General features: G+C 32.5%; 5 protein-coding genes and 1 long non-coding RNA gene across 7 annotated transcripts; 2 read left to right on the top strand and 4 right to left on the bottom strand.

The window, feature by feature from the left end:
• Positions 1-12,087: 12,087 nt before the first annotated feature.
• On the bottom strand, positions 12,088-16,844 carry LOC108980096. 2 transcript variants are annotated; one of them, XR_001994329.2, is made up of 3 exons: positions 14,997-16,844; positions 12,453-12,646; positions 12,088-12,344 (listed from the first exon to the last, which is right to left on the bottom strand). It is a non-coding gene; the product is annotated as an uncharacterized LOC108980096 (long non-coding RNA). The 2 variants fall into 2 exon arrangements; XR_001994330.2 differs by having other exon boundaries at positions 15,001-16,844.
• Positions 16,845-20,333: 3,489 nt separating this feature from the next.
• On the bottom strand, positions 20,334-22,750 carry LOC108980095 (protein TIFY 9-like). The gene is made up of 6 exons (XM_018950911.2): positions 22,458-22,750; positions 22,192-22,354; positions 22,002-22,089; positions 21,793-21,892; positions 21,616-21,682; positions 20,334-20,800 (listed from the first exon to the last, which is right to left on the bottom strand). Exons 1-6 carry the CDS (start codon positions 22,576-22,578, stop codon positions 20,761-20,763), a joined length of 579 nt encoding a protein of 192 aa, XP_018806456.2. The 5' UTR covers positions 22,579-22,750; the 3' UTR covers positions 20,334-20,760.
• Positions 22,751-30,023: 7,273 nt separating this feature from the next.
• LOC108980098 (cysteine-rich and transmembrane domain-containing protein WIH1-like) lies at positions 30,024-32,331 on the bottom strand. The gene is made up of 3 exons (XM_018950913.2): positions 32,211-32,331; positions 31,842-32,019; positions 30,024-30,256 (listed from the first exon to the last, which is right to left on the bottom strand). Exons 1-3 carry the CDS (start codon positions 32,257-32,259, stop codon positions 30,208-30,210), a joined length of 276 nt encoding a protein of 91 aa, XP_018806458.2. The 5' UTR covers positions 32,260-32,331; the 3' UTR covers positions 30,024-30,207.
• A 7,637-nt stretch (positions 32,332-39,968) lies between these two features.
• Positions 39,969-41,647, bottom strand: LOC109017614. Its single transcript, XM_018999826.2, has 2 exons — positions 41,263-41,647; positions 39,969-40,593 (listed from the first exon to the last, which is right to left on the bottom strand). The coding sequence occupies exons 1-2, from the start codon at positions 41,491-41,493 to the stop codon at positions 40,276-40,278; spliced, it is 549 nt and encodes a 182-aa protein (XP_018855371.1). The 5' UTR covers positions 41,494-41,647; the 3' UTR covers positions 39,969-40,275.
• Positions 41,648-53,251: 11,604 nt separating this feature from the next.
• On the top strand, positions 53,252-56,872 carry LOC109008342 (GSH-induced LITAF domain protein-like). The gene is made up of 3 exons (XM_018988401.2): positions 53,252-53,635; positions 56,346-56,472; positions 56,585-56,872. The coding sequence occupies exons 1-3, from the start codon at positions 53,442-53,444 to the stop codon at positions 56,666-56,668; spliced, it is 405 nt and encodes a 134-aa protein (XP_018843946.1). The 5' UTR covers positions 53,252-53,441; the 3' UTR covers positions 56,669-56,872.
• A 9,183-nt stretch (positions 56,873-66,055) lies between these two features.
• On the top strand, positions 66,056-69,200 carry LOC109008337 (zinc finger protein CONSTANS-LIKE 15-like). The gene is made up of 4 exons (XM_018988394.2): positions 66,056-67,077; positions 67,427-67,618; positions 68,646-68,908; positions 68,994-69,200. Exons 1-4 carry the CDS (start codon positions 66,208-66,210, stop codon positions 69,094-69,096), a joined length of 1,428 nt encoding a protein of 475 aa, XP_018843939.1. The 5' UTR covers positions 66,056-66,207; the 3' UTR covers positions 69,097-69,200.
• The last annotated feature ends 2,889 nt before the right edge of the window (positions 69,201-72,089 follow it).

Raw genomic sequence — 72,089 nt, 5'->3', positions numbered from 1 at the left:
TTGTGCATGGAGTTTGTCAGGTTCATTTTGCACAGCCTACCGTTGGCTCTGTATGCATTTACGTGGTTACTAATTTTAGAGTCAATGATCTCTACAATTCCTTTTTTACAAACAAGGCCATGTCGTCTCCAAAAAAAAGAGAAAGAAAAATGAGTAGGGTTAGTTTATTGCTGCACACCCATGACTCTGTCTTTGAAGTCCTGATTATTTTATTTTATTTTTCTTTTTAGATCAGCGTGTTGCATGGTCAACATTGAGGTATCTTATACACAAAAAGAGAAATGGTTTTTTGGGACGAATCATTTCATCCCAAAAAATCTCATTTTCATCTTAAAAAAATTTTTGAGACAAAAAAAATTCGTCTCTAGGTTGTCTCAAAATGTTTTTTGAGAAGAAATTTGATTTTCTTTCCAAAAAATTACTTTTAGGGATGAAATTGGACGGAACCAGTCGTAGGCATTTGAACGAGAATTTTTTTTTTTAGACAACATTTTCGTCCTAAAAACTCGTTCGAATGAAAATCCTTTCATTCGAATAACAACTTTGATCAGTTTGAACAGTACAAAAACTTGATCCGAACGATTGAATATATTTGATCTTGGTCGAACGGACAGAGTGTTGGGACATCATTGATTGCCATTGTTGGGACAAAATAATAAAAAGACAATTGAAGAAAAATAAGTTCTAGAATTGTGGTGGTGGCATAGAGTTTTGGCACATTATTGATTGCCACTGTTCAAATATTTTTGGGATTGAATCTCTAGTTTTTTCTGCATGTTTTCTTCTAATCTCGCATCTAAATCCGTTGCTTGATCTAATCAGGTCAGCAACTCTTTTTCTTTGGACCTTAAATGTTCTATCACAAGCTTTACTTCCTCTAATTCCTGAGTTTTGTCATTTGATCTGATTTGAGGAGAGGATGATGATGTTGATGATGACTTCACGCAACGTTCTAAACCCCTCAAATATTCAGAACGTGGTCCAAGCACTTGAGAAAAGATCTGAACATCGTTGACAGATGATTCATCAGATGGATCCGCAACAGTTTCCTTAAGTGATATCATATTGTCCTACAAAAAAACATTAAAGTAATTAGTATAAGTAATAAAAATATTATTAGACAGTTGAATTAAAAAAACTTAAACTTACATAATTTGCTTCTGTTTCGGGACTGGTCCAAACACCATCACGATTTTTATGTGTTTTAGCATACAACTGAGTCAGATTATAGTCAGTAGGACTTTATTCTTGCTGCAAAAGGGAATTATATATTAGAACTTAAATCATAAAAGTAGATATGTTAATATTTAACGGGAGCTAGTATAATGCTACTATTTTTTTAGATAAATGATGAAAATATCGAGAATCTGCATGATGGTGTATCGTTAAATTTAATCTATTTGCTTTATTCGCAATACTCCATTGCTAAAAAAAATTATGTCTATATGTTTAATACATCTATCATATCTTATAAAAAAAAGATAGTAGCGAAATTACCTGATGAGCATGATCTTCAAACATATCACAAATCTTCTCTCATGCGTTTGGTGGCATTACTTGGAATGGATTTTGATGCACTTTTGTTGCAGTACTGAACTTCTGATAGTGTGCATGGCATCAACTTTTGTACATCCAGAATGCATTCGACATCAGCTCTTCAATCATTAGTCAATCTTTTCACCGGCCAAAATTAAGTTCAAACTCGTCCTTCAAAAAATTCTAAATAATTAGTATAAATACAAACTAATATTAAATTAACATGTTATACTTAATTTTTTACTAATAACTTATTACCAGACTACGATTTTTGATGTGGTCTTGCACATCTTGAAAAATTTTAGCCAATGAGGATGTAGTCATCGGTGCATATGTGCGAGTAAGGGTACTAACATAAGAAGCAAGCCAAGGTGCCAAATCCTCAGAGCCACTGGTGTGATTATCAGGAATATCAACTTTTATTTTTCATGTTTTCCTTACTTTCTCTATGCAGACACCCCTTGTAGTGCCTCGACCTCAACGCTGACTTACAACAGCTATATATATGTACAGTAATTGAAGCACATTTTAATTAAATACTAATATCTTGAAAATGTATATTACTTAAATCAAGCAATAAATGTAGTGTTTAATTTGGTAAATATGTTCTTCTGGGTATGGTGATGTTGACCCACCATTCATAGTGAGTAAACTAATTGGAGAGTCGGTAATGGATAGAGATGGCACACGAGTTGCTTTGCGTTTGGAAAGCATATATGTTTGAAACTGTAATAAATTATTATTCTAAAAAATGTTACGGATATTTATAACAATAATACTTACACAAATATTAATTTCATTCACTATCAGTTTTGTTGGACCAATCGCCATCATCCTCACTAGACACTTCAGTTGATTCATGTTCTTCTAACATTCCATCCTCAATTACTTCTGGTTGAACATCTTCTCTACGCAATGGGACAATGTTATATTGGCTTAGATCAACAAATAGATTGTGCCTGATTCGTTTTCCTGATATGCTTCTTCATTTGTTGGACTTCAAATTCTTCATGTTGTTCGTCTGCCTCTAGAATGTAATTATATATATTTCTTAGTGCAAACTTCTCCACTACTCGACATGAGTTCCCATATTCCGGATCATCTAAAATTATAAAAAAAATTTGATTCGCTTGGCAAGTGAGAACGACAGGATCGTCCTCATACCATGTGCGAGATGTATTGACACTCACAAAATATTCATCGTTACGCACACCCAACATAGGATTTGAGACATCCCACCAATTATATTTAAACAACAAGACCATATATCCCCCATGTATTTTAACGTTATAGTATCTTCTACAACTCCGTAGAAGTCAATGTTATCCTCTACATGGCTTCGTTCGACTAGGACATCACAATTTTGAGTCTTTCTATATCGTTCTCTGTCAACCGTGTGAAATCTATATCCACACACCAAATATCCTGAATATTGGATGACCCGTTTGGACGGACCACGTGCTAGAGCATACAGGTTTTGTGAGATTTCTTCTAAATTTTTACCATATTTCGATACAACCTATATCAATAAATATTATTTTAGTTATATCAATGTTTGATAGAAAAAAAAATGGAGTTTAGTGGTATGAAATTCGTAGAAAATAAGATATTTTTTTAGTAATATCGTATGTTCAAACCATGAGGTGAATTACTCTTTGTGCTTTTTTTCTACGTCAGTTATACCATCCGGGGCGAAGTAATTGTATATGTTTGATGTGCATGTTTAAGTTAACTATTAATTTATGAAAAATGATGTATGCAGGAGATTTCAGATAGGGAATGCGCACGAACGGTCCACGTAGAAAAGGAAACGGTGCATTTCGCACAAACCTCAGTTCCGTTTGAGCAAGCCTCTCATCCATCTAGCCTCACTTTCTCGTCTCACTTCCTCTCCGAAAGCTTCCCCAAGTCTCGCATAAATCCACTTCATGTTTTTAGTTCCATCTCCCCAAAGTTTCTCTTCCATCTAACTCTCCTCCTCTCCGAAGTATTCTCCAGGTGAAATGAACCACCATTCTCCGCCATCTCACTCTCCTCCTCTCCGAAGATTTCCCAGGTCGATATGGCCATTTTTCTTAACATTGCCCAGTTTTCTGAAATGAACCCACCATTCTCCTCTCCGAAGATTCCCTATGGGTTTCTGAACATTGCCTAGATTTCAACGTTAAAGTTACGAAATTGAAAAAATAGAAAAATCGTTGAAGAATGAGATTTATATTTGGTTTGTTGGGATTTATACTTCACCTTTTACAAAAATAAAACTTAAGAATTACATCTCAAAAAACATACAATGTTATAAAAGTGAGATTCATGAACGTCCTTCCCTCCCATATTACAAAAATATGTAGCACATCAAACCAAATCTATGGCTAGCTTTTACTCTGTCCTCACTGGCTTTCCGAATGATCCACTCTCTTACTCTTTCCACTAAAAAAGTACAAAAAAAAAAAAATCAAACAATCTGCATTTGATCTTAAATCAACCATAAAAAAAATCAAAAGAAAAAAATACTACCAGGATATGCCGACGACGTGAATAAGGGAGACGGGCAGGGAACGACGAAGCACTTCATGTTTTGAACTTTTGTGCGTTTCACTCTCAGTTCCTTGTGTGTTTCAGCCTCAGTTTTTTAATTTCTCTTTTTATTTCTTTAATAGCAGTTGATGTGGAATAAAATATTCTTTCCTGCACAATACCTATGCAAACTTTCCTACCCTTAGAAGAACTGTTAATTTATATCAAGTTATATTATATTATATTTCATGAACTTAAATTTATATTGATATGCAGATTCATCACTAACCTCAAGTGGTGATCAATTTCTGCGCAGTTATTCAAGACATACTATCGAGCTTTATCAAACTCTCGTCTACATAGGTCATAGCCCCCTTGTGCGCCTATGGGATGTACGGTTTGAGAAAATACAAAAAATGATTATGACACTCCCATTTGTCCACCTTCATAATTTCAGTCTAGTCTTGTAAATCTAGTATCAACCCTACAGAAATACATTGAAAAAAATATATGTCATTTATTATCAATGTATGACTCTGCAATCTAACCTTTCAGTCTAGTCTCGAATAAGCTTTCCGCGCACACTAACTAGCAACAAACGCTGGAGAAATACATGACAATCATGATTTTTAAGACCAGTTATCTTCCAATCATGAGTTCGCACACATTTTAACATGTTCGAAGCATAGTAATCGGGTAATTTGATTGTCATGAATTAGTCAAAAAATTTCTCTCTCATCATTTGAAATTGTATACCATCCAATGGGCATATAAGATGACGACCCATTATCTTGCAAATACAATTCCGGTCTAATTCCCAACTCCTTTAAATCTTTACGAGAGTTAGCTGTATCTTTTGTCTTCCCTTCTATGAACATCAGAGTGCCCAATATATTCTTGCATATATTTTTTTCAATATGCATAACATCTAGATTGTGACGTAGTGTCAATATAGACTCGTATGGTAACTCAAAGAAAATACTTTTTTCTGTCCAATTCAACTCCACTGTTTCTCGTTTCCTCTTTCAAGCTCTTGCATCCTTCCCAAATCTATTTTCTGAAACATCCTACAATTGCGCGATAATATCAATCTCAGACAACTCTGGCGGAGATCGATATTGGTCGAGCGGGAGATCATTCTATGACTTTTGCGATATTGCGTGGGATGGACATAGCATATACTCCATCATCACCGACCAGAGATGGGCACCGATCTGTCAGCAAAGGGTTGTTGCCTATCCAGACATGGTCAGTGAGTTCTACCTTACCATGGGTGAGATGGAGGCTGATTCAAATACATTCACCTTTACCGTTCGGGGAGTGAGTATTACTATCTCACCCTCTGTTATTTCTAATTTTATTGGTATCCCACGCATGATTGGAGCATACCCTGCATCGCGCAGAGAATGCAAGGACAGATGGTGAGGGTGACAGTGAGGACAATGCTCCAGTAGATGACGGTCTCACAGACGATGAGGTTTGTCAGATGATGCTGGACGCTTTGGCTCCTCCATATGATAGTAGCTAGGTTATCAGACAGGTAGACTGTACAACATTTTTTAGAATGCTAAATTTAATTGTTTCCACTAACGTTGATCCGAGGAAACACAAGACAGATTTCAATATCGAGCGAGCTAGATTTATGCTACAAATAGCTCGAGGAGAGCCGATTGATCTCCCATTATATTTCTTTCTTCGGATTAGATCTGAGTCACCCTATTCTAGTGGAGGCAGTATACCATTTGCATTGATGATCTCTAACCTCCTAGTCCAATTGGGGATTAATGTGCAAATGACTGAGAGGAGGCAGCCACAGATCAGACCTCTTAACAAGATGACATTCAGCAAGAGTGAGGGTCACTTGCGGAAGACTCGAGCTAATATTCCAGCAGCACAAAATAGTGGCATGACGAGTGATCCATCTTCTACTCCTACTGGTGTTCAGAGACAGCCTGTTGGGGCTACTTTGGATGATGTACGATTTTTGCTCGAGGAGCATCGCCGACTTTTGATCAAGGAGATCATTGGGCCCATCATGAAAAAGCTTCAGGAGATGGAGGGACACATATCTTCCTTACAGGAGGATTTTGAGCTACTTACCATTGATAGTTTTAGTTTTTATTTCACTATTTTATGATGTATCGAGCATTATACTTTTAGGATGTAATTAGTGTATGATTTTTATTTTTTGTGTTTGCTAGCTTGTTTATTGTCAAAAATATTTTTTCTTTTTTTACTAAAGTAATATTTATTTAACTAAAAATCTTATTTAACATAAAAGAACTCATTAAAATATTTGTAAATTAATTGCATAAAATTAATTTATGAATATGAAATTTTTTAATTCACCATAAATAATATTATATAATATATCTATACTTTTTATATTTTAAAAATGATAGCTAATAAATTAAAAAAATATATTTTTTTAAGGTATTTTGGATGCCTTTCAATAAATTATTATAATTAAATAATCCCTTTCGAACGCTTATTTAAGCATTCAAACTAAGTTCATACCGTTCAAACCGAACACTTCCGTTCGAACAGTATTGAATCAAATTCCCATCAATTTTTTTATAATTTCCCACCAAACAAGTTGTTTGAATGAATAAATGTGGTGTTCGAATTAGTTCGAACAAAATTTTTTTGCTTTCGAACTGTCTTGCAACCATCCCGCCAGATTTCCCCACCAAAAAACTTTCGTTCGAATGCCTTGAGAACCTCATCCATGTTTTGAGATAAAATTTAAATTTTGTCACAAATAAGTACTTTTAGGGACGAAATTAAATTTGTTCCTAATAAATTTCATCTCTAAAAATGAAATTTATTGTAGCTAGTGTTCATAGAGAAGTACTATAGACACAAAATAATTACATAAAATTAATAAACTTACAAATTAATGTAGTTTTATGTAATTCGTTAGATTTACTTTAAAATAGAAGTAATTTTATAATTTGACGTAGCACATGATCAAGCAAGTGCGTTTATATTTGTATAAACATAAATATTTTAGCATAAATATTTTACATACACACATATATATATATATATATACACACACACAATAACGACGTCTTAGCTTGCAAATAAAATGCAACATTTTAACGTATTCGATCGTGAAAGATATACAAATATGCTCAAGTACTAGAAAAATCTTCAGGATGATCTAATTAATTTGAAAATAAGTTGGATTGAAGTACAGATCATCAAAGTAAGATTCTTTGATGGAGAGTAACGTATCAACAAATATGGACTTTTACGTGGAGGCACCAATATTTAGTGGAATCACATGTAATGTCGATAACCATACAAATAAAATAAAGAAATTAGAATCAAATTTGCATGATCATGAAGTACTTAGGATTTTTCTATTTTATTTTGAATTAATATTAAAAAATTAAAAAACTTAATTAAAGTAGTGCTTTAGAATTGTATATATAGATATAAACTAACCTCATGGAGATTTGGGATATGGATTCTTCAAGATTTAGATAAGGCCGTTTTATAAGGTAGTAAATTAATTATTAATTAAGGTGCATGTAGAAAAAGTTTCTCTCTCTCTCTCTCTAGATCACAAATTATATATTCATTGCACAAACAACAAAAACACACAACATGGTTTCCTTTGAAATCTTGTGATGGAGACCGGTCTATGAGATCAGAAAGGTAGGGTTCTCATGTCGACTTTGGTGGGGGGGATAATAAAATGGATCGTGGAAGCTGGAGATGCATGCCTTTTTGTAGGCGCTAGCTTCATGTACTGTTGGATATATAGTTTTGGCATGGCCCTTGTATTAATTTATTAGTGGGTTGTGGGGATATTAGTACTCACGATCATCATCGACGTTCCAAAGTGAATATTAAAAAGGGGGCCAACTTTCTCATCTATATAAACTTCCTCCTTTTGTTGATGATTAGCACTTGCATTGCTAATCATCCCTTTCAAAGCAATTTATAATAAGCTTCTCACGTCTAAAGATCAACACGATCCTCTATTTCGCATTATTAAAAGGAGAAAATTAACAAAGTGATTTGGGCAGCTAGCTAGCTCCCATTTAAAATCAATAATTAATATTGGGCAATAAGCACTCTTTTTCTGCGAAAAGACCATCACCCCCAATATCCCTAAAAAGATCAAAGTAATAGCTAGGTTAATTCTCTGCCTCCTATATATATATATATACACACACATATATTAGTTAGTATGATGGGAAACGTTGGATAGAAAATAAAAATAACGTCAGATCAAGAAGCGAACAAGAGTAAAAATAGGGAAAAAAATACATATATAATTAATATTTCATGTCATACCCATGTAATTAATTTGCATGTGATCCCTAATTAACCAATCATGCATATATGCTATCCTTATAACATTTGAAGATTTTCATACCGAAACATTATAATAAAAGCACTTCAAAAATATATATATACACATTAACGTACGTACTCATGAAATTATTTCATACATACATACACATATATATATATACAGAATTCGTTCTTCTATGTAAAATTAACAACCTAAAAATTATTTTCCTTTTCGATTTCTTGTACGTATACGTAGGAAAAATGCAGTACGTATATACAGGCGTATATGAGTACTTGAAACTGGTCTATGAGTAGTAGCTATATATGTATAGTAAATATCTAAAAAGAAATGGTATGCAGTGACGGAAAGATCAGTAGTGCTACACGGTCTCGATCTCCTATGTAAAGAATGTTAAAGAAATTGGGGCATGCATGCAGGCTGGGCAGCCCAGCAACCTGCACATGATATAGATATATATATATATATATATATATATATATATATCATGTAATTGTTAATTCGTTCATCTCTGAGAGCAAAGGCACGCTTGTTTTGTTCAATCGGAGAAGTACACAAGCATGTGTAGGAAATTACGACCTAATTAATTAGCTAAAGAAGCAAAAAAAATAAAGAGATAAATTGGAAGTAACAGAAACGACGCACTCCGATCGACCTTTCCATGTCACCACACCCCAAATATTCCACTCTTTCTATATATTTTTTTTTTTTTTCCCTTCTGCACTGCTTCCCACTCACCATCATCACTAAAACCTCATCATTTCGAGGATTTTATTTTTTTTCTTGTTTCGTAGTTTTTTAATGTACCCTCCTCCTTTTTCTTGGCCGGCTGATTCTAAGAGATAGCTTTCTTTAGAAAAACGTACCACTTTCTTTGTTTTTATCATTATTAGTTTGAGATTATTGGTTTTACTACCAAAAAGAGTACTTGCAATTACACGCAAATTGACTTGGAGATCAGCTTTTGCATTTCCTTTTCCTCCTTTTCCTCTCTCTCTCTCTCTGTGTACAAGTTAGGTTTGGGACGTTTCAAATGTATACTTGCAACTCTAGCTAGTCATGACCTCTGTATATCGATCGGCCACTTGCAAGGTCTATGTGCATGCGATCGATCTATCTTATAATCGGATTATTCCATAGCCTGGCCTCATGCTATATACATATATGCTAGGTTCAAGTATAAGTCTTATGGTTTTATCTCAAGACTTTGATCTCCCATCAGTTTAACTTTTTTGCGATGATTGATGATTTATTATTAATCTATTCTATCATAATAATATATATATATATATATAGAGTAATGTTATATACAGTCGTGAAGTATGTAAACATCATGCAGTCATTTTGAAAAATAGTAAGATCCGTTATTAAAAAATTATTTTTTTCATGTGGATCCTGTATTTATTCTTTTTTTTTTAAAGTGATTACACGGCACTTACGTACTCACGACTGCAACTATCATTTATGATATATATATATATATAAATGTCTTAAATTTAGATAAATGATATTTACAGTCGTGGAGTACACAAGTGTCACACAATCTTTTTAAAAAAAGTGAATAAATAAGAATCCACATGAAAAAAATTAATTTTTTAATAATAGACTTTATTTTTTTTCAAATGGATTTCATAACGTTTACATAATCTACGACTAGATGTAATATACTTTTAAGTTTATATTGAAATTTTGCTCCACCCAACTAATAATTTTTCTTTCTTAGATCCGCTTCAAATTTTTAATAGAAAAATTATTCTCATTAATCACTATATACTATCTCATATTCTATAAAAAATATCTCCACACCTTGTAAAAAAAATTATAAATATAAAAATAAATAGTGATTGATATATAGTATTTCTCTTTTTAATAAAAAAAATTCTATATATCAATTCCTATTTATTACTTTACACTACACATTTTATAAAAACACTTCTATACGGGTTATACTCTATAAAAAAAACACCTCCACGTTCTGTGAAATAAAAAAAAAATTATAAATAGAAGATATAAAAATAAATAATAATTGATGTAAAGAATTCATGTTTCAATAATTTGTAGGTTGTGTGAAAACAAATAATTTGTGGTTTACTATGACAGCGTAAGGTAGCTAGCTACGTACAGCTGGAAGTTACCGACAAAGGAATTGCCATAAAATTCCACGATTTTGCATGGACGTGCGTCGGCCTGCTCTCCCTCTTTAATGGACCCCACTTCCCTGACTGCGCATGCACTGCCCAGACTTATTTTTTTTTATTTTTTATTTTTTATTTTTTCGGATGTCCTTAATTCCTTCCCAACGCACGTACTCTCTGTCTCTTTGTTTCTCTAATTTTCTATTGCCAACATCATGGTTTTCTTTTACTAATCAACCACATTGCGTATATCGGTCCAATACATCCCCTTTAAGGTTTCGATCCTGCTTTTACAAATTGTTTAGTTAAATACAGCTTTTGTCCCATTGTATGTTTTTTTTTTATTCAAGAATTTGATTGCACTGAAATTCTTCAATAATGAGCCTACCTATTCATATATATATATATATATATATTAACTTTTTCTAGAAATTTTCTTTTTATAAGGTCCCTCTGTAACCCTGTTTCCTTGTAATTAAATAATAATAATGCAGTTCGTGAGTATTAACTTTAATTGTTTGTGATTTTTTTATTTATTTCCTATTACAGCTTTAAACAAGGAGGGACATGCAGCAATGGTTGAGTCATGTCGACGTTTGATTAGAGTCATCTAAACTTCAAAAATAAGACATAATATTACTAAGAATAAATATAAATAGAAACTATTATTAGGAGCATCTATTTTACACACATAATGTGATATCATCTAGACCACACATCTCCTCAAGTGAGTGTTGGAAACAATCAACTAGAAGCAGCTACGCAGTGAGTGTAAAATGTGCACTGCTATAATAATTTCTCTCTAGTATTATTCATCTGCAATCATTTTACGCTTCTTGCATACTTCACTAATATGATTTGATGTGTCATTTTTTTTAATATAAAATGATTACTTTGACCAATCACATCAATAAAATACGCAATAAATATACAAAAATGACTGTATATAACATAACTTGTATATATATATAAATATATATATTTCAAAATAAAAAGCCAACAAAAAAACTAAACCAAACAGTACTGCCACAATAAACTTACGAGGGAAAAGCTTGTGGGGGCTCGCTCCATAGATTCACCTCGATGATCGGCAAGTGGAAATATATTGTTCACTTTGTTGGTTGACATTCGATATTTCTAGTACTTGTAGCGACACAATACAACACTTTGATTAGTTGGTCCAGTTTCTCCTTTCACGTTTGATTAGTTTCAAGAGGTTGGAAACTCATTCACCTGACCAATATACCTAATATAATGAATACATTGCTCCTAAATAGGTTTTGATCCTTAAGAGTGTGGGAGTGCACTAATACGACGATGATGAGGATTTGCATCTTGTATTATAAACTATTAGTTACACTTTGTGAGGTGTTTAAACTGATCAAACCATTAAAAGTGTGACAAACAGCTCGACCATGAGACGGAAATAATAAATATAGATGCTTTTCCTCAAGTATACATACCAACATTATCACATCACACTCAATTTGTTTATATTTGCATTAATCCAAACTTGTGAAAAAAATGGGCAACCGTCAAGGAAATGATAGTGAAGAACGGAATGGTCTCCCTGCATGATAGCTTAAAACTAACTCTGTTTCATCAATTGGACTATAGGTATTATTGTGCTTTCATTTTTATTCAATCTCTTTTTTTAAGGCCATTTTTATTCAATATACATCAAAGAAAATGAAGCCATTAAATTCCCACATGACACCCAAATGCAGTTTAAGTGTACAGATGAGGAATAATCTTGTGTCAGCTCGTCTACATGACTTCCCATTCGGATGAAGTTCAACCAAAACCCAAATCCAAACCTGGCAGATGAACTGATGCAAAAAAATTTCAGAAGAGAATATCTTCAGCCTGCTGTGACACCCCAATAAACTCTATATTGAAAGCGTACACAAAATAGAATTTGCAGTAGTCAAACATACCAGAACAGTCGAACAATGACGAGCTATATAGCTTTCACTCAGAGCTACCTTTGAGAATATTCAATCTGGTTCTGCATCTGACCTCACCATGCAATATCCATAGACTGCAAGCAGATTATCAAGTCCCATTTCTTATGGCCGACTTTTCCACTCCAAGTAACAGGTTAAACAGCACAGCAGTCATTATCTGCAACCTGATACCAAAACACATAGGGTAATTAGATTTTAATTATTCAACTGTTTTGGAAAGATGGAGGGGAAAAAACAAAGGACAGCTTTTGCTTGCAGTTAGAGCTATGACCTAACCGCACCAAGTAATAGGTGGTAAGGTAAGCTATAGTGAAATACATGACAATATATTAATTCACTTCCTGATGCTAGATACTGAAAGATTTTGATGCAAATATAATTGAAAATATATTATGTTTTTCATTTTATTTTGAAAGGGAATATTCAATAATATTTTCACAAATTGAATACTACACTGTTTTTGGCCTTCCTCACTTTAGAAGCAAGCTTTAGTATCTTCATCAAGTCTCTGACAAGGATAGTTTCCTACTTTTACAAGTAGCAATCTTTACAATAAGTCCTGGAAAAGTAGCATTTAGCTTATAAGTGTATATTATAAAGTGTTTTTTTTTTTTTTTTGTTGTTGTAAGGAATATATCATAAAATTGCTATCAGTTGATTTGAGGAAAAAGATAATCTCTTTGAAAGTGATGAAAAAAAAATCCACCATCCAAAGGTAGATAGAACTCAAAATTTATTCTTATTGGGACAAAATTGGAATGAAGTCAAATGATAATTCAAACTGGATTGAAATAGCTGAATTACCAGGCCAGGTGACAGTGGCAGAAACAGAGTATCATGAGAACTTTGCAGTTGGTTTGTCAATTGTGTTTTCAGATTAATCTTACCAACAAAACCTTACCAACAATCAAATTCTTTGTTCTGTAAGATCAACTGTTGCTTTCCAACAGATAATATTCTAATGACCACGACGCACAAAATTGTAAGAAGTTCAAGATCAAGTCTGTCTCTATGGCAATGCAAAAGTAAACTTTATCTGCTTCAGATTACAGATCCTGGATTCTAAACTTGTCATCTTACAAAATAGTATTTTTCTAATCCATTACCACCTACAACAAATTTTACCAAACCAGAAGATGACTTAAAAGTCAAAAGGTTGATGATTTTAGAAATATGAATTCGATGGTTAAGTTTTATGTAGAGCATGGTATAGATACAGTAATTACACGGCATGTACTGGCAGTGCGATATGACACCAAATATTGCGATCAGTGGAGCTGTGACGTATTGTAAGATATTACTGATATCTCCATTCTATTGTCATATATTGTAAAAATATCCATAACAGAGTAAATAAGTGCTCGTGCATCCAACCACGCATTTATATCCATTCAATCATGTTCCTCTCTCTCTCTCTCTCTCTCTCTCTCTCATAAAAGTTGACATCCCATTATATTCAATAAGATTTTTTATTTCCGTTTTATCATTGAACATTGATAGCATGCAGCACTGAAACATGTCATTCGAACACAAAAATTAATGCATTCCAAACATGTCGGCAATGTTATAAGTTCACCACTGATTGGTAATTAAGTAATGTTCACTTCATGAGATGCTGAATCCTATAAACTCTAAATTACAACTAGAATTAATTTTAGCTATCTTAAGAGCCAAAATGCTAAATTCTGGATCTTTTTTTTTTTTTTGATCAGTTAAATTCTGGATCTTATATTGTCCAATGCAGTTAATTTATCACGTTTATCTCCTAAAATAAAGATGATTACATGCTCAGAGATTTTAGTCTCTTGTCAGGACTGTCTTCCCTTGTAATGTAGCTAAACCAAGAAGTACAAGCGCAACAAATAAGATGATCCAAAAAGAAACAAACTTTTGAGACAAAATATCTTACCAACATACGTGATTGGCCCATATATGAGTAATGAATAACATGGTACATGCCAAGAATTGGGTTTTATAAGCAGAATTGCATATGCTAAACCAGATTTCTTGAATCATTAGACAACTACTTTTTACCCCCTTTTTAGCTCTTATGCTTCCCCGGTGTTTCCTGAACATTGAATTGTCAAGTAACTGCAGATTAGTGAAAGAATGGTTGTAGCACAACACCAGGGGTGAGGTCAACTATATGAATGTGCGGGGGTAATTGCCCGTACTGAGAATTCTAAAGCAGTTAGGTTTGACTCATAATTCCCAAAATTTTTAGGATATCTTTTTGTGTTGCCAAATAACAGAAAAGCATCAAAAAATCAATCCATGAAAAATAAAGAAAATTCTTCCTTTGAAGATTCAAGAGGGAGAAGGAGGCGGGATTCTTGTTCCTAATCTATATCAGACTCGGATTACTTCTGTAGTCAATACACATGCACATATACATGCATGGATGCACACATAAATAAACATAGTGCCAATCAACAACTTTTGTCCCTACTAAAGAGAAATCCCAAGTTATTTGCTCTACAGCATTGTTTTTTTATATAAAAGATGCAGAATTACCTACATGAGAGCAAGTTACTGCCAGCTTCTTAGCACTGAACCCGAGGCTGTGGACAGATTAGTGTTCAAGATCAAGAATCACCCAATAATCGCCAGAATAGCAAACTTCATCCAGAAAGTGATAGATACCCTTTGATATTAACTTCAGTGCAGCATGACAGTCCACACATGTTTGGAGATTTTCAATGATGTGAATAGGTCTCCCAGATAGAATTTTAATTAACCCATAACCAAGAGCTAATCTTTCACTGCATAACCACAAGAGATGTCCTTTTCATCATCATCCACATCAAGTGGAACTGCATTATGATTAGGAACATATCCTGCCTTCCTGGTTTTCATGTTCAAAACTTCCAGCATCCTATTAATTAGTTTCATGCCGGGATGTGGAGTATCTCCAGCAGTGAAATAATGAACTATTCCCTGGTTTTCAATCCAACTGAGGCCCCTTCTTTACTCCTTCCATTTTCATTTGCTCCCAAACAGAAGCCATGCTTCCCACCTTTTTGCAGTAGCATACATATTTGACAATAATACATGGGTCGCCTCATCTTTGTCATCCATCACAAGCACACGCCGTGCAGAAACTCTCAAGCTCAACATTATTATGGATAAAGCAAGCTCCAAGTAAAGCACGCCAGATATAACACTAGGCTTTATCAAGATGGCCTGATCTGCCTAGAATGTGCCCGGTCCCCAGACTAGCTAAGGTTCAAGTAATGCAACACCCACAAAAGATCCGGTTCATAGATAGCGAGTTCTCAATGTGCAGTTTTGCAACCATGAACGCTCATCTCCGCATTAAAGGTATTAAATCCAGAGCAAACACGCGAAACTAAAATTATTTGGCTCAAATCCAAATATTCTCATTAGAGAAAAAGCACATATAGCCTCTTAAAAACAATCACTCAGAATAATAGCAAGTCCATAAAAAACCGCTCTTGCGGTAGCAACGACCTCACAAACAGAGAAGCCATACAAAAGAGCAGTCCCAACGAATGTATGAAAGTCATGACCAAGCTTTAGGATTAGAAACATGAATGGTCCAACCTAGCTCAGCCCATCCCATACTCACGAGCAATTCCAGACTTCTCAGAAAAAATTAAAGGGTCGAGCTCGTCACCATTGACTAACAATGAATTGCAACGACAGCACGTATTAGTGAATTGACGTAACAGACGAGATCGAATTTCTATCAGGCATTTCGTTGAACAGATTAACAACACCATAGAAGAACTCGGATTTGACACACACGCTGACACTTGAGTAGGACGTTGTAACAGAATAGGTCCAAACAACCACCTCTTTTGAGAATCTCACAGTAGAGAACCTTCCCTGAAGACGGGTCACCTTTTAATTGGATACAATCTTGAAGCATAGCAAGAGTACGCGTGAGGAACTATGAGCTCGGCCACACTACAGAACTGGTGCATTGTTGGTCAATTGGGCCCCTCGGGATGAGAAACAACGCCGAGGGAAGCAAACCTGGGCGTTGCATTTTTCCACACTGCTTTGCGAAATTTATACGAGGCAGAGTTATGCTGCCAAAAGAAAAGGAAAGAAAAAACCCGATCACGCACCATGGACTCCGTCAAACTCATCGGAGATGCTGCGAGAATCATAAGTGTGCCATTTAAATGAGCTAAAAACAGCGGCATTGTTTATGTTTAAATTAATTTTTTACAGCTCTTCGGCAATTAGGGTTTTGTAACACTCTGGCCGGCAATATTATTGTAATGGATGAAAATAATGTGCAGGAAATGGGTATAAGCTCACTTCGAGGGTGAGTTCCTCCACAAATTGAAAAGAGATGAATGAACGAAGGGAAGAGAGAGAGAGAGAGAGAATAACTTCATTGCATTCGGCTTGTCTGACAAATCCGTACCAAAACCCAAGGATCTACATCCTCCAGACCACCATCACGGAACGGAATGCTAACCAATAACAACTGTAACTGGGCTCACGGGCCCTGGACTCTACTAAAATAAATTGGGCTGTAGGCCCACTGACTACTAAAATTACCAAAGCGAAACTAAGAAGCAGTTCATCTAATGTTTAGGGCTTTCAGCCCAATGACCCACCGGCCCTAACTCCTGACCACCGCCAAACACAACTGCGTCTCTTCTCCACTTCGCAAGTCTTCCCCAAAGTCTTCCCCACTTCGCAAGTCTTCCCCACTTGGTTCCGCCACAGACTTGGGACAGGGTTCAGGGCTCCCAGGGTCCCTCAGTCTACACAGTCTATGATACTAGGAAATGTATGTATGGCCGAACCTCATACCCGACGTCGTCGTCGTCTTCCTTAGAAAGCGTTCTGGTTTCTTCGTATCGTTAATGCTACGGCGAAAATAATTATTTGAGCAGATGATGAGAGAATATTAGCACTTTGAATACTGATTACTCCATGAAGCTATCCAAAATCTAGCAGTATAAACATTTTGGATATTATTAAAGGAGTAATAAATATTATATATTTATTTTAATCTTTTATACGAAAATATTTAGCAGATAAGGAGACAAGAAAGACCACAAGATGAAATGACGAAGGAAGATAGAAGCAAACGATACCGATCAGGTTATAAAATTATTTTTATTTTAAAAAATATTTAATATATCATATGAAATCATGTTAATTTTTGAATTTATTTTTATGAGATCTCTTTATAATTATAGTACTTTTCGATCTAACTATCGATCCTACCTTTTATTTTCAATTATAAGCTGTCCTTTGCACTTTTATTATGTAAAACATTTTCATTCTTTGCACTCTTACAAAACCTGAAAAACATTAAGATCAACGTAAAAGAAAAATTTATTCATAAATTGGTGTGGAGTACACACACTCCATGTGCTTGCTGGTGATAGGATTTGATTTGTAAGAAAAACTTATAAATTAGAATCTTATAAATTAAATCTATGTCATATTAATAATATGGCTAGTGTGTTATTAGCACCAACTTGTTAATAGAATGACTAAAAAAATAAATAGCAAACTTACTATGTTTGGTAAGTGGAGACTACTTTACTATTATTCATAAACATTTCACACTATTATTTACAAACTATTCACAATTTTTTTATTATTATTTAGGATAATCTAAAATCACCTCAGTATCCAAATTATTGAATGTACTGACGAGATGAGGTGTTTTATTAAAAATTGAATAAAATATTGTTAGAATATAATTTTTTAGTATTATTTTAATTTTAAAATTTGAAAAAATTTAATTGTTTATTATATTTTTATATGAGAATTTGAAAAAATTATAATTATGAAATGAGATCAGATGAGATGTTTTATGTATTCAAACTCACCCTAATATCTAATTGCACATTGTATTTTATATTTCAAATTCGAGGTTAAGTGACAATGTTGATATATTTGAGACTATATTTCAAAATGGGTAATAGTTTGCAATTAAAATTTAAAATATGTTTGACCTAAAAAAAATCATACCATTATTCTTAAATCTTAACAAATTAGCTCAATGGTACAAATTAAAAATGTTACAACTTCAATTCCGTTGAGATAATATTCTTAAGAAATAGAAAAAGTACATGACGTGATGTAATCATAAAGAATAAAGTGAGTACCGTATAGTCATTTCTAATTTTGAAATTGAATTAAGTTACAATTTTAAATGTTCATAACGTATTTTAAAGGTATGTGATAGTTTGAAGAGTTAAAATATAAATTTTCCAATTATGATTTCTATTTTATAACATAAGAACGAGTTTAGAGCCTACGAAATAGGAATTCATGCGATGACATGGATCAAAATATCCCTCTACAGATACCATGTTAGTCTGATATACCCTTATTACATATGATGGTTCGACCAAGATGCTCCTGCAAAAGATCTGGATTAGGCTAAAATGCCCTTGCCATATATTCGAACTAACTGAAATACCCATACCACAAATTTAATTAAACAGAGGTGGCGAGCATTTTACTGGCATCAAGCAAAGTGCTTACCTCTAGGTGCGAGATCACTTCAATTATTTGTTTGAATGCTCGCCTTTGAGAGGAGCACATTTCGGAAAGAGCTCTTTTGATTGTCCTTCGTGAGAAGCACTTTGCTCGTCGAGGGGTGAGCTGTGGTTGCTTGCCCTGGGGTTCCAGTCCTTTTTACTTGCCCCTCGTTTTAGCATTCTTTGCCTACCCCAGGAATCCATATTGACAATGGTCCCGATACAATTTTTTTTATTTAATGATTGTAAAAGTAATTTTTTTTTTTTTTAATGATGTTGTATTTTTAAAAAAATATATATTTAAAAGTATTAAAAAAAATAAATAATAAAGGGCAAAATAAAAAATGAGAAATAATTTATATAAATTTTAAATAGACAAGTCAAATATAAACCCTTGTAAAAAAGTGAACATCATTTTAAAAAAATGTAAAAAAATTATTCTTTATTAATTAAATTTATTTTTTTATAAAAAATTTGTATAAAATTTATTTATTTTAAATTATTTATATCCAGCATTATTTATAAAAAAAAAAATATCTAGTACCTGCCTAACTCTAGGTTCATAGCCATCTAAGGGATCCAATACCCCCAAACACATTTCACGTGACAGAAATAAACGTCAAAGTCCGCACTTATTGACTCGAGAAATCTACGACATGTGAACGATTTTCGCATGACAGGCATTAAAGCCAGCACTCTTAACAAGTTTAAAGGCAGGAAGAAAATTCAAAGGAGGTTGCTAGTCCACATAAGATTTTTACAGAAATCCTTTGCCGGATGGTACAAATTTTTTTTTTTTTTTTTTTTAATCTTTTCTTTCACTAATTTTTTAAACTATTTAAATAGTTTTTAAAAATTAAAAAAATCACATATTTATTTAAAAATATTTACTTAATTATTAAATAAATAAATAAATTTTGATAGACATGTTCTGTGGGTATAATATATTTTTCAAATTGAAAGTTCAAAAGCCTCTGTCTCACCTTAATAAAGCATGCAAGGAGTTCTGATTCTTTTGAGTTGTGTCTAATTTGGTAAAAGTTAGATATTTTTGAGACTGAGATAATTCTCCATCTAAAACAACGCCTTCTGCTTTCCAAACCAAGTCCTTTTCCCGTTAGTTGTCATCAACGATTGGTAACAGTTGCGTGTTATATTAAGTAACACAAAATTTCATCCAGTTAGGATTCTTATGCTGGACGTCAACAAATATTCGCAAGCACATGAAAACAAGTATATAATGAAAGAGAAGAACTTGGCTGAGAAAAAATCACACGACCCCGATGTTCTACCAGCAGGCCAAAAGAAAAATATAATAATAAAAAATATATATATAAGAAGAAAAAGGAAAGGTAGGGTATGCATGTGACACCAATAATAACTATTTTATACATAACTATAATAAAAGAATGGCTTAAAATCAATAGGAAAGTGTAGAGGAAGCTGGAGACATGGAATTGAATAGAACAATACAAGTACTAAACTAATAGACAAAGAAATATTACAGCACAATACTAAAACGTGAACCATCTTCGCCGTACCCAACAAGCTATTATATTTTGTACCCCTCTTTTCTGTAGAGAAAAAAGAGGAAAAAAGCTACTTTGAAGAGGCTGCATGCATGCATTAGAATCCTTGAAAAGATTAAAAAAAAAAAAAAAAATATTACACAACTTTTATTATGTATAATAATATATTGGCGTCCTTTCTTGGTATCTCTAGCATCTTTCTAGTTAGGTTCTAGGAATCATGACTCCTCCATGGATGACTTGTTCAAGCGCACAAACGCGTAATTAGGTGTAGCATGCATAAGGGGAGGAGACGCAAGTCAACCTGCCAAACAAAAATAATAATATATTGCTTATATCTCAAGTCATGCTAAATGATTTTTGCATATTAAAAATGAAATCATGGAAGAAAATTGATTTTTTATTCTAAAATTAGGTTTTGGTCACTATTTATCCCTAAATTCCATATATGACAATTTTTTTTTTTTTTTATATGATATGGTGTATGAGATAGTGAATAATAACTGATACAAAAGTTATTCTCTAAAATTTTATTATCCTCAATCAAAAACACTACAACAACAAAACAACATCTAGGAAAATGCAACGTGTTTTATTTTTTTCATTACAAATTGACATGACTTTATATCATATATACTAGATCTAATTTATAATAAAAATAATTTTATAATATAACATAACACATCAAATCAAATCAATTTGTACGTGTTTATTTTTATCAATCTCTTTATTCCTAAAGCATTTCTCTTTTTTTTCTCAATTCTAATCGAGAACGTATGACTTTACTTGTTATTTTAGACAATCAAATCTATAAATATTCGGAATGATTCTTTAAATTAGGAGGCTTTCACAGATAATTTTTGTTAATAAATGATAAAGACTATTTATTATCCTTAGTATAATCTGATATCATATCGCTAAAATAATTTACATAATTACTCGTTAATAAGGATATGGCATGCTCTAATTAGTTTCTGTCTCATCATCAATTTCTTTTACTTGGAAGGATCGATTATTTACTTCGGAACTATATATTTCCTGAGGGAGGTTTCGAATATCTAAGAAAAAATCAGAATTTCCAACATGCTCACAAGATTAATATTCGAACTTGGGGATTACCTCTCTTTGCGCTTCTCCAAGAATCTCTGCAGTGACTTTCTTCGTGGGATTCCCAGATCTGCAATGCCTACAAATAATTTCCTTAATTAGAGAAATATATGATGATCACTAATCCGCTTTAGTATTTGGGAAATTTCTCTTATACATCTCACAGAAGTGAAGATAATTAGCACTTACCACCGCCAAGTGAATCAAGTAGCTGTTGTTGGTCGCTTGAAGGAACTGCAACTTTTGGGTTCAATGTCCCTTCCACAGCAAGCTTCAAAATGTTCTCAGCCTGTACATTTTTTTCCCCAAATTAGAAACCGGGAAACCGGAATCAAGGCGAGGCCAATGCCTAAAAAAATAAAGATGAAACTGAATAGAGAACGTTTAATGAAACAAACCTTCTCTTGAGGAACATCGAAAACCGAGACGGTTCCGTTGTAAAAAATGGTTAGAGGGGCGGTATCTGGAAGGTTCTCTGAACTAGGCCTGCAATGGAGTCCATTGCCATTCAAAATTTCTGGTAAATAATTCAAAAAAAGTAATAATAGTGGAGGGAAAACAAGGAATTTAATAGAATAAATCCAGTACCTGACGATAGGAGGAGTATAGACAGGCAAAACCGGACTCGACGGCACCGAAACCAAGTTCTTCGAAGGAATCGCATTGCAGGCTTCGGAGCCCTGGTTCGCAGTGGAGGCAATCACAGATTTCAGAACCTCGGGGTTGATCATGGAAATGGCACTCGGCATTCCTGAGAAAAAATAAATTAAATGAAAGCACCTTTTAGCACAAACGCAAAACACATATCATCAGAAGACCAAAGAAAAGGAAAGAAAATAGCGGAGGAAACCGACCTCGAAAGCTTCTCTGGCGATCGAGAAACTTCTGGAATTGAGATTTGGAGGAGGAGGAGGAGGAAGACGAACTCTCCTTCTCCATCCCAAAGAAATCGAGCTCGACGGTCGTTCTCGACATGATGGAGGTATCCCCGGAGAAAGAATCTTTCGGATTAAGGAGGGAATGTTGGAGACGACGACGACGAAAGAGAGGGGAAGGAGCAGCTATAAAAAAGAAAAGGAAGAAGAGAGATGAAAGGCACGAGTTTCATGAGATTTGAAACAGATCAGAGAGCTAATTTCCTCTTCCTCACGTCTTCCACGTGAGGTTATGAATGAGAGAGACAGGGGCCCAGCTATAATATAAGGTGATAATTCAAAAAATAAAAATAAAAAATAAATCATCCTTGAATCATGAATGTGTTTCGTCCTTCGTAGTTTGTACCACATGTTGTTTGGAATTTGAACGTGACATTTTAGAAGCGGTTTGAATTTAGAGATAATTAACATGAATTGACATGGTTTATAAATAATAAAATAAAAATTAAATTATTTATTATATTTTATATAAAAATTTTAAAAAAAATTAAAATTTAAAAAAATTGAATTATTTATTATATTTTATATAAAAATTTAAAAAAATTATAATAATAAAATAAAATAAGTTAAAGTGAATTGAGATGGATTACTAATACAAACAAGGCTATTCATAAAATATCTCGTTATTGTTCTCTTAACAAATTATTATTTATGCACTACTAATATTTTGACACTTGTCAGGCTACTTGTAAAATTGAGAGGAAAATTATTATTATTATTTTAAATGGCAAAAATCTTGTTGAAAATTTGGACAATTTTTGTGTTTTGATTTGTCTGCTTGTTTTTTTGAATAAGTCTTTTTAAAATTATTTTTATTCGTGCTTACAAAACAATTATATTTTTAATACATATTAGGACACGTGAAGTCCTATTGGTGAAGTGACGCTTGCTAATTGAATTTTTTTTTTTAATACATATAATTTAAGAACTAAGAACGTTTACTTTTAAACAGAAAGAATAACAAAAATGAGAAATAAGACATCGTTTTTGGTTGCTATGTTCAAGATTGGCAGTTTATTATTATTATAATTACTTTTTTCGTAAAATATAATTAGATATTGAAGTTGTGAGAGCCCTGATATTAGCTTAGTCAAATGTCCATGAAAGTCATATTTTAAATAATGTCTACTAAATTTTTACTATATTGAATTAGTTAAATACAATTCATTTTGAAGATGAGCTACAGTAATTTCATCCCTAAAGTCATATATAAAAAGAATTGTAGCATCTTTATTCTAATATTTTATTATGTCCTATGTTACCATTTTCCTTCCTTCTAGTGTAATTTTATCCCTATAGTAACTTCATCCCTAGAATTACGATGTATTTTCTTATTATTAATTATATTTTTATAAAATAATATTAATCATTTTTCTTTTGATATTTTTTAAAATATAAAAATAGTTAAGAAATTATTTTTTGCATCTATCTGTAATCATGCAAAAATTATAATAATATGAGAAAATATGAATAAACTTTTTATTTAATTATTTGTAAGGTACAAAATAATGCAAAAATCTTATCTTATAACAAATTATAATATAAGTAATGTTCATCTATATAATTTAATTAAAGAAATATTAATAATAAATAATATTATTATTATTTTATTATTATAGAGAATGATATACCTAATCTAATTTAGACTTTAAATTTTGAGTGATTGGTTAAAAATAAAAAAGTTTTATATTAGGCACATTTTAAATATTGAGATGACTACTCTAATGCCAAATCTCTAGGAGAAATTTTATTTGCAGTTTTGATGGAAAGATTGCGTGTGTAGTTTTATTGATAAATAAGAATAAAAAGAAAAAAATTATTTTAAAAATAATATTATTATAATTTTATATATTTTTTAAACATAATTATATGAATTTATATAAATAATATCGGTTTAGAGAATGTATGTGGACTAACTCATACTCTAAATATGTTCCAATGAATGGCACGAAGACCAGATGAGCTTTCTCGTTGCGTCCGAAGAGGTGCTATCAAACTTAGCTCCAGGGAAGTGCTGGACCACAGTTTGTAGTCAGCTCATCGAATTTAGATACTTTTCAAACCATAATGCTTAATTTGTTTTTATAGTTTAAATGAGATTAAAGTTAAAAATTGAATAAAATATTATTATTTAATATTATTTTTATTTTATAATTTAAAAAAATAGAATTATTTATTTTATTTTATATAAAAATTTAAAAAAATTATAATAATTAAATGAGATAAATTGAGATGAACTATGAAAACAAACAAGATCTTAATGATATTTGAATTACTTTAAACTCTTTCAACACATACAGGATATTTATGAGTTCAAATATTTTATTAGATTTTAAGAAATGAGAGAAAAAAAATTGAGTAAAAATATTATAAAAATAAAAAATTATTTGAGTATAATTTTTTAATATATATATATTTGAGAAATTCGTATTGTTTGTTGTGTTTTGTTTGAGAATTTGTGAAAGATATAATCATTAGGTAATTATTAGATAAAAAAGTTCAAACTTTAAAATTAAAAAGTGTTTTGTGTTTGAATTATATTTAAAAATGAAATATATGAGAAGATTTTATAATAGTTGTGTTGTCAAACGAATCCTAGGGCCCTATTTGTGTACAAGAGTATTCTCAAATATTTTTAAATATTTAATTCTCAAACATAAAACACTTTTCATTATCAAATTTTCAGCTTTTTCATCTAAACTTTTGAATAAAATAAAAAATAATAATATAATTTTTTCAAATTTCAAACAAAAAATTATATTTAAACTTTATAATATTTTTATTCAATTTTTTTCTCTTATTTCCCAAAATCTAATAAACATCTTAACTCAAATCATTTTACTATTATTCACAAACTATTTCATTACTATTCACATATATACTTAAAGATATTTTAAATGTCCAAACAAAGCCGTTTTAAGTTTGAATCCAAATATAAATTCACTTTAGACTATTGATATTAGTCGTCTAATGATTAGTTTAATTAATTGTCTAGTGGGATTAGAGTGTAAGAAACTCAACTTAAGGAAGTGTCTGTAACCTCACATCGTCTAAGCCCATTCTGTCCGATTTCTTTGAATGTTAGAATGTCCAGACAAAGAGTCACCTTAGACGTGTTCTTTATGCAAGAAAATCTTTAGAACATGTGTTCTTCTTGCAAGAAAATCATTGTCATGGTCAATATGCATCCTTAAGAATCTTGAATTTGGACCAAGTAGCTTATGTGATTTTTCGTCTGTCGAGGGAAATAGAAATATCTAAATGCATTTCAGGAAACAAGAGTTGAACCTTAGAATAAATTGCATATATAAATTTGAAACAAATGGGAGATATTTATTTCAGAATAAAGCTAGGCTTAAAAGATAAATGCAAGTGATCTAGTGTAATCTAGGACAAATTGTCGAGAAATTTGAAATCTTGCATTTGATATTAATAAAATTGAAAAATATATTTGTTCTGTGATCAAAATGGACTAACAAAATAAAGAGATTTTGTCATGTCTACCTCTTGGTTGTGCTTGAGAAACGAAGTTTGTTTCCTTGCATTTTGGCCTTTGCTTCTGTCTCCACCTGTGCAGATTTGCTTAGTCGTGATGCCTCATTTTGTTTTTGGGTTGGTTATGTCTTTTGGTATTTTTATAGAGAAAGTCATTGATGGGTTAGATTAATCTTTCCAACAATTTTATGCAAATTCAAGGTTCATTGAACCATTTCCCAAGATCAATTGATTTTTGTAGATTTTCAGAATATAAATTTCTAAGTTGATGGCTTTTTTTAATAAGATGAAGGACAAGTGAGGTAATGGGTAGACGAAGACGAAGACAAAGATGAAGACTAGATGAGTCGTTTTGACAAATTGAATAAAATGATACCGTTTTATTTATGTCACGTGAGACGCGATTCCCCCTTGCCGTGCTTCTCCGGCCGATTGCATCCAACATTTTTTTTCATTACAAGTCTCTGTGTAAGCATATACCACATGGCGTGGGACCACGCCAATTATAATTAAAAATAAATAAATAAAGTATAAATATTTTTTTTAGAAAATGATATGTCTTATCAAGAATTTCTTCTACCAATAATGTCTACAGAATTTTTTTTTATATGTTTCTTTTACTTAACAATTAAGAAAATATTTTTTAATAAATTTGTAAATTTTTTTAAATATTTAAAAAATAATAATAAATAAAGAGTGCAATTTGCATTGTCAGTAAAAAAAAAAAAAATGGACAAAATTATCTGTAGACGTATCAGAGTCTAATTGACATAACAAATTTTTACTTGTATTTGATTTTTGGATGTGAAAGATGTAGAATATTAATTAATCAAAACCCACGTCGGATTGTACCCAACCTACTGCCTTCCTTGTGCGGAGAAAAACTCTTCTGGGAAAGTACGTCCGCCGTTTGGATGCGCACAATATCTATCTCATTTGAGCCGTAATTGTTTTTTGGGAGAGCGGAGGTTGCAGTTTTCTGGTCATGCTCTTCTGGATGCTAATTACTTGGATTTTGGTAAAAATATGATTAATTAGTTCCGGTCTAACTTCTTTCAGCCATTTCAATGCACTCTTGTTCATTTATTTTTTTCCTTTTCGGGCTTTTGTTTTTTTCGAGGGTTTGGATTTTGGAATCTTTAAGACCTAAATAAACAACATGAGTCACATTTTTATTTCTTTTAATTCTCGTTTGCATGGAAAGACTCAACACTTCGTTTAATGTTTAAAACATGTATTAAAACCAATTAATATCAAACATTGATTATTAACTTTTTCAGATTCTTTGTCGAATATTTAAAGTAGAGAGAGAGAAATTCGCAAGACATGAAATGAGTATCATGAAATTTGTGTTGTCAATATAAACTTCTCGAATAATATTAATTTTATAAGCAATAATATAAAACTCATTTTATATATCTCTCGTTCTAAGAGATTTAGAATTAGAGATGAATTGAAATGAATTGAGATGGTTTATAAATAGTAGAATAAAAATTAAATTATTTATTATATTTAGTGTAAAAATTTAAGAAAATTATTTTAAAATTTGAAAAAATTGAATAGTTTATTATATTTTGTACAAGAATTTAAAAATTTTATAATGATGAGATAAGATGAGTAGAGTTGAGGTGAATTTTAAATCTTAGAGATAGTTTGGATGTCAAACATATCTCAACTCATTTCAAATTAATTATTAATGGGATTTGCTAATTTTTTAACTTTATATATAAAAGTTAAATCTATCTATCTTAACTTATTTCATACATTCAAACAAGTATTTCAACTTATTTATATTCAAATACATTTTAATGAGATTCGTATAATATTACTATTTACAAATCAACTCAAATCATTTGAGATCATTTTAACATCTAAATACAAAATTTAATTTCACCTCCCTTAATATGTTAAGCAAAAAAATTCCATTAGCAAGTTTAATAATTCACACACTAAATACATTAACGCGTAACAATAATATATTTAAAATTTATTCACTTTTTAATAAATATTTATATTCTATAGTAAGAACTCTTTCGATCGTGATATGTTTAAAATTTTGAATAGATCCAAACCAAGTTTTTATTTTTTTTTAAGTAAAAAAAGATTACCCTTCAACTCAAAATCAGGTCTTGGGGGGACAAACAGTGGGTTTGGTTGGTTAAATGGGGAGAAGTAAAGATATTTAGATAAGAGTTGGATTGGTTGGGGACAGGTGGGGTGTAGCCCAATATATTTTTGGTTCGGTATTTGGTTTGGTATGTGTGCGCATTGCGCCACTGTCCCCCCACATAGCAGTTGACGTGAACGCAAAAACTACGAAACTCAAGAATCACGTGACTGGAACGTATCAGACCACGTGTTCCCTTTAGCAGCAGATAAGATAACTCCTCAAGCTGCCTATAGACACAAGGGATGATACACTGATGTGTGCTAGGCCTGCACACCGTCCAACCTGTACTAATTTAAGTATGGGAGAAGTCACGGACACACCGTGCTGCCCACTCAGCGATTTATAGGTGAGCAAGAACGTGAGAGGGGTCTGAGGATAGTGATCTGCAACAAAGTGGGCCATTGTTTTATCAAACTTGTTTTATCCAACCCTCCACGCAACACCTGCAAATAGGAAGTGCCACTGCTACCCTGCCCTTTTGTCTTTCTTTGCAATAAATAAAGGTTCACAGAGAGAGAGAGAGAGAGAGAGAGAGAGAGAATGCAATTTTAACGTGCTTCGCGGGGAAACCGATAACTTTTGTGTCCCAAAATTTTATTGCCACTGCTTCAGGTGTGTGTGTTGAACTCTCATGGTGGGGTATTTCATTAATGTTTTGAAAAAAAAACATGCGATTTGGTTTAACATTATCGACATTGAATGCTACAAGATACATAAAATCGAAAACCAATTTCCAAGACATAATAGATCTTCGACCATTGTCTTGGAGCATTCAATTTGGGTGAAGAACTGTGTCTTGGGAATGTTTTGCTTGGCATCTATATCAGATTTAGGATTAATTCTTCTGAAACCCGGATAGAAATTTTAAATTATATTCTTTATTTTAAAAAAATAATATTTTTAATTATAGAGTGCATAAATACTGTACATTCTTTTAAAACAAAGTGACTAAAGTGTCATTTAGATAGTGAGTTGAGATTAGATGAAAGTTAAATAAAATATTATTATTATTTTAGAATTTAAAAAAGTTAAATTATTTATTATATTTTGTATAAAAATTTAAATTTGTAATGATGAGATAAAATTAAACACTTTTTATATTTAAACCGAGCATAAATATAGAACTCACTTGAAAAAACTTAAGTATTTAATAATTGATCACACTATTTTTCAAAATGAGTTAATGACGTTTGCATAATTACGACTCCATCTAACATTATTAAAAAAAAAAAAAAACCTTGAGCATTGAAATATTTATCTTCGTGTAAAAGAGGACAAAATGCATATTGTTATGATATGTGGTCTAAAATTCACCAAGGACGAGTTTTTCTCAAGATGTGTGAACAATTTGACTAATCACTGTTTATCCTCCAATGTGAATTGTTCAATGAATCTACCAAAGTGATATAACCAATTTTTAAGAAGAAATAATTGAAAAAAATTAAGCCAAATAATATTACTCTCGAGTCTTAAGTAAAATAGAAATAAACATATAAAGTAAGTCAAGAGTCTCACAACATTTATATTTATAGTTGTCTTGTGAATTTTTCAAGAAACGTTAAATGCTAATTAATAAATATGATAAAATCTACTTCATTATATTTATTTCTATTCTACTTAAAGACTTTCAAAAAGTCTTTATCCAATTTGAATAAGCTGAAGTTAAGAGGATCTTGATCTGATTAACTAGCGAACTACTAGTAGTTGTGATATATCGAATTAAAATCTAGTGAATGAAAAGCGATTATATAGCATCCTTAAACTACAAGACACAATTCAACTGGATCATTGATATATAACAGAGAGGACAACCTCGTTTCTCAAATGTCTAAACGTAAGATCAAATAGATCAAGTAATTATCAAATTTCACTGATGGGAGTTTGCAGTGCATTAGAATAACAAATTAAATCAAGACCAGAGTTGTCTCTTTCCACCTTAATTTATACTAAAGTAGAATCAACACATACCATTTCTGTATATATGTTCAGAAACATCGAAATGGCCTAGAAGCAGCACTCCTCCAACACACAGAAGCAACAGAGTGCAGCTAAACTGCATATGTTAACCGAGAAAAAAAAAAAAAATCAGGGGAAAAGTTAAAAAAGAAAGAGAGGAGAAACTTCTGTTTGCTAGTTGGCCAACATCATAAAAATACCAACTATATTTCAATGATAGCTTGTTTTAAAAATTTAAATTAATAAAAATATATAAATTTAACTATTTATATTATATTTTTAACACTTACATTCACATGTGAGTTAGACTCCTAGCTAACTCGTCTTCAATGAGTGTGCCTAATATGTTTAATATTATTAAATGAGATAGAGTGTAGAGTTCCATCAGAATTCGAATCTAAGACATTTACTCTAATATTATTATTATGTAAAATTATCGTGTCCAAAAAAATTAAATTGATAAAAAAATATAAATTAAATTATTTATATTATATTTTTAATACTAACCTATCCCATTATAAGAGAATTTGGACTCATTCGCCTAGGTGTCGGCTAATTTTAATTAGTCGGCCGCGTCTTCCCTTTGCTTAAGGTTTGGAAATCAACCTCGATATTAATTTCTCTTTTGAACACGAATGATCCTTGGCCGCTGCAGCTGTTTATGTTTTATTGGGTGGTGCTACTTGCCCCTAGTACTGCAATTTGTTTAGTATTAAAAAGAAAAAGAAACACACAAAACACACTTTCAGAGAAATTAATATCGAGGTGTGTTTAATACTAAACAAACGTGCAAGCTTTTCTTTGAATAATACTTACACTTAAGTGCAGTGGTTGATCAGAAAATTAATTGTAAAAAATAGGAGGATTTCATGGCTAGGGGCAAAGTAGTCAAATGCCCGTACATCTTTAAAATTTAAAGAAATATTACTTGAACGATATGCATTGGAGTAGTCAAATAATAGGGATTTGAACTATGAGCTACAATATTTAAGAGTGTTTCTTCATATTTGAAAATGTATTATTTATCTTTAAAAATAATATTTTATTTTAAAAAATAAGGCCTCACTGATATTTTATTCTAAAAATCAGACCCAACTAATAGTTGAGAAATAGGTTGAGAAAAAATAATAGTTGAAAAATAATAATTTAATTAAAAATTAAATTATTAATTAACATATAGTTAGTGTAGTTACAAAATATAAAATAAAAATAAAAAATTATTTTTAAAAAATAATATTATATTATTATTTTGACTAATCTAATATGGAATTATGATTTGAATGATTTTGAATTTATGGAAAATATATATTTTTAGCTAAATTTTGGGTATGACTTTAATGAAGCCAATATATAATGCTAATGAGGACTAAGGAATCGGCTTTCCCACTAAATAAGTTGGCTTGCTTTCTTGTTCACTTGATCTTTCCTCAATGATAATAAGATTTTCAGGCTAAATGACCGATTCTCAAATGAAATTACCATATAAAAAAACACAGGCCAATGAATTGAAGGTATGTAAAGGCATATATATATATATATATATATATATCTCACCGGCCTTTTATATAAGAAAGTGACAATATTCAGCAAACGGAAACCGAAATTCGCAGAGATGTGAAGTCCATGCACCAAAAATGAAACTCAAGCACAGGAATGATGTAATGAAAATTGACAGCACATACCAGCCTCTTAGAATTGAAAAGCAGCCGGAGTCATGATCATTATAATGCTCATGATGATAGGGTTGGGAAGGGGCTAGACCGGGTTGAGATGGAGGGTACCCTTCATAGAAGTACCCTTGATATCCCGGCGGTGGTGGTAGAAAGCCTTGCGGCGGACTGGTATATGAAATTGGATGCCCTGAAATATTACATGATGATCACATCACGAATAAGATCACCATATATACCATGCAATAGTTGATTTTATTCTTCATGACATGAATAAAGACCACTTCACCTACCCAAAACTAATTATAAATACTGATAATCATAAAGATACAAAAGAAAAATGCAGAAATAGATCAGCAAGCATGAACTCTTATGGCTTGCCTGAAGCTGGGAGGTGAGAGTACTCGTGAGAAATATGGTGATAATTCATTGCTTACTTGACTGGTGGAATGTGTTGAGAGTGAGAGAAGTAGTTCAGGTGCTGCTGTTCTATATATATATATAACCCAGTGGCACTGCGTTCATTTGCTTGCTACGTGCACTGAAGGGAATCTAGCTAGGAAGCTTCCTCGCCTTGCTTTTCTTAGAGTAGTCTTAATGAGTGCGGGATCATGACAAGAGTCCAAGGAACTGTGCTTCAACTTGATCAGGAGTTGCATTAAGAAACTGGGATATCAAGGGCCCCATGGCGTGATACAACATACTCTCAAACGCATCCTCGCATGTCAATATTGGGGTTGTGTGTGTGTGGGAGCTTAGTTGCTTGTGTAGCGGTCCGATTTAATAATTCAATCTGATAATTATCAGTTTGCGGTTTTGGCCCGACGAACTTTTGATCACCCGTTTTTGGATTTTGTTTTAAATGATATGAATTTCCCTTTTATGTGAATTGCTTAAGGGTAAAAGAGTCATACAAAATGAATCACATTCCTTTGGAGAAGATGTATGGTTCAATCATTCGATGGCCTCTGGGCTGCCTAGCTCCTTAATACGGTTAGAAGGAAGCGTGCCCATTCAAGGAAACTCGAAGCTTCGGGTTTTTACTTTGATAACAACTGCTCAACAAGCCGAAAGGAACTTGAACTGCATTGCCGGCTCTTTTACGCATCCCACATGCGCCCCCTCAACCCCACCAAAGTTGATTTGCATGTAACGAAGATATAGATTGATAGATAGATAGATAGATAGATAGATATATACTATAAAGTGTGTTTCAGCACATTTTTTTTTTAAAGTGACTTTCGTATCATTTCATTATATGCTCAAATCATTACAAATTCTGTCATTTACAACTAACTGTTTAATTTCTTGCGCATGCGGAACACTTTCAATCCAACAGAATTCCCCTTCAGTAAACAAAGCCATCTTAGCTTAGATTGTGAGCCACTACATTGCCTTCTCTGTGTGTGAAAGAGTCCAGTGCCAGCAAGACATTGGCATTTTCTTCAGGTCCTCCACCACTTGCCCTCTCCCCGACTCATCCACTTCTTCGTCCATAACAGCCTCAATAACACCTCCTGCATCCCCTTCAAAGCTAACTTCCCGAAACCCCAGCTCCTTGCACAATTCCATAGCCCTCCACAGAGCATTACACTTAGAAAGAAACGGTGAAACTATATACCTACTTTGAGAGCACATTGAAGCCATGACATTACCATCATTATCTCTCACTATAATCCCAATTCCCATTCTCTGGTTCTTTATATCGAGAGTAGCATCAAAATTTGCTTTCAAGTGTATTGCCCTCAGGTTGTTTCCAACACCGCCTTCCCCTTACTGATCCTCCTTGGTTCTGTCCTTCAACCGTAAAAGGTCACTTTTCTAGCAAAAAAGCTAGACACTTCAGAGACAGTCATCGATCTAATTTTAAAAAATTACATAAAACATAAGAAAATAAAAATATAGTCGACGGTATATAATTTGTACGTCCTCTTTGTATTTTTCTCTTTTCCCTGTTTAATGAATGTCTCTAGCAAAAGGGAAAGGGAAAATAATTTTATTCAATGGGCCGTTAATTTCTTGAGCGTACGACGGGCCGAGCATAACCAATTTGGTTATTTTGGGCCACTCTCAGCCCCAAGTGTATTAATTGAAAACGACAACGACAGACTGTTTACATATATATCTTGGCTTCTAAACGCCAGACCAAATCTTTGTAATTTCTTAACCTACGGGTCTCATCAGAAAATAAGAATTTTCCTTTTAAAAGACAAAGTCTGGTTAAGGGGGATAAAATGTGAAAAAATTATTCTCATCAGTCACTATTTATTACCCTACACCTCACATCCTATGAAAAATACATACACATCCTATGAAAAAAAAAAAAGCTACAAGTGTCGGGTGTGAAAGTGAATAGTGACTGACGTATAGAATTTCTCTAAAATATGTCATATTTCTCATAGTGCGATGAGATTGTGATTTGTAAAAATTTCTTTAATGGGATCGTGAATGACATTACCTTTTTGTAAGGAAAAATACCTAAAATTCCTTTACATTAAATTATTTTTAATGAAGTCGCACAATTATATTGTTTGATTATAAAAATGTATTTATAAAGAGAAATGCTTTAGCTATAAAATAATTTCATAAAAATAAACTCACAAATTAACATGACTTGATGTGGTACGTCAGATTGTAAAGTAAATTTAATGTATTACATGAAATCACATATGTTTATGAATGTACTTTTAAGAAACTTCTTTATGAATGTAACACTTCTCTTTTAAAATAGTTGTAATTGTATTGTTAATGTCGTGTTTTGCACACCTTTGGATCAAGTTTCAACAATTCAGATTTTTAAAAATGGGCTTGCAAAAAATTATGGAGGATGCAACTAGGAGAGGGTGGCGTTAGGGCTGAGGAACCTCCGATATCAAAATTAGTATATATTCTAAGAAGTAAATGAGTTTAATGATAAAGAGTTTTTCCATACTTAGAGCTTGCTATTTATACTGTGGGTTGGGGGAGCTGCAGATCGACTGTGCCTGCACAAAGTTCGTGCCTCTCTTCTTGTCTCTATTGTCAAAGTTCTTTAATGCGGCGTGGCTTTACGACGGCACTATAAATATGGCGTGCAGATCGGTAGTAGCACCATTAATGTGGCATTGTTTCCTGACTTTCCATCTATTCCTTGTGAGCCATAGATGGTTTGATATCGATGGATCGAATGCCATTTGCAATTCCCATCGTCCTATATACATGTTTCTTGGCTCTGAACATGACCGCAGGCTGTCAGGCTGACCTGTCTTATCGATTACTTGACTCTTTTTTTTTATAGATATTTTGCCCCATGTGTGGACTTGATGGTCTTTGAGCTGGGTATTGGGCTAAGGCCCAATAGGCTTTGTGAAGTGGAAAAAATTAATGCTATCGATTAATTTATACACTTAGATCAAAGTATGCTTGCATTTGAACAATGTATGCATGATAAATCATGAAAGATAAATATGATAATATATAATTATGCATTTCTCATTGAAAGTTGATTTATATACGCAGGTGTAGAGTATGCAAACTCAAGTTGAGTTTGGATGTTGAAGTGAGCTGAGTTTAGTTAAGTTGAGATGATAAAATATTATTATAATAATATTTTTTAATATTATTATTATTTTATAATTTAAAAAAGTTAAATTATTTATTATATTTTATATTAAAATTTAAAAAAATTATAATAATAAATTGAAATGAGTATTAATAATCCAAACGAAGCCTCAGTCACGTACCTGAAACCATCACACCCTTTTATCTGTCTTTGTCCAGGGATTGAGAGACCCAAAAAGAACGACTTTTCTTAGGTAAGCTCTCTTTCTGACTCACTCTACCACCCGCTCCATCTCTCTCTCTCTCCTTCTTTCTTGCTTAGATAGTGCGCTAGCTACTGCAGTATTGCATCTTTCAGACCTCAGTAGTATTGCATGCTTAGATTCCTTCAGCTGCCAACCGACAAGATAATTAGGTTCCCTAGCCTTGGTTTTCTCCACTGCTTGTCCAGCTAATTAAAGGCCGGGAAGGGGCTCTATGGTACAATATGATCATCCACCTGGACCATATTCCTTCTTTCTTCTTTAGCAACAGTCGTCTCTCCGTCTCTATATCATCTCTCCCTTCCTCTGAACGAATCTTTTAGGGCTAAAGGGCCTACACTCCACAGTGCATGCAACTGCACCATGTACCATTAATCTTTTGCATGCACACTTTAAATGTAGTTTCACGAGCTTTATACACATTCTCCATTTATTGTTCTGCAGATTCTCTGCATTTTTATCAATTGTCTGGTATGTACGTTCCTAAAAGAAAGACTTTTTTCACAGATCATCGAAATGAAAGGGCGAAAGGCTTCTGCAGTTGTTGAATATTCACTGGAATTGGTGAAAACGCTCCTGGAACTTGATATAAGATAATGATTTTTGTTGAAATATGAATTGTTAAAATCGTAGTTGGTAACCACTGGCTATATCATTTGTCCTTCTCGAACCTGCAAATTGCAAAACTGATCAGAAAAGCTGCTCAAAATATTCCCGTTTCCACCCGGCCCGTTACTGTTGAAAAAAAATCATATTTCCCGAAACTAGTCATTTAATCCCCAGTTTATAAAGATAGAGATAACGTGATACGATCGAGTTATAAATACAAAAACAACAATTTAAAGAATCAAAATAACTACATTTATTTGGGTCCTCTCGTCCATGGGAGATTGATCCCGGCCATAGAAACTGGTCTTCCGGCCATGGGAGACTTGAGACAGCACGGTCTCTCCACCAATTGAGACCATGGTTCAGATTGTGCGACTGGAGAGAGATTACGGACAATGCGTACCTGGGTTTTCTTGCGCTGTTCTAATTGACGGGATTGTCCAATTCCTGGAAGAAGTATGCACACGAAAGAGTAGGCCAGCTGAACATGAGTGAAAATTATCAGTAGGTCAAGAATGGAATTGTGAGAGTATTCCGAATTTTTGCGGCTACTTACTGGTGTGTGTGTACGTGTGTGTGTGTAATGACATTGTAACAACTATATCACAACTTTATAATTACAAATAAGTATTAAGAAAAAAAAATCATTTATTTTGAGCTGCTCATATATATATGCAAGGTTATTTTTTTAATAAATGGAAAAAAATTAATTTTTAATATGATCATGTTGTATACAACTACGTAGTTAAGTTATATAATTAATGTTGTTGTTGCATATTGTCCAAGATATAATATAAGAGTAACTAGAATATCGCATGCATATATATGCTGCATTTGGGGGTAGAGTACTACCATCAACCTTGCATGGATCGAAGAGTACCTTGGAAGTTTTCTGATTATTCTTCAACGATGTTGAAGATTGATTATGGTCAAAATCACATAATTTAAGTTGCAGGTGGGCGTGGAAGAAAGGTTTCTGTGTAGCTTTTTAAAAAAGTTGTAAAAGTAAGAAAAGTATTAAAGTTGAAGGTACACAATTCTTATAAATTCTACTGATATCATCTCATTTAATTATTATAATTTTTTTAAATTTTTACATAAAATAAAATAAATAATTTAACTTTTTCAAATTTTACAATAAAAATAATATTAAAAAAATATATATTTTAATAAAATTTTATTCAATTTTTAACTTTAATCTTAACTCATCTTATTTCATCTGATAAAATAAAAATTGTATGTAACTAACGTATCATTTGGTTATACAGATGAGATGAGATGAGATGAGATGAAAGTTAAATAAAATATTATTAGAATATAACTTTTTAATATTATTTTTGTTTTGAAATATGAAAAATTTAATTGTTTATTGTATTTTTTATGAGAGTTTATAAAAAAAATTGTAATGATTAAAATATACGAAATGAAATAATTTATGTAATTAAACGAGACCTAAGTTTATATTCGCGTTAACGTCCGCGTGGCTTAAAATGTAACATTAGATTTACTTCACAACACATGAATGATTTATAATTTTAACCAATTAACCCTATCAAGTTTACAAAGTTATTTTTCTAAAAATATTAGGGATAAAGAATGGCGTTATTGTTTCTATGGTTGAAAACCACTTGACCTGGCTTCCACAATGGAGTCAACTTTTTGATCTACGGCCTGGTAAAGGATTCTCTGTACAAAAATCGATTACTGCTGAAAACTCAAACTCGATCCAAACGTGTCAAAACAGGGACACCTAGCCAAGAGTTACCACCATCTTCGAGGTTTAGAAAGCAAGATATTCTCTGACAAACAAATTGTTTGTCCAGATTTTTGTCTTTCGCTAATATCTCCAGCTCCTTTGCAATGGTCTCAAGTTAAAAGTAAAAGTTAATTAATTTCCACGCTGTCATGACCGTGAATGGTGTCATTAGATCTCGTTTGTATTTATAATTTATTTTATTTTATTATTATAATTTTTTAAAATTTTTATATAAAATATAATAAATTATTTAATTTTTTTTAAATTTTAAAATAATTTTTTTAAATTTCTACATAAAATATAATAAATAATTCAATTTTTATTTTATTATTTACAAATCATCTCAACCCATCTTACCCCATCCAAACCACTCCTATAACTCAGCTTGAACTAATTAATTAACTTTTTTTATTTAGTTCCTTATTCAAATGCGCGCCCAGCTTAACTTCCCATTTAACTATATTTTTTTTCATAGAATTATATTTTTTTTAAGGATTAAATTTATTATATATTGAACTTTATAATAAATTCGTATTAACTTATATTATTTACTTAACTACTTAAAATTATATAATCTAAGTTAATTAGATAACCTATCTATACATGAACTTGCAAGCTGTGGCGATCAGATCTAGTTATTATATTTATAACAAGTCATGACATTATTAATTATATTATTTGATAGGTAGATATTATAAAATACAAGCAATGATTGAATACATTATCAAAATATACGTTATTATTTATATTATAAGTCATGTACATAATGTATATTAAATATATTAATAAGTCATTATTTTACTTTATATTTTATTTTGAATTCATCTATAAATTTTTCTAAATCAATCTTGAGAGAGATCACTTACATACATATATAATTATTCAAAAAACGTTTATTGTATATAGTATAATATTATTAACTTACAAAATAATGTGATTAGATGTGATACGTTAAGATAAATTTGATCTATAGTATAATGTTCAACAATAAGTTACATAATTAGATATTATTTTCAGAAAGGTCTGAATCGATTGATGATCAGCGTGTGTGTAAATCATCTATAGCAATTGAAATTTTATACAATACACTCGAATAAAAAACAAAAAAGGCTTTGAACTGCTGTAGCGCTGACTTTATCTGGCTGATCACTGCAATTTCCGGAATGGTCTTTAAATAAATATTTTCCAGACATTTAAAAAAGCTTAGCCATTTCATGATTAACATTCAGCTGTCTAATCATCGTGAATCCCTCAATCAGCCCCCCTGTTATAACGGGGATCAGGAAATTAGCTTTGTCAAATATATATGCTGTATCGAGCTGTAGTTGACCAAAATAAAAGCACCTCATGATCATTACGCTAGTTGAATATATATGATCAAAAAGTGCCACTTTACGTGTTGCTTTGCATTTGAAATATTGATTATCTTGGCTGATTAATTGGATGATCTATTCCATTTCCCTGAGAATTGCATCAAAGCCAATATTCAAGTTAGAGCATTAATCCTGCAAATCAAGAACTGATTACCATAATCCTAGCTAGCTCTAGCATTGGCCGTTTACCATTCATATCCATGGCCTTGTGGCTTCATTGACATGATTTCGGTGCCAAATGGATCCTCAGGATCACCTCTTGTATATTTTTCCCAATCTTGCCCAAGAAAACAAAAGAAAAAACCCCACAATCATTAACACATTGAACCCCAGTACTACTTTTAATTAATCTTTTTTGCTTTTGTTTGATCTTTTCTTTTCAAATAAGGCTTGGTTGGCTTCATACGAATACAAGAGAAGAATACTTTAGTGCATATTAATAATTATGACAAGCAGCAAGAGTTTAATGAATAGGTATTAAAAGAAGAATACAAAAGCATTGCACATTGAGTGGCCAGCAAGTTGGCTGCACACATTTGGAAGGAATATTAGTGTTTGTTTAATGAGAAAAATAAAGTTCTATAGGACCCAAGAGAATGAAAGATGCACGTCGATCGCAATTATTACCATTACTATTCTTTCTTCTTCTACCATTGACCTTGCTTCTGGCAATGTAGGTCTCAATATCTCTGATCTAAATGAATTGCCAGTACTTCAATGGCTTCCGAGACTAAATCAAATTTAGAAGAAAAAATAGCGGAAGTATAACAGAAGACCAATTACCAAACCCATTTGTCACCCTTTTCATTGATCAATCCACACGGAAACTTTTCAAAAGCACAAAAGGGTTTGAGTAGAAAAGTAAAATAAGAAAAAATCACACAAGAAATTAATGTCATGATTCATCACGGAGATCCATTTTCGGATCGATCAAAGTGGAGAAGTTGACCGCTACATTTGGGGCAATCTTCTACCTTTTTGGGCACCATGAAATACATGAGACAGCTCTTGCACCCGGCCACAACCAAAACATGGTCTTTATGATCTTTCTCTACCCGGTAATGCTCTCTAGAGGAAGAGGGAGAGGACTCCGAGGAAGACTCCTCGCTATCATATGAGCTATCGTCTTCTGAGTAGAAATCTCCACTGTATTCTTGTGTTATCCTTGGATCGCCTTTTGCTTTCATGCCGTTCCTCCAGTTTATATAGTAAACCTCCCCTGTCTGCAAAAGAACCCATTAACAGTGACACAATGAAAATCGTGGAACAAATAAACACGAACTTCGACATTTGTTCATTGAAATTGTAGATAGAAGAAAAACAAACTCGATATATACATATACACACACACACACACCTATGTCGTTCCCTTTTCATAACAAAAAATGCATCTTGTTTTTGCAAACTACAACTATATGATCAAACACCAAAAAAAAAATTATCTTTACAGTAAGACCATTTTTTTACCTAGTCCAGGAGAGATTTTATTTCTCAGAAAAAATGGTCCAGAAGAGAAATATTAATCAAATGCACATAAAAGATAATAATCAGATGGTCCAACCCAGAACAGCTTTAGCATTTTATTCCGTTTAAAATGTTGAAAGCAAAGGCGAAAAGCTATTGAAAAAGCTTTTTTCTAGGGTTTTTTTGGGGTTCTGTCGGACAATATCGATCATTCTAAGCATGAGCACTGGGAGAAAAAGAGACAAGACGGCATTAAATAGTCGATGTCAATGAATACAAGCAACCCTATATTCAATACTAAACCCCCCCCCATATGCTTTCAGGAAAGGAACGACACAAAAGGGAGGCGCAAGATCTGCCCTGGTCTCGCAATAATTGAAGCTGTAAGAGGAAAGGGACTAAAAGGGGGGGGTTCATTTATAACATACCTTTAAATCGAGGCATTGTTCCCAGTGGTAAGGGAGGGACATATGGGAGTTGAGCTCTAAGGAGGTGTCGGAGTTAGGGAGATGATTATCCGGTGTCTCGTCTGAGCTTGAAGACGACCCTCCTACGCCTAAACCTGCGCCCGTACCACTTCTTGTTTGGTCGTTTAGCGAACAGTTCTGAAGAGACCTCTCTAAAGAAGCAGTGATGGTCGCCATGTTTGGAGCTGTCATCACTTTTTCTGTGAAACAACAAATTCCAGGATATTACAGACGAAAGATAAGGGAGAGATCTAGAGAGAGAGAGAGAGAGATTAGGAGGTGAGATTTTTGGAAGTGAAATATATAGTAGCAGTGGTACAAGGGCAAATTGCTTAAGCTGAAGGAGGGGGGCTGTTCCCGGTGAGGAATTGTTTGTTTTTTTATTTTTATGAGTTGAAATCAATTGCGATTAGAATTAAAATTGTAATAAAATATTATTATAATATATTTTTTTAATATTATTTTTGATTTAAAATTTAAAAAAATTAAATTATTTATTATATTTTATGTAAAAATTTTAAAAAATTATTTAAATAAGATAAAATAAATTGAGATGAACTATGAAAACAAACGGGACCTTAGCAGTGAAGTAGAGGTGTAAGTCTGTCACGCCCTATAAACGCGCGTGGTTTGAGAGAAACCTAGGTGGGCCAGGTCGGGCACACTAGGAGACCTCTGTGTGGTGCATCTTGTCTCTTTATCACTGTTTTTTTTATAAGCATCACACACGCAATGGGTGCGCGTGCGTTCAAGAGCTGCTACTTAATTCCTGATTATGTTGGGTTTAAAAAGGTATTGGGAGGATTAAAAAGATCCGTTAAAAAAACGCAGTTACCAAAAAGAATGCCGGAACTTTCTTCATCGCTTTCTGGGTTTCTGAAAAAGTTCGCTTGGTTCTTCCCTTTCTTCTTCTTTTGTTTTTTTAATATGGCGGGACCGTCCATGAAACTCAGCTTCCCCCTTTTTTTGCACACATTATTTGAAAAAACAATATGAAAAATTTACGATTAAGATGATTTTTTTATTTATTTATGGTGATTCCACTTTTTTGGATAATAATACACTTACACCTCATAGCACTAATAATGATTTCTCTGTATGCATCTTCAAAATCATATCTTTTAAATATTGATTTTTGATATTAAAAAAAACTCTCACATTAAATTATATATTTTTAAACCAAATGATAATAAAATATTATTATTTCTTTATTTTTTGTTTCCTAAACTTATTATTTTTTATATATTTTATAATTAGCATCCACTTTGTAGTATCAACTTAATACAAATTTCATGTATCAAAATCATCTTAATATAAATTCTACAAAGTTGATTTTAATGGGTAGGACAGAGTACAAAATAGTAAAATAATGTTTAAAGAATGAATAATGTTTCTTCAAATTTGAATAAGCATTGTTTATAGCTATGTAAAAATTTAACGATGCATAAATCAATGTAGATTAATATAAAGACATATTATTCAAATTTAAAGATGAAGATAAAGATGAATAAGCTATTATTAATGCTCTAGTTTACTATTACTTTACTACCCAACTATTTTTTTTTTTTTTTTGGTATTTAAATCTAGATTAAAAGTCTTAAAATATGACTTTCTTACATAATCTAGAAGAAAATAAATTTAATTTTATAAAAATTGACTCAAAAAATAAAAGAATATCAATTTTTATAAAATTAAATTTGTTTTTAATTAAATTATATGATTACATTAATAATTGAATTTATTTTCTTCTAAATTATACAAGAATGTCATATTATGAAATTTTGAATTCAGATTTAAAGAGAGAAAGGAAAAAAATAGGTGCATAGTAAAATTATAATAAATGAAGTGTAATGCTATTATTACCCTTTTTCAAATAAAGTGCACAAAATTTATACATTCTAAAATTATATCTTAAAATACACCTTTCATACCAAATTGATATAGGCCGTACTTTGACTAGATTTAGGAGAGAATGACTAAAATACTATACCGTTTTTATGCAATGGCACATGATAATTGATATGAATGGTGGTATATATAGTACTAGCTAGTAGTCTGGTACGTAGTGGATGAAGCAAGAAAATGATGGAGCTTTTGGTGCACTTGTCTTCCATATATATTTTCAAAAAAAAAAAGAAGAAGAAGAAGCAGGACCGCAGGTGTCTTCTTCCAATAACAAAATGAAAAAAAAAAACAAAAACTCAAGAAGTGCATGAGTCAAATTAGGTAGCAGGTAAATCTCGCTATTAATATATATATTAAGATATAAAATAAATAATAATATTTAATTCTTTTTATTAATTTAAAATTTTGAGATAAGTGATGATTTCATATGATATTAGAATAAATGTCTTGAGTTCAAACAATAACTCTATACTCTATTCTATTTAATTAAACATTCTACGTGTTGGACCACCTATTGAGAAAGAGTCGGACCCACATGTGAGAGGAAGTGTTAAGATATAAAATAAATAATAAAATCTAACTCTTTCTATTAGTTTAAATTTTTGAGATAAGTGATTATTTCACAATATATATATATATATATATATAGAGTGTGTTGGTATATATATATATGGACTGACGGTACATAGAGTCTATATATAACGTGTGAGGATGGTGTGTGACGACGATGGGTAGGCAAACAATGACAGGTGATCATGGGCTCTAAACTTTAACAAAAACTATGTAGGGAAAATAGAGGAAATTAACATGAAACATTAAAAAAATGTCAATGACTAGCTAAAGAAGTTGGAACTGTACAATTAATTAACATGAAACATTATTTGTACACCCCTATGATGATTGTATATTGGAGACGAGAGCTTCTTCCAGTGTGTATTTTACGTACGTTTACTTGACCTGAGATTTGAGCTAAAGACAATAAAAAATAAAGGGCTAATGTAAGTTTAAGTCATGTTTAGATAGTGAGATAAGATGAGGTAGTTTTAGATAAAAGTTAAAAATTGAATGAATATTATTTTTATTTTAAAATTTAAAAAAATTAAATTATTTATTCTATTTTATATAAAAAAAATTAAAAAATTATAATAATAATATAAAATAATATAAAATAAAACCGTTTCTATATATAAACGAGACGAAAATACCGAACCATATTGATTAATTAATTGCTGGGTAATTGACGTTGAGGAGATGAAAGTGGTTAAGTACAAAAAAATAGACAAGAGGAAAGGGACGAATATCTGAAATAAGAGTGGACAAGCGGAATGTATTGGGTGAGCCGCCCTGCATTGGTCACTTGTTGTAATGACTACTGAGATAATATTATATAAATTAATTAGAATAATTTGGAAACTAATAATAAGACGCAACAATATCAATTGGATTGTGGAATCTCTTCTGAACTCTGCAAAGTTGTGTGTCAGTATGGCCCTCTCCCTTTCTCTCTGCCAATATTCCTTCTGATACCAGCACAGGGGTCCTTGGTTGTAGCCTTCTTTCTTTTTAAGTGGTATGTATATGCATGGTTTGAGGAATGGGTCACGGATCTTCGTCAATCAAATTCAAAATCAAAATATTCTAGTCATATAATAATTATATAAAATTGATCTCATAAATTGATATGATGTAATTTATTATATTATAAAATTATTTTTATTGTAAAATAAATTTAACGAAACATATAAAATCAAGTCATTTTATAAGATTATTTTTATATAATTTCTTTGTAAATGTAACAATACTCAATAAATATTTACAATTCTATTTATTTACCAACAAAAAAATATCATGTTCTCTTTATAAGCTTATAACCGTAAAATTTTTTCCAATAAATGATGTATTTACATAAAGTAACTCTATCATTGCTCTTATAAGTAACGGACCTCTCTACTTTTGACATATACTTGTGCAACATTGTCAAGATCCCATATTTTGTGGCTCATGGCCAAGCTGCCAACCATGCCATGACAAACCTTTAAGGGTCTATGGCTGATATCTTGACACTGTCATTGACAAGGCTAGATAGCCTCACGGCTCATGCCTCGACACTACTATTGACATGCCCCGACAAGCCCATGGGCAAGGCCTTGACACTGCCGCTGACTAGCCTTGACAGCACCCTGACACTGTCGTTGACCTGCCTTGACAGCACCACAGCAGCCTCACAGGCATGCCATAGCCCATGCCATGACATGCCCAAGACAACCCCACTGACATGCCATGGCCCCTACCATAACGTGCCTAACACATGCCCGCAGGTAGGGCTGAACAAAAAAACCCACAAACCCGACCCGAGCCATTTTTTCGAATTAGCCCGGTCTAAAAACCTGACCCATTTGCGGTTAAAATCGGAAACAGGTATTAACTGTTATTCGATTTTAACTTATTTTGATTTCTGATTTTCAGTTCACTCTCTCTCTCTCTCAAATCATCTCATTTTCTTCTTCTTCTTTGTCTGCATACTATCACATCATATCCATAAAGGTGCGTACAAATCAATTCGTTTGAAAGTTTTCATTGATGGGCTGTCGTTGCTAGCTTTAGAAATGAAAAGCTAAGATTTGACTTTCATAATGATTCTCGAATATTTTAGAATATTTAAATAAATATATATTTGTTGAAGCTATGCAACAATATCTAGCTTAGAGATTTGAAAGGTATTTTGGGAGTTTCGTGTGAAACTATTTTCTATGGAGAATCGAGGGACATCCGAAAGCACCTTTTTTCTTTCTTTCTTTCTTTTTTTTTTTTTTTTTTTTTTCCTCCTATGTTTTTCTTCTGGGGTTTTACATCCGATTTTTTCTTCTATGTTTTTCTCCTGTGTTTTTCTTCTAGGTTTTTCCATCCGATTTTTCTTTTGTGTTTTTCTCCGATTTTTTCATCTATATTTTTCTCCTTTGTTTTTCTTTCGAGTTTTTCCATCCGATTTGTTTTCTGTGTTTTTCTCCTGGGTTGTTCCATCCGATTTTGATTTTAAGATTATTATCGCATGGATTTGATTTTAATTTGGAACTGGATTAGTAATTTGAAACTAGGTTATTAGGAGAAATCTCCCTAAAAACAAAAAATAATAAAAATAAAAATTCGGGTAATCGGTTAACGGGTGATCGGTTAACTGGTAATCGGTATAGGAAAGATTCTGGTTGGGTCGGAAATTGGGTTTTTTGGGCTGGGTCAGGTCGATGAACAGCCCTACCCGCAGGCATGCCATGGGACGCCTAGTGAGGCTAGTGACCAGGCCAGCAGTACGCGCACACGCCCAATGCGCATGCCCAACACGCACGTGCACCATAATGCTCCCAACGCCCAGGCCTTTGCCTAGGATGCTAGCCAAGCCAATGCCCAGGCCATTCTAGCCACACGCCAGCAGCCATGTCAGCTTAGGCCACCAAGGGCCAACATATGACACGGATCATCATAGGGCCCACTCAAGACCTATTTTACAATAGGATCTTTTAGAATTTTTTTCACTTATGTTATTGTTTTAAATATGACCTTAGACATTTCATTTTACATCTTTTGGTTTTTTTATCATTTGACATTTTCCTTTGTGAAACGGTTTTGTGTGTTCTTGTGAACACTTTCGGTGCTTTTGCACTTGGGCACTTTTGTGTGCAATTCGTGAATAGATGTTGTCCATTTATCTATTTTTTATTTATCACCTTGCAATTCATGAATATGTATTGATTCATTTTATCAATCTCTTATTTATTTCCCATTCAATCTTCTTATCATTCATTTTACCAATCTCTTGCATGTTTTTCATTCTCTATTCAAAAATCCAAAAATACATTATTGTTCTTATATTTTATTGCTCATTCATATATTTTCTTGCATTTTCTCGTACTCAAACACATTCTAAGCCTTCATCTTTCCAAGGCCATATTCTCATAATTTTCACTTTTCAAAACAAGCCTTCCCTCATTCAACTAAGCCCTAGCCGAAATTCTCATTGCCTCCATTATTCCATATACATATCTTGCCATAGTTGGAAACCCTAGCCGAAATCCTATAGTCCAACAAGGTAATTCCTACATTTTAGGACTCTTCATCTCTTCTTCTGAGAGCATTAGCATTGGATTGGCTATCCTATTCTTCAAATTTTGACTAATATGTAACTTTTTCACCTTTAGCTAATCATTCAAAACTTGAAGTCTACATTGGATTAGTCATCGCACTCTTTATAATAATAAAATATTATTATTTTTTATTATTTTTATTTTTTTATTGATTTTTATTTTATTTTCATAATCTTTAATAACCTCCAATAAATCATATTCATTTTTATTTCATAATCTAACAATCTATAATATAATAATCTCATATATATATAGATAGTAAAATCTCATATGAATAAAAATATCATATCTATAATATAATAATCTTAAAAAATACTTTTAGACTTGCTATAGTTCTTTTCATATTTGAAAAGAATAATGGATTTACTGTAGCTTATAGTTTGGATGAAAACAATTTAGCTAATTCAATGTGGAGCAAATATGGATGATATTTGCTAAATTTAAAGATGAAAAGGCATTTGGCTAATCCAATGTCAATGCTCTAAATCCAATCTTCAAATCACTCAATCCCTAAAATAACTCACTTCCTAGAATCACTCAAGTCAGTTATTTCCAAATCATTCTTCCATTTCCAAAACTGAAACCCAATCAATTCCTAAACTAATTCCTACAATTTAGGAATCATAGCTCACTCATCTCCATCTTTCCAAATCCTACCAAAGAACTTCGTCCTCCTTTCATATTCAAATCTTATCTTTCATCTCCAAATCCCTAAACTCTAGTAACAACTTTAGACTCATTCAAACACCATCTAACTTCATCCTTATTCCATATCCAAATCCTATCTTCTTCATCTTACTCTAGTCAATCCTTAAAGTCAATGAGCAACCCTAGACTCATTCAAACTCCATTCAAACCCTAACAATCCATTCTACACTCAAACCCTAATCCATGACTTCTCAATCTCGAAACCCCCCTTAGTCATCACCCAAAACCCTAACTACACTATATTTCACCATACCAATCCTAAGCATCATCCAAGTGAGACTAACATCAAGGGCAACCATCAAGCCATTTCAAATTGCATGAATACAATAAATCATCATTTAGGTCACCCGAACTCATCATCATTATCATTTCACCACTATACACCATACCTTCATCAACTTAAGAACCCTCTATTCCCATAATTCGTTCAAGGCCAAGCAAGTTGGCACGAATCATCCGGTCATCGCAAGGTAAGGCGAGCTCACAGACCCTCTAATGTTTAGGAACTAGACCGGAACTCCTAACAAACATGCTATGGATATAAGAAGATGATACTATGTTAAAGTACCTCTACACGAGGAGATGAGCTTATTTATGTGCACAAGGGGGCCAGGGAACATGCTATCGTGGCTTTGAGCGTGCCCTTCGCTAAAGCCATCGGGTATGCATGTTATTATAAATAAAAATGAGTAAGGCTATATACAATACAGTCTACAAGTCTCTTAAAGAAAAATAGTATAATTTATTATTAAAAAATTAATTTTTTATATAAATATTATATTTACTTATTTTTTTAGATTGTGTGTCAATTCCACATTTTATAATATCAGTTCTTACGCACACTATATATATATATATATATATATATATATATATATATATATATATATATACTAGTAAGGGCAACGTGCCCTGCACGTTTGCCCGATTGATCATTTTTGTTATTTTTCAAATTTTTAACTATAAATTGGACATAATTTTATCTATATTTTTAAAACTTTTTTTTTTGTTTACAATACATTATACACACAATCTGTAGAATATTTATAACTATAATATAACGACTTACAAGAATTAAGTCATAATTATGTACAGATATTTTTAAAATATATATTACAAGAGCGATAAGTTTAGAAAGAGATATTTAAAACATTCAGATAATTAACTTATGGAAGAATTTCTTTTTAATATTTATTGAATAGAATGAGAAAAAACTTGAAGGAAATGTTTTTAATAATAAATGGTTATGAATAAACATGATCACTCAACATTGAAGTAGATGTATTGTTATGGACGTTAGTTTCAGAATAATTGATATTTGAAGACGATTCAATCTTTCTTATATAAATGGCTTTATTGTTGTTTGAATAAAAAGAGAGCATGCTGAGACTCTGTTTGCCTTCGTATTTTATTACTTGAAAATTTTTTCAACTCAGCATATCTCTCTCTTTTTTCTGGTGGATCTCTTATTTTTTCTCTTCTAATTAAGAACTATATTAATTTCTTATTGTCGGATGTTTTTCACGCTCTTCAAAGTTTATTCATAGAAGATGTTAGATAAAATTAAAAAGAATTAGTGTTAATAATGTTTAAATATATTTTTGCATTTAATAATATCGTCTTACCAGTTGACATAAAAGTTAAGGAAGATTAGCAATTCTGTGTTGATTTCAGAGTGTAATCTAAAACACATTTGAAAACATATCAAATATGTGGGTAAATATGTATATATGGCAACATATATGCATAACAAATATTATAAGCATTTATAGTAAAAGCAAAAAAAGAAAATAATTAATTCGAAATAATTTTATACAAATCATATTAAATGAACCAAATGAAATAGTAGATCTTAGAATAGAATAAATCTATTAAAAGAAATCAACACCATGAGGAAAGGAAATATTCATACAACAAACATATAATATCAATAATTTATCTTGACTACATACGCATTTATATAAATATAAAAAAATTGAATAATATTTTTCAAATGAGATAGAAAGTAGATGACAAATAAAAGAATAGTGCAAATAGAGGAAATTAATAACAACCGGATTGACGAACAATAAAGTAAGAGCAAAAGCAGCTAATCTGTAGTAAAAAAATAAAAACATTAGAAAAAATATTCTAACTAACAGAAGAAATAATCTCATCTCAATTAGGATCTAACCTATAAAAAAAAAAAACCTCAGTATCCAAACTCACATAATCGGCAAAAGAGCAAAAACATAAGAGAACAGGATTTGATAAGAAAAACAGGAAAAAAGAGAGAGAGATTGATGAGAACACTGTTCATCCCTTACTTATTTTCAAATAAAGGTCTATTTGAAAATAGAGCTTATTCCAAAATTTTCATATCATATCCCATCTCCTTTTTAAACATAACTGAAATACAAAATTTTTAAAATAATCATTACAACTTTCTCAAAATTTCAAATAATTTATTTTTTAAAATTTGAAAACAAAAATAATATTATAAAATTATAATCTAAGTGTCTAATGATATTTTAATTTTATAATATTTTTTATTTAACTCTTTCTCTCTTTCAATTATGTTTTATAAAATTTTATCTCATCTAACTCTCACCAACATTATATAAATTTTAAGAGAAGGGGAAAATTAAAAATGTTCTAATATATATTAACATATTCTAGACGATATTATTCAGCACTACAAATAATGTTAAATCATTGCGTTAGTTCAAAGACAGTTTAGCTCTTAATTTAAGAATGTAAACCAGATCATCTTAATTTACTTCAAAAGTTTTCATAACCCTTTTTAATATTACTAAAACAGAAGTACTATAAGAAATAATAACATTAAAAAATATTAATTTATTTAACATTTTCACACTTGGCTAAATAAAATGGTAATAATGACATATTATATTTTTAAATTATTAAGAAGTTATAATTTATTTCTTTATGAAAATCTGTAATTATACTAACCAACCTACTATTATTACTCTTAATAGTTATAGTTGGATGCACATGTTATATATTTGTTATTTCCAACATAAATTTAATTTTAAAATTTTAAAATTAAAATTAAAATTTAAAATTTAAAACTACAGTGATAAGTATTAAATAATTTAATCATATATTTTATAAAGTCTCATCCTTTACATTTAAAAAAAAATTAAATAAACTATAGTACATTAGAAGCTATAGATCTACCTCAAATAGTGTAATTAATTTCAGGTTAATTAATAAACTATTCAATTTATCCAGAAATGAAAAAAAAGTTAAGTTTATTTCTTAATAAATCATTAAACAAAAATCATTAATAAAAGGAAAAAATTAGATTTATACAAAAATGTAACAATTCAATTCGATATTTATATAATTCAAAATTAAAAGAAATAAAATGCTGCACAACATTAAAGTTTAATTTTCAACATTTTGATTTTTTATTAAAATTTTATGAAGAGTTGGTATCAATTTGGGAAAAAAATAAAAATACTATAGTCCAATTGTAAAGTTCAAACCGATTTGTAATATTGCTTATTTTTCACATCTAAAATCTAAGAGTAGTGCTACACCCTCCGAAATGGGTTTCGATAAGGATAAAAAAGTTATTTTTTTTAATTTTTTATTCAATTTTTTATACCCTTAAATATTAAAAAAAGTTTACAATATTATTAAAAATATTTCTTTATAATAATAAGATGAAATGAGATGATAATATTTCTATATTTAAACGGGACGTGAATGAGAAAATGAAAAAAAGCAAAAAAAATATTTATAAGAAGTTGAGATGAAATAAATATAATACAAAGAGATAAGCCCAATGAAAATTACTGTAAAAAGATATAAACCAAAGAGCAATGCTACACAATCTCCCCAACCTCCACACACCACCTTTTTTTAAAATTTTTAAATTTTTTAATATTTAAAAAAAAAAATTTTGAGTTTATTCTTTTTAAAATAATTTTATTTTTCTATTCATTATTTATATATTAAAAATTTGATGAAAGAAAAGAAATAATAAAAATTAAAAAATATGTGGTGTGTGGAGGATGAGAAGTTATGTAGATTTTTTCTAAACGAAAAGTTGGTAGAAGCAAGAAAGAAACAAAACATAAGCTATATTCATGATAAAATCAGGGGCAAAATAAGAAAAATTTTGTTCGACGAAAACACTGCTATTCACACAGTCGACGCTTTGCTTCGCTCGCGGCGGTTAACTGCGGCACTACAGGGGCTGAGATTGGATGGGGAGGGACGCCAGCCGGAGGGGAAGCTAATGACCGGGGTGGTGTTGGCCACGACGGCGTGTGGCGGCGCACTGGAGGGGACGAAGAAACGGACGGGCCGCGCCTTGGATTTCCTCGTGGCGGTTAACGACAGCACGATAGGGGCTGAGATTGGATGGGGAGGGACGCTAGCCGGAGGGGAAGATAATGACTGGGGTGGTGTTGGCCACGCCGGCGTGCGGCGGCGCACTGCAGGAAACGAAGAAACGGACGGAGGAGGGGGGAAGAGGGGCAAAACGGAAAATTGAGAATAGAAGGAGGGGCAAAATGGGAAACAAAAATATTAGATGAAAACATTGTAGAAAAGGCTATTCGCACTTTATATATAAGTAGATATATTGCATGTACTGACAAAAGCTCTCTTGATCCCAGACTTTTTTCCAGCTTGCGAATGGTAAAGCGAGTTCAAAGTCCTTTTGAGACTTCACTTTCCCTCTTTGTTCAGATTATGTTGCTTGTATCAATTTTTTTAAAAAAAATATATAAAGAGATTTATAAAAAAATTTAAATATAATTTAATGTGATATTTTAAATTATAAAATTATTTTTATTATAAAAAAATTTTAATATATCATATAAAATTATGTCAATTTATAAATTTATTTTTATAAAATATTTTTATGACTATAGTATTTACCTTTTTTTAATTTATTTTTCTTTTAAGTATTGAATGACCATGATAATTTTGAAAATCAATGAAATAATATGATAGATGATATTTCCTTGCCAAATAAAATTAAAATGCATTAGAAAAATAATAAGATATGACTTATACTTAATAATACAAGTATAGCTTAATTTTAAAGTTGTTTCTTTTTAACAGGGAAGTGCTATTTTGCCCATAATAAATAAAACAAAGCTACAAATCTATTGAAGTTCGTTAATAGATAATGACACGTAGAGTTAGATAAATAGGTAATTTGAAGGATTTTTGTAATAAATATTATTCTATTTTGCCAGACAATTTGGTATTGAAAGAAAGATAATTCCTTTCGCTGGGACATTTAAATGAAAACGCGTGTTGACTGTTAAAGAAGCGTACAAAACGAGACACACTCGCTCACGAATTTGTTCAATCGCACAAATTCGCTTTGAATAAATTGATCGGGAAGGAGGAGGAGGTTGAGAAATGTCGAAGGCAGATGAACCGGTCGTCGGAGTTCCGTTCTATGTTGGACATAATCCGTACCAAGACGGAACGGTCCCACCAAACGCCGTCTACGGCGATCCCAAAGGAATTCCGATTCAGCAGACCATTTTCCGCGACACTCCCGCTCCGATCAACTGCGTCTACTGCGGAGATAGCGGAATGACGACCGTCAGGTGAGAAAATGATTGAAAAATTTCTTATCTTGTTGTCGACCTCTAGGTTTTTCTTAGTTTTGTTGTTTTTTGGTTCTCTTAGTCTTTTGTATTATCATTTCGATGAATTCTATGCGGCCTACTATCTTGCTTGGAAGTTTCGTATATGCTTGGCTAATGAGAAAGATAAGAAACCGTATAGCTGTTGTTGGATGATTAAGAATGCAATAGATAATTTGAAAAGTTTTTTTTATTGAGTCCTCGTTGGATTGTTCAACGGTGTCTATCGGTCGATGTTTAAGATAAGTTTTGACAGTGAGTTGAGTTGAGATTTGATAAGATAAAAATTGAATAAAATATTTTTAGAATATTATATTTTAATATTATTTTTATTTTGAAATTTGAAAAAGTTAAATTAATTATTATATTTTATGCGAGATTTTGAAAAAGTTGTAATGATTAGATAAGATAAGATGAGTTGAGAGACTATTTCAATCCAAACCTAAGTTTGTTCAAATTAAGGATGGGTGGGAGCTAGGGGGAAGAAAAATAAATAAATTGAGAGCTTTGGCATTTAAAAATTTAATTTAGTATGAGAAACATTAACCTCAGTTTAGAGAGCCAGATTAGGATAGATTAGTCATTAGCGTAGGGCAGTTGTGCTAGAATAGTAGTTTTATTATGCAAGTATGTGGTTTTGTTGAGGAAAGAATTCTTTTAAGAGTATATCTTGTTCCTTCAATGTGGCCTATGGTTTATTGCCAAATTGGCCTAGTCACATCTACATTTACGTCGCTTTGTATATATATATATATGTGTATGTATATATATACAGTCAAGAACTGGCCTTGGTCCTGAACACCAAAGTTTGGTAACCAACACTTCTATTGGGAATTTGGGAGCAATCTTTTGTTATTGACTGCGTCCATACTGCAGTGGTTTCTGAAAAAATGATGAAAATGGTTTCAATGATGTTTGTCAGAGGAACATTATATTCATAGGCATTATCTAAATATTAAGAATGTAATTAGATCAGAGGAATTTTTGTTATTAATACTGTATATTTAAACTCTTATGTGTATGATCATTGATCTAAAGTCTATAAAGATATTTACAAAAACACAAAGTTGGTTTGTCAAAATCTGCAGATGAAATTGTAAGATATAATGTATATAATCTAAGACGTTGTCAAAAACAAAAAATCTATGTTGTCAAAATTAAATAGCTTCTCAATAAGCTTGAACTCGTTCCATAAATAAAGTAACCGTCCATAAACCAAAATATAGCTGGTTATAAGCCCAAGCTGACTCGTTTCCAAATACAAATTAAACAAATGGAGCTTGACCACTTCTTACTCACTCAAAGTCGACACATTTACACCTCTGTGTGAGAATTTTCTCAATGCCAAAATGAGTAGAAAGTAGTAGAAAAGTAGAACCTAATAGAAGTGAAGGGGAATATGGTGACTGTCAAAGCTGAAATGTCATGAGTTAAGATTATCCTTAGTTGTTTCAAGAAAGATAGAAACTTTTAAGATGTTTTCCATTTGTAGAGAAGGTTGATGGATGGCCTATTAATAGACTTTAGAAATCACATAGAAACGAGTTTTATTATTTTTTGAACACTCAATTTGGCCTATTAGTTGTAATAGATGGATTTAGTTCCATTGACTTTCGTGCTGTTTTTCATCTTTAGTTTGTAATTAGGTGTTTTCTCTTGTATACTTCTTGTGTACTTGGACTATGCCTAATTACATGGTTTTTAATAAATTTCTTACTTATAAAAAAAAAGGCCTATTAGTACTATTTTTCCTTTGTTTGAAATCTTAATTTTTGGTGACTTAAAATCAGAAATGAAATCAATATAAAAAAACCCCTCAACCTCCGTGTGTGTGTATTTTTTAACTTTAGGAAAGAGAAGGTATCCTTTTGGTTTCTAATTAACAAGAAGAAAAATGTGGAGTTTTATTATTATTTGTGGTTAGAATGTTGTGAATGGTTATTTCTGAATAGAATCTGATATTCTGTCTAAAGGTCATTAGAAACTTGAAGCAATATGATGCATGACCATGAATAGTTATTAAACATAGTTGAGCTCATATGTCAGTTCCCTTTCATGTATTCGGGAAGATTCTTTGAGAGCAGATTGTATAAGCATCTATCTGACAAAATGGCTGATTGTTTCTGTCATGAGTTGCTGTTGTTTATTGTCCATAACTTCCTTTTTATTCATGCAGTTGTCACATCTCATTTGGACATTTTTGTTAACAGAGGAATCTGTTCTGATGGTTAGGATCTTATTTTCATATTACTTATAAAAAGGATCAATTATGCTTTTGGATGCTCTATTTCAGATCTTGCACCCCTCCCTATCACTGCTTGTTAACTCCCCCCCTTCCATTTCAAATGGCATTGTGCTTTTGGGAACTTCTTTTTCCCAGTTTCTTTGATCTTTTTGCCGGTGCTGCTTCACATTCGTTTGCCATAATATGTGTGGACTCCAATAAATGGTCATAATACCCGTCTTTCCTTGGAGTGCAAAATTGAAGATTAGTCAATCAATCAAAATTGACAATTAGTGTTTTAAATGTTACTGGACTTTTGTTATCATGTTACCTATATAAAAAAAATGTTACAAGCCTTTTTAACTTTTTTTTTTTTTTAATAATAGCAGGAAGTGGTATACTTTTTTGGTCGACCTCTCTCATTATGATATTTCATGTGGAATATAGATCTAAGCCAAGTTTGGCAGCTGTTGTCGGTTGCATGATGCCAATGATGCTTGGAGTTTGCTTTCTTTGTCCTTCAATGGATTGCCTCTGGCATAAATATCACTACTGCTCTAGCTGCAAGGAAAAGGTATCGGGTCATTCTTGTTCCTTTTCTTCCAATAATTGCATGCCCGTATGTACAAAAATTTTTGAATGGTAATTTACATTGCCCTTGCTATGTTCAATTGTTTTCAATGTAGGTTGGGGATTTTGAGAAATCAGATCCATGTGCTGTGATGGATCCTCCTCATTGGACACAGGAGAGCTTTGCATTTCCTGCATGATATGATCTTCAGATCATGACTGCTGGTTTCTTGTCTGTTTGTTTTTAACTCGTCTCTCTTTACATGAAGTGGTAAAGTAAGATTCCCGGTACATATATTTCTGAAATGCTGCAATACAATGGTTGATCTCTATGACACTTAAATCATACAGCTGGTTACATGTTTTTTGCCAATGTCCACATACTCGTGTTTCCTTTACCTGCATCTTGGGTGTTTTCTGTTTTGCTCTTTTGACATCAGCTTTATGAGGCTTGTTTACGACTAATGATTCTCTATTGTATTTCCACACCTCATATAACACCCTCTGGTAGATGAGAGCAATTGCATTGGAGGGTAAAAATTGAGCCAATAGATACTTTACGGCCACACATCCAATGAGAAAAAACTGCTAATTACACGATCTTGGGGTTTGAAAATAAAGCTTGGGTTGAAAGGGTGAGGCTTTTCTAAGGTGTTTTAGAAAAAAATTATTAGTGCAAGTCCTTCAAGAAAAAAGTACAACTCATTTAAAAAGAGTTATTTTTTTACAATGAGTTTTACAATTTGAAATTTCTATATAACTTCCTATAAAAAAAAAAAAAAGAAAAAAAAAAACTTGTATATAAACATTACTTATTTTAGTGCAGCACGACTGAAACATTTCTAGCAGGTTTACATAAGCGAGAAGGAAACCAAGCTACGAAGAAAGAAATGCCTTTTTTCTTGGAAGGATGAATGGAGCTCCGGTTATTACCGGCACTGGTGCTTCGTCTAATTCCAGGGGCTCAAATGGGCCTATGGTCTTTATTGGGCACTTTTTAACGGGTTGGATTCAAATCTGCCTACCGTACCTTGTTTTGTAAGCCCACTGATGAGTTTAGTTAGTTTTGGCATTCTGATATGACAAAAAATCAAAGTGGTGTTTTTTATTTATTTGATATATTAAGGGTAAATAATAAATATTTTTTTCATCCCAAAATTATAACTCAAATTTGAAAAAATTGAACACTCCATTTAAGTCTGATCGATAAGATATTTAAAAATGAAAATATTTCAAATTTAAGGCTTTCAATGAGAAAGATAAATACATGAAGTAAGTAATGCAGCATCCATCTATTATTGTCCGTATGTATTTTTTTGGATAGCATGACATGTTCAATAAATATAATAGGGCCTATATCACGTGTCTATCTTTATCCTACACGAGACCTTGAGCTTCGAGTAAGAATACAAGGGAATCTTGATCCGCTAAAAAAAGAGTCAATGTCGGATCTTAATGAAAGATCTAATATATAGTACTGCAATCAGGGTTAGAAGGCTGACCCATGTATGATCATTAGGTGCACATTGAAATGTGAACTAGCATGAAGTTCATAAATCCAGCAAAAGGAAAAACCATTGCATGTAGCATGAATTAATATTTGAAAGAAACGTACCACTTTCATTTTGGGAAAAGTCTGGGTTAGAAGACACAGGAACAGGACCATTAATTTGCTGAAATTAATAGCTCCCCTTTAATCTTAAAGAGAAGAAGGGCAGCTCCATTTTTATTTTATTTGTTTTTTAATCTACTTCTTATAAGATTCTAACCACAAACAAACTAATAAAAAAATCTGGGTAGTCTCAGAATTAGGTTCTTAACCAATAAAGACCCAACTGAAAGCGGCTTGACCTCATGGTCTGATCAAGCTAGCGATGGCTCCAGATGTTCCTTAATGTCCACGCAGATAACTACGTACCACAGTTGATGCAATATTGCAATTGAAGCAACTCAATGCTGGTTGCTAATTAAATGCATTAATGTAGTGTGAACCCATGCATGATTGCTGTTTGCCGTTGAACGATTTGTTAGATAGTATATATAATCCAACGCAGTGTGAAGTGAAGGTAGTACATGAAATATATCCACAGCCAAACCTTTAAAAAAAGCCTTAATTCATTAAAGGAATGTTGAGTTTTGCTCTTTTGGCATTAATCCCATATTGGTGGTGAATAAACGAGTAGCAAGGCCTAAGGCCTATAAAATAAGGATTAGCCTACTAGCTAATCCTCTTTTAGTACACTTAACCAAGGAGGCTAATCCTCCTTTTATAGGTCTTTAAGCCTTGCTCCTCCTTCATTCACCACCAAGGTGGGACTAAATCCAAAAGAGCAAAACCCAACAAGAAAACTCTGAATCCACCATGAAGTACTAGCTAGACAACTACCGTAAGAGCCTTTGGTTAAGAAAATATATATAGATCAGACGTTCCTCGATCAATACAGCATTTTAGATTAGCCACTTTACACATGACCTACGTATGTAATGTAATGCTCAGAAGGTCGATCGATGCACAAAAGTTCCTGATCATTATATCCTAGTCTACTGATCGACCTAGCTGAAAACTGAGAACCATGCATGTATTCTTCTGCTCAACTTGCACAATCATATGGCTAGCTATGTATAATGATTAAAGAGACACTAGTAAGGGAAGGTTGGATTTTGGTTGTGCTCTTGTTATTAACTGAAATATAATATCATATCGAGGGGAAACAAATATTGAAAAGAGTAGTACTTATACCTTTCTTGCGTCTCGTTCAGAAGCCTATGGCTATCGATGTTTTCTAGGCACCATGAAGAAGATTAGGTCAATCATGAAAGATAAGAGCCCGTCTCGTTAGCCAAGGAGACTGCCTGTATACCACAGAAGGATCCTAAACATAGTGTGAGACGTCGGTTCCTTTGACGCACGGCTATGCCGGCTGCCAAATCATGATCCTCTTATAATTAGGCCGCCCTTCGTGAAGCTGCAGGCAAGTCATCCTTGGCTACAAAACAAGGCTCTTTATCCTCATGGAAGGCCTCTCTTCCTCTTAACTTTGTAAATTAATCGTCTTTCTCCATGGAGATGCGTGATACAATGCTACCTCTTGACTGATCTATTTATAGCTAGCTACTGAGCCATGTGCATTAGATTCAGATCCCACGTGTAAGATTAGGATGCCTTAGGCTTTCTTTTTTTAATTCCTTTTTTACATAAAAACCTTTTGCAAAACACTTACAAAAACACCTTCAAACATACTAGCAAAACACAAAGACACCAAAAAAACTTCTTGAAATCACTTTTCAAGACGAAGCCTCAGCATCCCTAGTATCAATCTTGAGCAGGATCCAATCATCTAGGTTCCTGTCGAGGAATATATTCCGAGATTTGCATGGCCCAATGTTGGCGCCGACATACAGCGATAGCTATTGATAAGGATGATAGAATTCCTAATTCCCAAAAATGCCTATCATCAACGAACTAAAGCTTTTGCTCACATGTCACTCTGCCGCATTAGCCATTTCCAAAGGGTCCTGGGGAAATGGACACTTTGGAAATAGGGTTGCATGTCATTTTGTGCCCGCATCTTTTCTGCAAATTACTGCTCTTTGTTCATGGGTCATGGCTGCACTTTTTTGAGTCTCTGACCCTATCACAACAGTGGACAAGAAAAGGGTTTTGACCTTAATTACAAAGGGAGGAGAATATATGGCTTCTCGATCAAGTTGGGATTAAGCTAGGCCTGTTGACAAAAGCCCTATCGATAGTGGATTAAACCATCTCTAGCTTTTCCTTCTTTGTGGTCTCTATTGATGCGTGAAGAATCGCACAACAGGTCGGAATGAAAGAAATTGTCATTCTCCGGCTCACTAGTTGACTTGAACCTTGATCGGTGTTATTTGGAGTTCCTGGCAGTGATCAGGTGTGGCTATACGGTGTCGATGTGTACGTCTACGATGGTAAATGGAAAATGAGTGTAGAGAAAATAAAAGAAAGAGACACATAGATTTATGTGATTCGACATATTATCTACGTTCAAAAGCATTTGAGGAGGAAAAATTCACTATAATATACTTGTTTATAATCTTTCATGGCCTCTCATTTCTCACTATATAAAGAAAGCTAGAGCTCTTCTTACTAGAAAAGATGTCTTCCTCCAGAGGTTGAAGGAGAAGAAGAAGATCCCATCCTCGTTGGTCGTTTGATCCTTTGCTTTTATTTGACCCTCCATTGCACGTGCCTACCTGCCAGGAGGTGACTGGTCCCTTTGCGTGTCTGTCAGCGGAGGTCAGGTCTGACCTTTGATGTGTCTGAGCATCCATTCCATTTCTCGTTTCCTTTTGACACCCTCCTCTTACATCTCCTGCACCTATGATCACTTCTAATCTCCTACTCTGTTCCTCTCCATTTTGTCATCTAATGTGGCTTAGTGGGCTGAGTCTAGCCTTCAGCAAATTGGGTATTTTATCCTCCACAGTCTCATTATTCCACTCCAATATCAATCAATATTATTTATCCTAACTAGAAAAAAAAGTTGCTAGTCAATGTCTTTACCACCAAGCAATGCTTCGTTGGAGTGTGCGGTGGTCCTTTAATTTGAATCATGTTCATCTGATCATAGATACGGATTTTTGAGGTGTTAGGGGATTTCAACGCATAAAGCTGTAATATCCATTCAGACATTATAACTTAAGAAGCTTCTTCTTAAAGGAAGAATAAAACAGATACTTCCCAAAGCTTTAATGGAATAAGATGAAAGGTGCATTGCATGCAAGGTTGGTCCACGCATCATTCATATATATCTTGCTGGGCAATTTTAGTCCTACTTGATTGATTGCGTTATCTATAGGTTGATACCATTTTTAGACCCTAACGGTTGACAGTTGATTGGATGACACGTAATGGTGTCGATGACGAAGATGTACCGCCCCCATGCATGAGTTGGAAAATAAAGAAATTTTAGAAAATAGTAGACATGAAGATTTTACAGTTTACGTTCATGGAAGATGGAAGAGAAAATTCGCTATGAAAATACTAGCTAAGAAGTGGAGAATATGATAAAAAAGAAGTTGAGGAAGAAGAAAAAAGACAAGCTCTCATTAATCTTGAACCATGTTTGACTTGTCTCATCAAAACTTTTGCAATCCTTTTAATATATCGAGCCCAGTAGATCATGTTCCTGACATGATTAATATGTGATAAGCTAGGATCGATCTTAGATGCTATTTACATCTAATCTATCGATACAATTGAGATTTATGCAATTTCTCATGTAGAGATGAGCACTCACCATTGACTTCCTACATGGAAGAAGCATGATATGGTTGCTCCTTCAAATTGTTCCACTAAAATTGAAAGAATACGGTTCTGGTTATCTATCTAGATGCCTTGATCGAGATGGGACTACTACTGCTTTATCAATTCAGGTATGTCCACTCAAGCTTCCAAAGCCATGCAGTAGTAATTCAAATAGACTGCTTGCTTGCTTGCTTGCTCTACCTCAGTCCGACCTCTTCTAATTCACAAGGTGTAAAATTCCAACTTTGACAGAGTCGAAGCCCAACCTACAGTTGGGCTGTTGAGAAACTGGGCTCTTTAGGTTGGCTTCTGCGCTCGCATGTCATGTCCGTACAATACTTTTATCCAAATTGTTTTGACACCTAGAGGACTGACTGCTCATAAATAGTACTGCTGCAATCTGCTTATGAATTAACTGATCAGGAAGCCCACGACAATTTTTCTCGTTCAAAAGATTTCACAAATTAATAGATGAGAAATGACATTTAAATGTTAGACTATATATACATATGATACAAGCCCTTTTATTCTTAGTTATGAGCTTGGGCCTGTTTGAAGTTGTAGTAGAAGTCTTAAAAAGTATTTAAATAGGCTTAAAAATACTTTAAATGAAAAATTAGATGTTTTAGTATTACATAGGAAAGCACTTTTAGGGCATGTTTGGGATTACCACATGAGTCTTAGAAAGTGTTTATACAGTCTTAAAAGTTCTTTAATGAAAAAATTAGGTTGTTTAGGTGTTATAACTTATATATTAATGCATTTTTAATTTCAAATAAGTTTAAAAGTACGTTTGAGGAAAAACATTATTTAAACGTGCTTTTCTAAATAATGCATAACGTAATTTGAATTTTAAAAGGACTATTAATGGATGATAATACCTAATTTTCAGATAATTATAACTTTTAAACTTTCAATGATATAGTCAAAATCTTTAAAAATTCAAATAATTGTAATTTCTACATCAGAAAATCAATTTTTTAATTTATTTCCAAACAAACGTAATATGTTTGAAAGTACTTTAAATATATAGTTACCAAACAATATAAATTTTTAATAATATAACTTATTACTTAAGTTATAAGCTATAAGTTATATTTCTCACTGTAATCTTAAACATGTACTTAATCTCAAATAAGCTAAAAAGTACGTTTGATGAAAAGATTTTGATACTTTTTTTCAAACGTGTGTTTCTAGATAATGCGGAATGTAATTCGAATTTTAACAATATTGTCAATAGATGAAAATATTCATACAATTTTAAAATAATTATAACTTTTAAACTTTTAAGGATATATTCATAATTTCTAAAAATTCAAATAATCATCAATTCTACCTTAGAAATCACTTTTTTAATTTATTTCTAAACAACATTACATGTTTAAGTACTTTAAACATATGGTTACCAAACAGTAAATAATTCTTTAATAATATAATTTATTATTTAAGTTATAAGTTATAAACTCTAAAATTATAAATTATATTTTCTACGACAATTCCAAACATGTACCTAGTCATGTGTCACGCCGACTTTTTTCATTAGTCGATTAATATAATGCCAGAATAATGCATCAATGTTCCTAATCCAACTAGTAACTTGGAAGTTTTTAAGTTGCATGTATTAATTTGTAAAAGGTTAAAACTTTAAAACCTAAACACTAATTGTTATACTTGAATATTACATAGAAAAATGCTTGGTTGATAATGAGATGGTATAAAAATAAAGTTATAAATTGACATAATTTGATGTGACATGAAAAAAAAAATTTAGTATAAAATAAATTTGATATATCGTCTGACTTTGTAAATATAATTTTATTGAGATGTTTCTTATATGAGTAATGTTAAATATATATTATTGAAAAATAAAATCTATTATTAAAAGTACAGTTTTTTAACAAATACGTCAGATTTGCACGCACTAAATTAATATGAAAGGATTTGTACAAATTTTAAATAGATAAATTTCAAGTAATTTCATTCTAAAAGGTGGACCTCGTCTTGAAAAATGTAAAAATATGTATTTGTTTAGTGAGATCAATTTTTCATATAAATTAACTACATAAAATTTACTTATTCAAGACTTGTATAGATGATTAATCACCCAACTAATATTGTACCCATCATTTTAATTTTGAAAAATGATAAACACATTATTTTTCATAATATTTTACACAATAATATTTTAAAAGAAATATTATTTTTATAAATTAATTTGTAAAAATAATAATATTTTATTAAAATGTTATTATTTTATAATATATATAGTGAAATATATTATGTGAGAATTATTATTACTCTTTAATTTTTATATGAGCGGCGCTATTCTCATTGCTGGGAGCTCTTGCTAGTGTATTTGAGATTTTTTTTTTTTTTGTATTTTTATATATATATATTTTTAACACATTTAAATATATTTAAAAAAATAAAAAATATTTATAATATTATTAAAAAATATTTATTTAATCATTAAGTAAAAAATAATAATAATAAAAAAATAAAAAATTCATAACGAAACAAATTACTGTAGAAACTAGCTGTGAGAATAATATTTTCTTTTATATATATATATATCAATTCTCTACTTCGTGAAGGATGTCGTACCTGCGAATATGCTAAAAACTGCTACGCACGACGTACTCAAGTACAGATAGGAAAGGAAAATGATACTATCACCGTCCTATCTCACCGTCCTAGCAAATAGAACAGGTTAAGAGAAGATTAGAACAAATAAAAAAAAAAAACAGGATAGGAAAAGACGTCATGGATGACGACTAGTGAGCTGATCATAGAGAGCCGCAAATCAAACCATCCTCGATGCTTTGCTCGACTCTCAATGCTCACATTACCACGTGATTTTTCTTTTTCACATTTTGTTGTTGTTGAGTCCCTCTTTTATTATTAATTTCCCATCTCTTACCCTATCAATATCATAATCACACTCTTTCCCAATCTTTTGAGCGTCTATTTTTTTTTTGTAGCTTTCCTCTTCCCAATCGTTTATCAATCTTTACTTATTACTTATTCCATGAAATGCGAAATATGAGTTTATGAATGACATATTGTCTTTCCTTTTATTACAAACTAAAACCAAATAAAAAGTTGCGTTCATTTTTTATAGATGAGATAGAATGAGTTGAGATTAAAATTAAAAAGTTAAATAAAGTATTATTATAATATATTTTTTAATATTATTTTTATTTTAGAATTTGAAAAAATTAAATTGTTTATTTTATTTTGTATTGAAAATTGTAAAAATTATAATGATTAGATAAAATGAGATGAAATATTTTCTGAAAACGTTTTCTAAAAACAAACGAGACAGTTTTAACATGAGAAAACTACTTTTACCTTCTCAAATCATCTCTTTTATCAAAGTATACTTCCAATTGCCAAATATTCAAAACCTTTGATCTTATTGACGTGACACCACTATGTGATGTTAAGTAGTTTTTAAAAATAAAATTTAAACATAAATATAAAATAGGTAAATAAAATCTAGAGATTCAATTTTTTGTATTTTTGGATGTCTTTTTAATTTAAAAATATTTTTTATGTTATTTTAATAAATTATGCATAGTGCCGCGTCGATAAATTTGCCAATAATAATAATAAAAAATACTAGCACTTTTTAACAATTTATACTATTGATGAGGATCCCAACGTTAAAATTGTGTAAAATATAGTTTCACTCTCTTTTATATACTCTTTAAAATTATATTTATTTCTTGAAAAGGTTTGTGCCGAAAATAGTTTCACTCTCCACGTTAAATCAGTTTCACCTTTTAATATTGAATAATGAGATATCTACAATATTTCCTATAATTATGTTTTAAAGTGAATGTATTTTTGTAAAATATTATTAATTTTATCAATATATTTTTTTATTTAAAATATAATTGTGAGAGTGATTATAAATAAAATTTGTATCTATACTTTTCCTTTAATATTTATTACTCGCGTCAAACTCTCTTCTAGTTCTTGAGCATTATTGATTCCAATGAACCAAATAAAAGCGATTTGCCCTTTTCTGGCGGACCAACCGAAACGTACGGCTGTCAGATCTCTTACCGTCAAAATCAGACGGTATAGATTTGGCCACACTGCCGAGCATGATGGAGTCTTGATGTACATTAGAAAAACTCGGCTGGTGATGTTACATCGGATAACGAAGATGCGCTGAGAGAAAACGCCAGGTCAGCAAAAAGGTCAAAAAGATATTTTCCCAGATGGGCTCCAACTTTTCCAATATATCATTATCATGCCTAATTATTTACTATTTAGTATTTTGTTGTTTTAAGGGAAAAGGGTTAGTTCCTTTGGCATTTCTAGCTTAGCTTCAGGCTTCAAGATTCAAGCTTTTCAGCTTTCAAAGGAGAGGAGAGGGTAGGGGGGCTTCGAACTTTTGAAAGGGTCTCCGAAATTAGGGTTCTGCTGAGGAACAAATCGGAACTGAAAATGGGGAGTCATGGAGAGAGCGTGGCGTGCGATTTCTGCAGTGAGCAGCTTGCGGTTCTTTACTGTAGGGCGGACTCCGCCAAGCTCTGCTTGTTCTGCGACCAGCACGTGCACTCGGCGAACCTGCTGTCCCGGAAGCACCTGCGCTCCCAGATCTGCGATAACTGCTGCTCGGAGCCGGTCTCTGTCCGGTGCGACACCGACAATCTGGTGCTGTGCCAGGAGTGCGATTGGGATGCCCACGGTAGCTGTTCGGTGTCGGCCTCTCACGATCGAAACCCGGTCGAAGGGTTCTCGGGGTGCCCCTCCGCCCTCGAGCTCGCTTCCCTCTGGGGCATCGAACTTGACGAGAAGAAGATGAATCCGTCGGCGACGTCGATTCAGAACCGGACGATTAGTGCTTTGGACGACTCGTCGTCGTGGGTGTTCGATAAATCAAGCGCCGGAGTGGTGTGTTTTCAGGACTTAATTGTACCGAGCGAGAACGCCATTGTCGGCGTGAATGGCTGTGGGATCTTGACGATGTCGAAGAAACAGGGTGGTCCGAGCTGTGGGAAGCGGAGGCAGGTGATGTATAAGCAGCTGGTGGAGATTTTCAAGAGGGATTTGGCGGCGGAATTGCCGAGAGGGAGTGGTGGTTGGCAGGGAATGAGTGTGGAGGGACTAGCAGAATTGGGAAATGGCAGGGATGGGGTTGATGGGTTTGTGGGTGAGAGTTGTGTTGCTCTACAGCAGCAGCAGCAACAAAAACAACATCAACTACCACAAGCGCCCCTTACGGCTTTGCTTACGATGGATTTGAAGGAGAACAACCGTACTGTTGATGGGGATATGTTGTGGGACACTCATCCCAGTGGTCATAGAACGCAGGTAATTAATGTTTCGAATCATTTAGTCTGCATTAGATGCTGTGTTTATGCTTTAGATTGTGTAAACAAGTTAAACTGAGATTTTCTTTTCGGATGGCGATTCAATTTGTCTCTCGTAGACTCGTAGTAATAGCACTGCATCTTGAGGTGGCTTATTTATATTAGTATTGGTTTTTGTTTAAGTTCAAAATTTCCGGAATAGGGTCATAAAATTCTTATTCGAACTGACTTCTCAGAAAAATATTTCATTGGAACTTATGTTTACTTGATTTGAGTTACGCATGAAAACAATGGTTGAATATGGTACCGCGTACTCGCAATGATTGCACTTCGTTGATGTTCCCTTGCAGATATGGGATTTTAAACTTGGACGATTGAGGGAACATGAAGAAACGGGTACAATGGAAGTTGCATATGATGCAGGATTTATGATAAAAAATTTTGGGGAACTAATGGAGGGAACATCTATGAGTAATACAAAATTGATGGGAGATATGTACCGGATGAATTGCCCTGTTGGACGTGATGATATTGCGTTTAACGTAAGTCCTTTCTGACTGCATTAAAAACCTCGTGATATTTTTTAGTTGACTCTTTCACTGCATATGTACTTGTGTTTGAAACCTGATTTTGCTATTATATATTTCATTTTGTGATCTCCATGTGCTCTTCTGTTTCAATCTTTCTTGACAACTTCTACTCTGCGGTTTGGATTATGTATTTAATATCCTGGATTGTGTATAAGAGGCTGTGAATGCGTTCTCACATTGTTTAGGAATGACAAGTCTTGTCCTTCACAGATGATTTCAAGGAGCTCAAATTGTACCTTCGACTAGTCTTTTGGGAGTATAAGTCCATATTTGGCTTGGGCTTTCCTTGGGTTGTTTTAATGTTGGTTTTTGGAAAATGCCGGTACCTTGTGATTTGTGGTGTGGATTGCAAAATTAAAATAAGTAGCTCATGGCTGTCCAATCCAGAAAACTTACTTTTGGTCTTTGCTAATTTTCTTTTATAACCTAATGATATCGAGGGCCTTCTTATTGTTCGTTAATTTTATGCAGACCTTAGGTTTGGGACCCAGAACTGAATTACAGATGAATTACAGATGAGTTTTGTTGGGAACTTGTATGTGAGTGATGCCAAATCATTGTTTGTTTTGCCCCTTCAACTTTGGGGGAGATTGTTGTCCAGTCCCACTTTTCAGTAAAGAGAAGTGCATCGTCTATATGTAATACAGTATACATGCAAGGACTATTATCCAGTTTCAAAGAAATAGGTAGGAGCTGGCCGACCAATTTTTGAATTGAATGGTTCAGATCATTTCCATGTTTTGATGTGAAGAAATTTTGTTATTCTCTATGAATAAAACTGGGAAACAAAAGTTATCATGTCGGTAGACTATGTAGATGATGTATTAATGGCATTATATATTTGGCACAAAGTAACAAGTTTGTGGAAAGAAAACTTCGAAGATTGATTGGAAAATCGTAGTTTACTTCTTCCACTGCAATGCTACATGCCATCCTAGTAGAGTTGAGAGGATTGACAAAATCTTACTTGGATATACAGAATAACTCAAATAACCCATCAGCCAGCCAGGGGCCAGCAACATCTGAGAGCAACAATAGACATATGGGAAGACCGTTGTCAGGTTCAGCATTTGGTAAAGGAGGTTCTGGTGGCTCTAAAGATGTCCCACATCTGGAACAATCGTTTTTTATGAGAGGTGACAGTGTGGGAACAGCGGCAACAACCAAGGCCGACATGGAGCAACTGGCACAGAATAGAGGCAATGCCATGCAACGTTACAAGGAGAAGAAGAAAACTCGAAGGTGTGTTGTCATCTGGTTATTTTCCTCCTTATCTTTCACTACTATTCTGTTTAGTTTCTAAATGTTAAAACTTAATCGTGGATAGATATGATAAGCACATAAGGTACGAGTCAAGGAAAGCAAGAGCTGATACTAGGAAGCGAGTCAAGGGTCGATTTGTGAAGGCTAGTGAAACAACTGATGGTTAAATTCATGCTAAGATGAGCTTCTCCTTTCGTACTGTCTGTAAATATCTCACATTCTTCCCATAGTAAATGTATAATTCTGCAGTCTGTCTGGTTATCTGCATTAACAATTATTTGATTTCTGCTCTCTCTCTCACAAACACAAACACAAACCCACGGGATACACCTGCATGAATCTCTCCCCCTCCCCCCCCAAAAAAAAAAAAAAACCTCCAACGTCAATGAACAGAGTACCGGTTTTCTGTTGTTTCTCATCTTCCAAAGAAAATATCATTACTAAGCGCTTTTTCTCAACATGTTTGAAGATACATGGAAATACCATCCCGTGAACGACCATGCAGCTTGCTTTAACATGTAACATACATTGCAATGAGTTGAGTAAGTCAAAGGGGACTTTCAAACAGCCTCTGAAACCTAGCCATATACTTCTTTGGCTGCTCAATAAGTTACTTTCTTAGACTGAATTTGACCTGTTTGAAAATATAAGGGACCCCCATGCTTGGAATGTTTTGGCTAATCTTCAATAGTTTTAAGATCACTTTCACTTCCGCTGCAATCATTACTAATATTCACGGAAAACTCTTTCTCGAGAAACAAAAACATTTTTTAGCTCGTAATGATTTCGTTTTCAAGAATAGTATGTAGGAAAGTAGTTTGAAGTTTAAACCTTCCACTCATGGGTCATGGCGCAAATTATTGGTGCAAAAAGGGATAAGCTTTGGGGGAAAATATTTTCCTCAAGAAAGTGGTTGCTGGTCGGTCCAGTAGCCTTTCCTGTCAGTCGAACACGTGAAAAAGGCAAGAAAACTGTTTCGTTTTTCTTTTATTTTCTTGTCTTTTACTCTCTTTTTCCTGTCAATCAAACACAGGCCACATCCCCCCACCCCCCTCTCTTGGTAGTCAAACTTTAAAGATAAGCCAAGATGAAGAAGTATTATAAAATTTAACGAGACGACCAAATTCAATAGGCAAGGTAGTAACTGTAATGCTAATAATTCCTTCTTTAAAAAAAAGAAAAAAAAAAGGATCTTTTCTGTTTTCATGATCATCCAAGAAGTGCCCATAAGTTTATCAGTCTAGCTCCAATTGACGCACAAGTGACAAGATATTATGTATAAATCATTTGTATATAACTTCCTCAATTCAAATAACACAATTAGATAAGTGCAAATGGGGTACATGACGATCCTGATTAGTTTGGACCTCTATCATAATCAACTTTCTGGACTCATGCTAGCATCTTTTGAATACTTTATTTTTTTCAAAGTTTCTGTAAGTACTTAATCCAATTTTCTCGGAAGTTCAAAGAAAACAGACATAAAAATTATATAAAAGATTAGAGGGTAATAATTAAGAGCAATTATGTCTCAAACCATGATCAGTGATGTCTACAGGAGATTGAACAGCAACAAGCTTAGTGGAATAATGGCACTAGAGGTCCCTTGACCCAACATGCTTTGTTAACTTATCATCATCATCATCAATCTCATACCTTATTGTAATGCTGTTGCTAATTTACTAATCCATAGACTTCTATTTTCTTTCATTGGTTGCAGGATTTGCAGTAACTAAAATAATACAAGAACCAAAAGCACAGAAGTACTAAAGGAGCGAGGGTGAATAGTACCTTCTGCATGCTGCCATCCATGTTGCTTTCTAGTTAAATTGCAATCTTTGAAGCCCAACGTTGATGTCATTAGAATCCTACATATATGATTTGCATTTGGAGCTCGTTATTTATGCTCGATTCATCTACATTCTACTTATATTGATAGCTATAAGTCTACACACGAATTCTACAAAACGCACCTACAAGTTGATGTGAAACGTTAGATTTACATTATAATAAATAAATAAAAGCTTTATAATCTAATATCTCATATCAAACTTGTCAGTTTACAAATTTATTTTTATAAGATCTATGTATAGACTAAGCAATTCTCAAACATATATGCTTGTGATTTCTTCTAAAATACATTCGACCTTGATGTGTGCAAGACCAGGCTAGGCCCAAAAATTATGGACTGGATGTTGTTGGTTACCTGATCTCTGAAAAGCCATTCTCAGACTTTGAAGTAAACAGATAGGAGAGAGGGTGATACACTCTGATAGGAGTTTGGTATTCTATGGTCAAGCTATAATTTGACCTGCCCAATAATTTATAAATAAAAATTAGTATCCAGTAAATATATAATTATAAAAAATAAGTATCTCTCCATAGCATCTTACAACTTCTTGTTAAATTACTTATAATTCCAAAACTTTAAGCAGAGGTAGATTCATTATTTAAATCATCTTAATACACACGTCATGATATTATTAATTATTATAAAATAATAAGAATAGATCAAATTTAATTATTTTGATTATATTCTGAAGGTATCATTGCAAACCTCTTTGCTTTTGTTTATATATAAACAAGATAATGGTGGTTTGAGTTTATCCGAGTTTGAGAATGTCCATGGATTGAAGACATATACACAAAAGTTAATAGGAGGGTCCCGGACAACTAGCAAACCAAGCAAAGTTACTTTGGGTGAGTCTTCAAAAAAATTAAAAAAAAAAAAAAAAATTGAAATTGACAGAGGGGGGAGGGAAAGTCACTATGAAGTTGGCTGCCTTAATTGCAACATGGTGTCCAGTTTCATTATTTAAACTAAAAGATCCTTTTGACCCTTGTTTTGTTCTTCCTTTTTTACAAACTTATCATTGCTATCATTGCTATTTAACCTTACCCACTCAAATAATTCTTTTTTTTTTTTTTTTGCCCACAAGGGCGGGCATGCTATGCTTTGTCCCAGTTTAAATTCTCGTGCATAAATAAATTAAGTTGGCTCCCTTAATTTTTTTTTTCTTTTTTAGTGGATTGTAGAATCACTAACTTTTGATAATTCATATATAATTACAAACAAAAAATTATAAAAAAAATAAAAAATGAAAGCATGACTGTAGTTTAATTGAATGGAAAAAAAAAATGTAAAAAATTTATAAATTCA

The sequence above is a fragment of the Juglans regia genome, chromosome 16 (genome assembly GCF_001411555.2).
Source record: "Juglans regia cultivar Chandler chromosome 16, Walnut 2.0, whole genome shotgun sequence".
NCBI classification, from domain to species: domain Eukaryota; kingdom Viridiplantae; phylum Streptophyta; class Magnoliopsida; order Fagales; family Juglandaceae; genus Juglans; species Juglans regia.
This window is presented reverse-complemented; position numbering and strand designations above follow the sequence as displayed.

Bases quoted from the DNA above. Each gene is read 5' to 3' on its own strand.
- LOC109017614 (XM_018999826.2), bottom strand. From the start codon at position 41,493: ATGACAGCTCCAAACATGGCGACCATCACTGCTTCTTTAGAGAGGTCT. The intron at 40,594-41,262 runs GTATGTTATAAA...GTTCTTTTGCAG, and splicing joins AACAATGCCTCGATTTAAAG to ACAGGGGAGGTTTACTATAT.
- LOC109008337 (XM_018988394.2), top strand. From the start codon at position 66,208: ATGGGGAGTCATGGAGAGAGCGTGGCGTGCGATTTCTGCAGTGAGCAG. The intron at 67,078-67,426 runs GTAATTAATGTT...GTTCCCTTGCAG, and splicing joins CCAGTGGTCATAGAACGCAG to ATATGGGATTTTAAACTTGG. The intron at 68,909-68,993 runs GTGTGTTGTCAT...AATCGTGGATAG, and splicing joins GAGAAGAAGAAAACTCGAAG to ATATGATAAGCACATAAGGT.
- LOC108980098 (XM_018950913.2), bottom strand. From the start codon at position 32,259: ATGAATTATCACCATATTTCTCACGAGTACTCTCACCTCCCAGCTTCA. The intron at 32,020-32,210 runs GCAAGCCATAAG...GTAATATTTCAG, and splicing joins CTCTCACCTCCCAGCTTCAG to GGCATCCAATTTCATATACC. The intron at 30,257-31,841 runs GTATGTGCTGTC...TAACATATGCAG, and splicing joins TTTTCAATTCTAAGAGGCTG to TTTAGCTGCACTCTGTTGCT.
- LOC109008342 (XM_018988401.2), top strand. From the start codon at position 53,442: ATGTCGAAGGCAGATGAACCGGTCGTCGGAGTTCCGTTCTATGTTGGA. The intron at 53,636-56,345 runs GTGAGAAAATGA...TGTGGAATATAG, and splicing joins AGCGGAATGACGACCGTCAG to ATCTAAGCCAAGTTTGGCAG. The intron at 56,473-56,584 runs GTATCGGGTCAT...TTTTCAATGTAG, and splicing joins GCTCTAGCTGCAAGGAAAAG to GTTGGGGATTTTGAGAAATC.
- LOC108980095 (XM_018950911.2), bottom strand. From the start codon at position 22,578: ATGTCGAGAACGACCGTCGAGCTCGATTTCTTTGGGATGGAGAAGGAG. The intron at 22,355-22,457 runs GTCGGTTTCCTC...ATTTTTTCTCAG, and splicing joins TCGCCAGAGAAGCTTTCGAG to GAATGCCGAGTGCCATTTCC. The intron at 21,683-21,792 runs GTAAGTGCTAAT...AATTATTTGTAG, and splicing joins ACTTGATTCACTTGGCGGTG to GCATTGCAGATCTGGGAATC.